We start from the raw sequence: 52320 nt of genomic DNA on the forward strand, positions 1-52320 counted from the left end.
TTTTGCCCCCCCCCCCCCAAACGGTAGATCATGATAGATCATTCAAGGACAATTCACTGGAGAATTTTGATTGATTGATTTATTATTATTTGCACAAGTTTTTCAGAGAACATTTTTTCAATTGATGTTAACAATACTATCCAATTATTCATAATCCAGTAATTTATTGACGATAGCGAGATAAATTTATAGTTAACAAAGATTCTACATTTTTAATGAGGGATTGTTGGAGAAGGCCACCAGTACCAGAGGTCATGTCGATGAAAGTGTCTCCAGATGAAGGTTCCAGGTACTGAATTACTTCGTTCGCCGGTACTGGCATATCGAGTCACTTCTTAGGGTTTGGCTGGCTCTGAATGGTGTAGTGCAGCTTTCTTAAACATTTTCGATGCTCGCCTGAAACAGTCTAGGGGTCTTTGGGAGAATGTGGAGCAGTTGAAAACAGGGTTCAAGGAGAGTTGAGCTGTTTAAATAGCTAAACACGTGTAGTAAGGACTAAAGAGTCTTTCGCTGGGCACCTGGATGATGATACAATCATGTCAGCTTTTTCAGCATTGATCCACGTTCCTCCCACTCCTGGGTACACTTTCACTCTGGAATTTGTGGGATTACTCGAGATGTCTTAATTATTTGACCTGTCCATGTTCTCAGAGAGGCGGTGCTATTTTAAATCCGAGCCATGATCCAGTATGTAAGCTGTTCTGCCATCGTCCTCCAGAATCTCCATGGTTTTTTCCTTCTTCATGGGGAGATTGAGGGCTATTGAAAACCGTCATGTTTTCATTGGATTTGTTGATGGGCTTTCAGGACTCCGTTCCTCGAGTCTGTTTTCACACTCACACTCACATGAAAAAATCTCACAATCTCATTGATAAAAAAAAATAATTAAATATTAAATATTGTTAATTCATTAAACTTGTTTCTAACTGATTCCAACATATTTTAACCGGAGTAAACATAGGAGGTGGAGGAAAGACCGGCTGATATGGGGGTTTAACACAGCTGATCATACATGACGGCTCTCTTAGAAGAAAAAAATTAAGAAATATTCATGGGGTGGTAAAATTAAGAAATAGTATATTTCAGCACGTGTGGGGCAATATCGCCTTTAATGTGTGTAGGGTTTACAGCATGAGCCGAAGGCGAGTGATGTAACCACACACGTTAAGGACGAAATTTCCCAACAAGTACTGAACAAAATTTTATGTCACGAAGCCTGAAACCGGCTGAATTAGACACGAGACGCGAAGCGTCGAGTGTGTAATCCAGCCGGTTTCAGGTATAAAAATTGTTTATGCCACTCATGCCTGAAACCGGCTGGATTACACACTCGACGCTTCGCGTCTCGTGTCTAATTCAGCCGGTTTCAGGCTTCGTGACATAAAATTTTGTTCAGTACTTGTTGGGAAATTTCGTCCTTAACGTGTGTGGTTACATCACTCGCCTTCGGCTCATGCTGTAAACNCAGCATGAGCCGAAGGCGAGTGATGTAACCACACACGTTAAGGACGAAATTTCCCAACAAGTACTGAACAAAATTTTATGTCACGAAGCCTGAAACCGGCTGAATTAGACACGAGACGCGAAGCGTCGAGTGTGTAATCCAGCCGGTTTCAGGTATAAAAATTGTTTATGCCACTCATGCCTGAAACCGGCTGGATTACACACTCGACGCTTCGCGTCTCGTGTCTAATTCAGCCGGTTTCAAGCTTCCTGACATAAAATTGTGTTCAGTACTTGTTGGGAAATTTCGTCCTTAACGTGCGTGGTTACATCACTCGCCTTCGGCTCATGCTGTAAACCCCACACACGTTAAAGACGATATTGCCCCACATGTACTGAAATATACTATTTTATAATAATTTCTAATTCCCAAACTCCAAATTATAATCCTTTACAATTCCCAAATGGCTTTGCATCGATTTATACTCATTTTAATGACATTTGACAATTTCACATGCTAACTATATGTCGTACAAAAAGAATTAATAAAAAAAAAATTATTAGTTCCTGAATTGTAAAGTCATGTTCCTAAACTATCCTAAATGATTCCCAAATGATCTAAATTGATTTTATTGGAAAATTCATTATTTTCCTGCTAATTATATGGCCGTCATCGTCAACATTTTATCACAGGCCACCCACTACCCCACCGGCATAACCGATAAAGAAGGTTTCCTTTTCAAATATTGTGATGTGATACATGTCCCGCCATCTTGGAGAGTCAGAGTGAATCATTCCAATCGAGTGAAGAAACACTTATCCATGACAATTGAGTCGACCAACTGAAGATAAAAAATTCTACTAACAAGTATACGGCGACGTTCTTCCCGGTCTTGCCCCCTCGGTTTTATTAATTATTCCAGTCGGCCATACGCAGCACCAGCGTAACACTGACTCCACCGGACTCATTTCACCTCTATCAAGTGCAACGTCACTCTTGGAGCAATCCAAACTGAAGATAATTTCCCATCCTGTAAAAATCACTCAAAATGGTGAGTTATTCTGTCGCTTGTCCACTCTTTCGTCATTCATCCATCGCATACTCTCAGAATTCCGGGTGATGACGAGAATCTACGCATCACTAGAAGTCGTTTCTCGTCTTTTTATCAACCTTATCAGCTTAACCTCCACGTGCCCTTGAGATTAAAACTAAAGGACTAATAATCTGACTCAAATTTTTCATCGAAAAATCTAACATGATTATTCCAATTCTTTTCAAAAAATCACCGCATCACTTTGTTGATTCTCTCTCCATCAATTCTGTTGAATTCACCAACCAATTATCTCTAATCGATACAAATTAATTAATAAAAAAAATTTTTTGCTTAAACTGCGTCAAACCGTCGTTTTTCGAATTTCATTTTGCCACGCTCGCCCCTATTATTTAGAAAATTGTAATATTCCATACATTATTTTCATTTATAAAACGTTTTGTAAATACATTTAACTTTATAACAGCACTTGTGAACTAGAATTTATACAACCATAAAATGAAAGGAGATGAAATTAAAGAGAACTCATCTCATTTTAAATAAAATTATAAAAAAACTCAAAATAACAAAGGATTTCTCATGTATCCGATTTCATGAGGATGATTAGAATGATGAGTTTTGTTATTAATCAGGCGGAGCCAATCAATGTTGTGGTGACCGGTGCAGCAGGTCAAATAGCGTACTCACTCCTATATCAATTGGCAGCTGGCTCAGTCTTCGGGCCTGATCAACCCATCAATCTTCGCCTTCTGGACATTCCAGTGATGATGGAGGTGCTTCAAGGAGTTGTCATGGAGCTCGACGACCTCGCACTTCCCCTCTTGAGAGGTACAAACCCCCCGGACACTTTACAAAAACATGAAAAGAATTACTCTACTAAAGAATTAAGATCTCAGATACAAGTGTCAAGAGACAGTTTGTGCAGCAAATTCAATTTTTTATTATCGAAAAGATTTTTTCTCGATTTTTTTCTTTACATTCTGTGAAAAAAAATTTTTTTTTTCAGAGGTTCTCCCAACTGCTGACCCTGCTGCAGCCTTCAAGGACGCGGCAGCTGCATTTTTAGTGGGTGCTATGCCCAGGAAACAAGGAATGGAGCGCAAGGATCTCCTTTCTGCTAATGTCAAGATTTTTAAAGTTCAGGGCGAGGCCCTAGACAAATACGCTCGCAAGGACGTGAAGGTGCTGGTCGTTGGCAATCCAGCTAACACTAATGCACTCATCTGCTCGCACTATGCGCCGTCCATCCCCAAGGAGAACTTTACTGCCATGACGAGACTCGATCAGAACCGAGCGCAGGCTGCACTGGCTGCTCGTCTTGGGGTTCAGGTGACTAAAATCTCAATTATCTCGAAAAGGAAGGCTTTTGAGGAAAAGTCTCATTCGACCTTTTTTGTAGCTCTCGAGATTCTCCACAGAAAAGGTTTTATGACAATTTCTCCCCAAATGGGTATTTACTGAGATGATTGACTCGCAAGGATGAAACCAGGAGCACAGAAAAATAGTTAATTCAGTAGAATCTTTTGTTCTCTGGAAAATAAGTTCACCTATTCAATGTTCGCCTCTTCGTGACAATTTCAGGTTGATAAAGTACAGAATGTTATCATCTGGGGCAACCACAGCTCCACACAGTTCCCAGATGCCTCCCACGCGACTGTCAATGGCAAACCTGTCCCATCAGCTGTCAATGATGATGCCTGGCTGAATGGAGTCTTCTTGGAGACGATTCAGAAGAGGGGTGCTGCTGTCATCGCAGCCAGGAAGATGTCCTCTGCAATGTCCGCTGCCAAGGCAGCTGGGGACCACATGAGGGACTGGTGGATGGGAACCAAACCTGGACACTGGGTCTCCATGGGGGTTCTGTCTGATGGGAGCTATGGAGTGCCAAAGGACATTGTTTTTTCATTTCCTGTCACCATTAATAATGGGAAATTTGAGATTGTTCAGGTAACTCTTTGTAATATTTCATTAATTAAAAATAGAGATGATTTTCGTAATCCAAAATCCAAATTTTTTCTGATGAAAAATTTTTCAGTATTATTTTAACTCGACATTATGGGAAATAAAAAAATCTTTAACTATTCATAATAAAAGATTCCTTAATGATTTGTCTTAGTAAAAGAAAATCAAAAAATATTTTTCTCCAGATCCATTAGTTTTGAATATATCTATTGAATAGAATATTTCATAAATTGAAAATAGAAATGATTTAAAATAAAATTCCCTTTACCTAAAGTTAGTCTAATATTTCACCCAATGTTTTTTCACTATGTAACATAATCTCTTGAGTCTAAAATTCATAAATTTGAGATTATTCAAGATTATATATATTTTCATCACGCTGTGACGAAAAGTGAACTTTTCGGCACGCTCCGCGTGCCTAAAAGTCCAATTTCCACCACATTGTGATGAAAAATATTGTTCGTAACTCGTGAAAAAACACATTTTTGCACTCGTTATGAAATATACTAATTCAAGATTATTCCAGCATTCGACTACCCCTATAGTCAACGACTTCCAAGCGTCGGAAATCTTCAACTTTCGACCATCAATTATTAATTAACGAGCAATATTTCTAATGCTTATGAATGAAAAATTCATCATTTCAAGCCGAAACCTGAAATTAAAAAAATAAAACAGATTCATGCATATTCCTTATTGTTTGCTGGAAAAAAAGTCCGACATTTCCTTTAAATTTGGAATTAATGGTTTTGTTTGCAGAATCTCTCAATCAGCGACTTTGCAAGAGGCAAATTGAACATAACAGCTAAAGAACTCGAAGAAGAGCGTGCTGAGGCCCACTCAGTCCTCATGCCATGACTATCCGGCCCCCAGTCCTCCACCCCCCCACGACCAGACACTAAATGCCGGCTATAGGTTGAAATGGAATAAGCACCTGTTAATATTATCAAGATTAACGTTCAGCTGATATATGTGTATAGATGACGTCTGCCCCAAACTCTGCATTCGTCAAGTTGTTATCGTAATATTACAGAGAATATATCTACATATGCCAATACTGTGAAATTATAATAAATATAGGAGGATGGGACAAGGTATCACAACTTGAAACTCTTGGATTTATCAAGAAAATGTTAAGATTTTTTCTACATTTCCCCGTAAATCGAATATTTTTCAGGATAACAACCATCTTTCTCATCAAATGTAAACCTAAATAATCCTCATAGGGTCAAAAATTACGTCGCTGGAGAGGGTGAAAACAAGCAGGGGCTCGAACCTATTCGACTGCAAGTGACCGTTACTTTTTGCGTTAATAATCCTATCCTTTTTTTATTTCTATCAATTACATTGGTAGTCAGCTTCTGAATGGATCCGCAGCAATTTCCCTGTCCTTGTGGCAGACATACAACCGTAACCACATGCTACAGGGTATCTACAGGAAGATATTCAAACTTTTAATGAAATAGATTTATACAAAAGGGTAAATATCTCCGAAACTGCTCGGCTGATTGCACCTATCCAAAATACCACCCTTCGATATTGTAAGTTATAATCATACAAAATTTTAACTTGCTATCTCCACTTTTTCTCAAGTTATCGTGCGTAGTTTCCGCCAGAAAACTCCTTAGGGACCAGAAGTGTTTTCCGTCCCGGCGGGCGCAAAGTTACATTTCCCTCCCCCTTCGCTTCGCGGGAGGGAACTCTGACTTTGGGCCTACGCCGAGTCGGAAAATCGCGTTCTAACCACGGGAAGTAAAATAAAGGACCCTCAGCCGCGTGCTTACCAAGGTCGCCTTCGGCTCGGCTGGTAATTGCACTGACGACTGAGGATCCTTTATTTTCCCTCCCTACGTTAGAAATATACTATAACAGCTCTATTGCAATCTTCAGACTCTTGAGATGTCAAGAATTTTTCGAAATTGCTTCCTAAATCCAATAGTCATCAGGATAACAATTCAAATATTCAAAAAACGAAGGATAAAACTGATGAGCTGAATGAAAAAAAATCGTCAAAACCTGAGAATAATGTTTTTCCTCATTTTATTTCATCTCCCCCGAGAATCAATAATAATTTATAATACAGTAATTAATATTAACTAATTATTTATCCTCATTACATCAGTGTTCTTTTCGTCTTCGATATCGTTAGTAATCATCTCTCACATTTATATTATATCATTTATATTCACTTCATCTAAACGCTAGTACAGGTATACTGAATTGTTTTTTAATCATCTGTTATTAATAATCACCCCATCTATTCATTATTGTAATTCATTTATGATCATTCTTGTGAGCATTAAGTAGCGTATCGTACAAATATGCATAGTGCCCGTGGACTTGACGAGTCTCATTGATTTACTCATTTACCGAGGAACAAAAAATATCCATTTCTCATATATTTATAGTTATCATTATACTCCCCTTGTTTTGGTTCAATTTCAATTTTCATTATCTTTATTTTTCCAATTATTAAGTTGACTAAATCGATGAATTGAGGTCAAGCGACAGTTTTTTTCTCTTATGACAGAAACTTCTAATGATTTTTATTCATTTCTTTTTATTTATTATGTTTTTTGTGGCTTATTCATCGGTTGGAGGCACTTGCCTGTTAAAATAATTATTCTTTTCATTGAAATTACCCTCCGAATTATCCTAAATACATTTTTTTGTGGCTTAATGATAAAGTTGAAATGTTTTTTATGGGGTTCTTTCTGCGAATATCTCGAAAAATAGTGGGTTTGGAGAAAAATATCAAAGACATGTTCCACTAAACCCATTAGTTCTTAAGATATTTACGGAATAGTCCCAAAGGTTTCTTTCAAACCCAGCGAATTTCACAATTTAGCCAACAATTTTCTGATGACCCTATGAACAAATTGAAAACCCTTAGTAGTAGCATAAGTGGCACATGCTACCATTATTCCTCCATTTATCTAGAAAAACCATAATGACCACAGTTACTTCCTCTCACACGCTTAGGCAGAGCGAATTATTATCAATTAATTAATGGAAATAAACAAATCGATAAATTCAGACTTTATTCCCAAAAATAACGATCTCAACATGATCCTTCGTGCTATTCATCATCGAGGAAAACAGTATCTCCCCAGCTGAATATTCCAGAACTGTCTCTAATTAACAGAAGATGGATGAACAATAATTACGTGCATTTTTAAATAGAAAGCAATATACAGATTTCAAAGAGAATAAACGAATTAAAAATTCCGGTTTTCCCTCATTGAATCCAGTGATGAAGTGGTGACATCATCTAACCAAATTTACCAATTGATTTGAATTGAAATAATAAACTATATTTCTTTTCATTAAAAAAATAAACAATAGATTTTGAAATTAATTTCTGATATTTTTCTCTCCAAAAAACAACTAGTCTCCACTTCCCACTGGAACCAATCGAGCAAAAAAAGTAAATTCACCTACAAAATTCACGTAGCAATACACACACAGACAAATGTCCTCCCCCTCCTCTGAATCAAAAAAAGCATAAGAGAGGGCAATAGTAATCAAAAAGCATCTACTAAAATTCATAAATTTCTCACCTCGAGATCTCCGAAAAAACGCAATAAGACTACGAGAAGTTTGTAAAATTGTCATTGAGAAAATTTTCACATCTATGTGCCAATTGTTTATTACCTATCCATTGTCCAGTGCCTGTATTACTGAGTCACATCGAAAGAACTTCAATATTACATTGATTAAATCCTCATGATCATTCTGACAATTCTTTGAATATCGAAGGCCGTAACAATAACGTCGTACATTGATTCGAGTGCCACAAACACCTCATTTATCTCACCCATGTCCCCCCCCCTCCCCATGGAACAACGGAAATTGAATTTTCATATTTACTAGGATAATCTTGACTTAATTCAAGTGAAAGCCTCGCTCTCTTGTTGCAGCCAGTAGTCTTTCTTTTAAAATATCTTCGGTTGGGTATTCTGGGAGTTTTAGGTAATGCACACAGGTGTTGACGGATGGATAACCACCGGAGCCAGCGTCTACTTTTCGTACTACTGTCAGTCTTGGATGGAGGTTGCAGAGACCACCTGGAGGGAGGGCTGAACAGCCTGTTGCAAATTGAAGGAAGGCTTTTCTTTCGGAGCCTGTCAGGGAGAGGAGAACGTTGACAAAACGCTGGAATCCAGGACTGAAAGAAAAAGTAAATTGAAAAATTATGTAAAGTGGTCGAGGATTGATTTAAATTTAGAGATTGATTTAATTATTTTCATATATTTATTTATTTATTTGTCTAGTATCAACGAATATTAATTTTTCACGTACTTGTGTTTATCATTATTCTCCGTTCGTTTAGGCTCAAATTGAATTTTTATCATCTATATTCATTTTATTTTTTTTCAATTGAAAAACATTATCGAAAATTGAAAGAAAATTGACTAACGCAATAATGAGGAGAAACAATCTCTTGACGAATAATTATTGAACAATATTCAAGACAAGATTTAAAAAAAAAATGGTGAAAAAATGCTCACCTCTCCCTAGTATAACCCAGCTTCGGTTCCGTATAATTCAGCAAATCCTCCCTGCTCCACTCAGGATTTTGTTCCCCACAAAGCATGGCCCTGATCTCCTCAGGACTAAAAGCATGAAGCTTCTCCATAGGAAAGACCTTAGAGAACCCACTTCTGAAGGCCTCCAGCTGCCTAGCAATGCCCCCATCCAAACAATATTTCACCGTCATCTCCGCATACTCCCTGGCATTCTCCATAGTGACTACCACCTCAGCCCCATCCTCCACAAGCTCCACCACCTCATGCCCAAAGACCCTGGACCCAGGTGAATAAGTCATTGTTAAACCGAGCTCCTCAATAGGTACCGAAGCACCGGACGGATGTTGGATCCTCATAGTATCCTCCTCCCCACCCCCCTCACTAATCGTCCTCTCCCTCTTGAGACTCAACATGTGCACCTGCTTGATAAACTCCCCCCTCACAGGATCCACCATCACCAGATCCTCAATATCGAGAATTCCCTCCCACCAGGGACTGGGTTCCAACAGTCCACAGCCCTCCTCCCCCTCCTCAGAGATAAAACTACTAGCCATGCTGCTGGACATGCTCTCCTGAGTGACCCCAGTGAGTCCAATCCTCTCATTAACATTATTAGTGATATCGCCACGACACATGAGTTTCAAAAAGCTCCTAGATAATGGCAAATCCACTAGTCTATTATCCTGAAGGACTTTAGCAAGAAAAACTCCTAGGAACCAGAAGTATTTAATAGCCCTGTTACACTCTTCAGACACCTGAGGCAGAGGCGCTGGGAATAATCCACTGGGTCGAATGACGTAGTAGCCAGGGGGTCTCACATGTTCATCAGAGGGGCAAGACATCTGATTGGGATCCTCGTCGTCACAAAGCCAGAGCCCCAGATCTTTCCTCTGTAATTCAGCAGCCACCAGGGCGAAGAATTCCAAAGTAGGACCAAGACCAGTTCCCTCTTCTCCAACGAACTCAACCTCAAGGATGCTCTTCCTGCTGGAGTGGACCTTGAGGACCTCCTCAGCCCAGTCCAGGAGTTTCTCACCTCGAGGGACTGACACTCTCTCGTGTTTAAGACGACCAACTCTGAATTCGTGGCTGTCATCTCGTCGAGGGGAGAGTCCTGGGGCCCTCTGACGTTCCAGGACAGCGTCTCGTTGGGTCTGAAGCCAGACGATGGATCTGGAGGCGCCGAAGGCAGTGCAGGAGAAGTAGAGACGACGAGTCTCAAAAGGAAGGAGGAAGGGACAGCTTCTGGCAAGCTCCTCACACCAGGTGGGGAGGGCTCCTGCTGCTAATGCCAGAGGATCCTGGATCTGTTGGACTATCTTGTTGGTGATTTTCTTGGAGGTGAAGTCATCTGGATGCACCCAGCAAGACTCCAATGAATCATCTGTTAATGTCTCGTCCTTTTTGTCGTCTCGAGATGTTGAAATCACGTAGACGTGACGCAGCAGCTGGAGAACATCCTCAACTGTGCAGGCATTCGTGCTTTGCGTGGGTTTTCCTGAGTAGAGGGTCACGATGGGGGTGGCACGTCCTGAAGACTCCTCGTCTTTAGATTCTTTGTAGATTATCGTATACGTTGGTTCCCAGATGCGACGAAGTTTCTCTTGACGTGTACCGAGTTCTGTTAGTTGCATCAGCTCTTGCACTGCTTGGAATATACTCGAGTGGGGGTCAGAGAGGGGAAGCTCCACGTCGGGAATCTCTGGGAGGCCTGGACCCTTCAGCGAGAGGGAGAGACGGGGCATTATGGGGGCACCCACTCGGGTGCTTGATTGGGGATCACTTCCTGGTGGGGGCACTTCGAGATCTGTTGTTTGGTTGATGTTTGTTCGACCTGGGGGAGAAGTTTGTGCTATTTATTCGTGATTTTTTTTTTTTAATGGAATATTTATTTGGCTTTCGTATACAATAATAAATAATTGATATTGTTTTATCAAAATAGGAAATGGAATAGTATTTCCCATTTGAATTTAGGAAGTAACTGAATTTGTTGAAAACTGAATCAATTTTTTCCATCAAATTTCGGATAGTGAAGTCCATTTGTTTCATAGAATATCTAAATACTATTGCATTTGAAATATTCTATAAATTAATAATGAATATCATTTCAATTAGAAATTTTCGATTAAAATTTCTTAAAAACTTTTTGTTTGTCATGTGTGATAATTTAAAAACATCAATTATTTAGAATATTGTGAAGGAAAATTCAAATAATGATGGTTGAAAATTAATAAACTTCAAGCAATGAAACCTGATGAGAAATTAGTCGAATGTATTTCATCTATGATTGAAACAAAATTGAAACATAAATAAGTCGAAAAAAATTACCAGGACGAGGATCGAACGCTGGAATGAGCGCAGAGAACTGTCGTTTAAGAACAAATTCATCATCCCAGGCTCGTCTCTTGGACGTCTGTGGTGTTTCTTCCTCCATGAAGGCAGCCAAAAGATTTCTGGAGACCATGACTTCCTCGTAATCACCCTCGCCCCCCTCTCCCTCCTCCTCATTCTCCTCATCGTCCTCCTCCTGGTCATTCTCGTCGTTGTCGTCCTCCTCCTCAGCAAGAACTCCATCCTCATCATCCTCGAGTTCTCCAAGGAGGGTTGGACCCCCTGCTGTTCTAACACCGGAGACACTGGAGCCTGCGACACCTCCACAGGATTCCAGAAAGTCCTCTAGACTAACCTGAAGCCACAACTTCTCATTACATTAAAAAATTTCGTTTCGAAGGTGAAATTAAATCACATCCTCTAGATTTTTAGGTTTCACTTGTTGAATTATTGATTTCAGGGATTAAAACAGGCTAATGAGGGGATTTAAGGTTATGAGACAGAAGATTTCATCAGATTTCATGACAAAAAATTAAATTTAAAAATTTTTTCAACAGTTTTTAATGGTTTTATCACGTAATCAATGGAAAAAATAGATTATTTACGATGTTTGAAGATCTCTGAGCATTGAAATGGGTGAAAAATCCAGTAATTGAAGTCCAAACCTCAACGATTGAGTGAAAAAAATAAAATAAATGTCAGAACTAATCGCCATCTTCTGCCTCAAAAACCATAAAATTAGTAACAATAATCCTCACCTGTTCACTGTCACTGCTGGTACTCGTAAGGGACATGGTGAGTGCCTGCCCAAGCCCAGCACCAGTGGTAGTCGTGACGCCACTACCAGCCACCTGTCCACTGCTCGTTAAGCTTGGATAACTCTGTGCAGTACTCAGTAAACCACCAGGAAAATTTGAACTAAGGGCTAACCTGACGAGACTCGATACCGAATTTGGTCCACGTGGGTTAGATCCTGTGTTTGAGTTTGGTGCAATGTGTTGGCCACCAGATGGTCCTAAAATTATTGTTTAATGCTGATGGATTATTTGTGAAGGATTGATGAGGGTTTGAAGATTTACTTGAACCAATGGGTATAGATAATTAACAAGGAATTGATAAATTTCAAAAGCATTCAAATTAGAAAGGAAATGTACACTGATTTTGGAATTATCTTCATGATGAGTTATTTTAAGAGTAAATGTGTAGCATGACATTTTTTTGTAGAGAATGCTGTTAATCAAAGGGTTCCATGAAAAATGTCAACAGAATAATGATTATTGATGATTATAAATAAATATGGAGGAATTCATAAATGTTGAAGGCATTCAATTCAAATATAAAACGATTACTGTCATTCAAATGATCTCAATAATGAGTTATTTTAACAGCAAATTTTGTAATAAAAAAATCTCTTGACATCTTGTCTTGGAACTACTTCATTATCGAAATAATTAAAAAATTACATTGAAATAAGATGTGGAATGTCTTTGCTTGTCTAGAAGGAAATATTAAGAGAAATGTTTTTCTGAAACAATGAATTCCTAGGGAAATGTGTTAAAACAAACCTAGAGTACGTCTTCGGGCCATGGCAGCAAAAGTCTCTAGTAAACCAGTGGCAGCTACTGGCTCCAGTGTGTTATTAGCATCGGAACACGCAAGATTGGGCACTGAGACTGACATAGGATTGGTTACAACAACTGGACATCCTCCAGCTGGATTCTGAGATGATGAACTAGCGTCCTTGTCTCGACTGCATTCTTTATTTGCTAGTATTGGTATTAATTAATAGAAAAATTAGTTGAACAGTTCAATTGGCAGTAAAGAACACATATTTTAATAAATTTCTCAAAAATGTGAATATTTGGAAGAAATATTTTTATTGTTGCTTTTTTAATTGATTGTCATTGAAATAACTGAGCAATTCTATTAAAACAGCTTCACTGTTAAAGTTGATATTTTAAAAGATTAATAATGAATTCCCTGGGAAAATTTCTGATTGAAAATACAACAGAGGAATTTTGGAATTGATTTTTTAAGGAAAGGAGAGGTTTTTGGATGATTGATTAATGAATGCTGATGAAAATACGTACCATCTTGAGCTGTTAGATTGTGCTTTGGCACTGGGCGGATTCTGAGTGAATTATCCTCACTCTCACCAGACACTGAGATCCTAACTGGCACTAAACCGAGTAATTCTCCACTCAAGAAACTGTTAGTGTTGTTACGCAGTCTATCGGCGCCTTCGCGAAGACGATCGAGCACCTCAACTGCCTCCAGACTCAACAAACCGCTAGCCGGCTAGAAGTTACATTCGTTATAACAAATTAATCCACACGTTAACACGTTATGATCATCCCAACAATGAAATTTTTCTCATAAAGAGTTTGTGAGCTTTGTAAATGATATTGGTCATCGAGAAATTATTATTTTCATTTCATTCAAGTCTAAAATTTCGTAATAATTCTATTATTCGATGATATATATGCATATTATTTAAATTATTATTTAAAAAGACTAAACATCGGAGTTTCCACTTGAACTGCATTTAACATTAACTTATAGAAGTTTTGAAATGATTTTATTATTCTTACTTGGAAGATCTAAATTTCATGCTCAATTTTAAAATATTAGTAAAAATTTCAAAATTCTTCATCAATAATTTTTATAAATATTTTATCATGCATTTTTTGTCGAAAAAAAATCATAAAATAATTGAAAAAATGCAATTCTTAAGAAATGGCAATGGATTTCATGCAAAAAACGTAATTTTTCAATACCAAGTTCACAACAGGAATCATCTCCCTGAACGTTAAAAAAATACCTTATTCCCTCGAACAGTAGTATAAAGTGGCTTGGAGCTGCTGGATGCCCTATTACTATTACTATTCCCCGAGCAATCAGTATTGAGAGCTAAACTCTCAACAATAGTCGCCAGATCACTGCTGACAGTGGACTCAGGCCTGGGATGAAGTACAACACTGAGTTCCCCAGTGGTATTACTGGATCCCCCTTCCCCAGTGACAGCAACCACTGCCTCAGCCCTTGCCACCGAGAGGACACTCTCGGCAATGGACTCAGCAGCCTGTTTAGCTGCCAGATTATCAGCACTGGCAGCCTGATCAGTCGACGCCACTGACCCCCTCATGCTGACGTCTGTGCAATCAGGTAGACTTGGAGTAGAACTGGACTTTCTCCCTGTCAATATTCCAGATCCATTTTTGCTCTTTCCAGAGTCAGCATCGAAGCTAGAGCCCACTAATCTCAGATCGTATTTTCCTTCTGCTCCCATTCTGTAGGAATTGGAGCCACCGTGGTCCCAGGTGACATCGATCCAGCCGTTATGGAGCTCTCCAGTGATGGAACCCTCACCTGGAGGATTGCCATCCTGATCCTTCCACTTCCAGTCTAGGCCTCGGGCCACTCTGGCACCAGCAACGAGGTGACGGAGGACTTGGGTTCTTATTAGTCTTCTTTGCTTTCGAACTCCTGCTTCTGCCTCTCGCGCTGCTCTGCCCAGGTCTTCACAGACTCCTGTGACTTCTCCGTATACCTGGGGGCGAAGGGTGGAATTAGTCATGTATTTTATGGGGATTGGAATTGAATATAGATACAGAGAAATTATTTATTTGAAACAAATGAATAGATTTACTCAAATAGCTGGTAATGAACCTCCTGTTACTCAACTTGCTGTTTAATTGGGTTTCTATTCACATCAAATAAATCGTTTTTGAATACAGATAATTGTTTCCTCGAACTCAATAAAAACTCTATTAGTTAAAAATGAACTCACCATGTAAGTGAAATATTTTCTTTGAAGTAAATTTGCGAATTTATTAATTTCCAACAAAAATGTTTATTGAAATTCTAGGATGATTTTATTATTCGAATTTCGAAAATCTGAATTCTATTCTCCAGTTATTTTACGTTTTACATTGAAAAATTTTACATTTTTCATAAATAATTTATGAACTAAGAATTTATTTATGAACAATAATTTTCTTATTTGATCTTTGAAAATCGAAATTTCACTGTTTAGTTTAAACCGGTAAGAACAGTTTTTTAATCCTAAATAGTAGTGCGAAATATCACCCTTCTCTTAAATAATTTATAAACAATGAATTTTTCGTACCAAAACCTCTTTGTTTAACTTTCACCAGAGAGTTTGAATAAATTCCATTATTTATAAGATGGGAATGCCCGTTCAATTAATTAACCGCCCAATTTATATCGGGTAGTTAGTGCAAAGAGAAGAGACAGAATTTATTAATATATCATAATCTTTTATTTGGATGAAATAAATCGTTTCAATGATTCTACTTGAGGATTTATTTGAAATGAATTAATTATTCATATTATATAATTAGAAAATTTTCTTTGAAATAAAGGTATGACTTGATCAATTTCCAAAAGAATATTGTCAAAATTTTGACTTTTGTTGAACTTTGAAAGTCTAGATTTCCTTTTCAATTTCATACATTTACTTGATTGAAAAAATGGATCAAATAAATTAATTGAAGAAAAGGGAGAGGGGATTTGAAATAATTCCAAAAAACCTAATAACAAACCTCAAACCCAGAAACCGACAGATAATGTGTCTGCCCCGAGGCATTCTTGCCAGTCTGCTGTAGCCTCAGATGCCTCCACCCCTGAGTTTCCTCAGCAGGAGCCTCCAAGGTCCACGTGGCAGTGCTCCCAGGTTCATTCAAACTGCAATCATCCACATGAGTATACAAAGTCGTCCAGTTGATCCCATCCTTGGACACCTGGAACATCCAGTTCCTCAGTGCACTCCTGCCATACCCTCTGGCATGCCTAAGAGTATAAGCGCTGGGTACCAGCCAGACGCCCAGATCGATGGAGAACCAAGCCCTCTTATCGTCATTAGTATGACAATTGAGTGCATTCTGATCCCTGCTCAAAATATCCTCGAGATGTCCATAAGGTAGACTTCTCCCATCACTCGATGTTACCACTACGAGCCCATACTGCCCCGGATTCACCCACTCAGGTGCGGTCTTCGAGTTGGTCCCAATCCAGTAGAGAACCCCATTCTCATCAAAGTCATGCTGATATTGGAAATTCATTCTATTTCCCTCCTTCAATTTTTTAACAAACGTAAACGTCGATCTGTCGTGATCATGCCACTGCTTAGCAATCATCTTGAGCAGATGATTCTCAAGTTGTTGAATTGTACTCAGTGGTTCCATCTTCAAACTCCTTCCAGATCTGTCAATGAGTGCACTTTCACCAGATGCCTTTTCCAATCTAAATCTCAACCTCCTGGTGAGAATCTGCAGCCCATAGCCAGATCCAGGTGTGTCATAAAGATAAACTGGAAGTTTTTCAATGGATTCAAGAACCGAAACGAGTTTTTGAACGAGAATTTTAGCGGAATTTCCATCGTTGGTGTCCTTGGATCTGAAGCAGGTCTTGAAAACAGCAATTCTTTGGAGTCTGAGTTTGGTTGCACGCACTGATGGGGTCTGGGGGGCAGAGGGACCTGCTAAAAGGCCCAGGAGGGCCTGGATGAGGCCACTGGAATGCAATTCGTAGGCGGACACTCGACCCTCTTCGTTTAGGAGGGCTTTTAACTCCTCTAGGGCTGTTTGCAGGACTGAACGCCACTCTCGGTTCCCTGAGAGTTGCTTCTGGCAGGCTTTGTCCACCTGGGAGACTATCGCTGCTAGCTTGGCTACCACTCCTCGAGGCTGGGCCTGGGCTGCTTTGAAATAGTTCTCGTAGATCTCTTGGGCCTGGGTCTTCACTTTTTGCTTTATCGCTTCGATTTTTGAACGCAGACGCTTGCCACGCTTGCCTGCCCATCCTGCTGCGAAGTCTGGGCCTGAAGAAAAAATATTTGGAGGAGTTTGAATTGATTTATTAGAGGAATTAATGGGAAAATATTTTTTTAAGGGCTACGAAAAAGATTTTTCGGCAATTTTTGAAGATGTTACACACTAAAAACTATGAATTATTTATTTGTCGCAATTTGATGAAAAAATTTGCAGATATCCAAGCGTTTTTTAACATTAGAATTTTCACTTAAATAATATTTGACAGGTCAATTTTATTGGAAATTTTCAGTTCTAGATTTTATCATAAATATCACATTTTTCATCAATGGATCAAGGGAACAGTTCTTTCGACGTCTTTGAATTGATTTATTATGGAAATTTGTAGGAAAACGTCTTGGAGAGCTCCGCAAAGGTTTCCTTGTGATTTTTTGAAGATAATACACATAAACAACTGGGAATTATCTACTTGTTGCCTAGATTTTATAAAAATGTCGAAGATATCCGAAGACTTCTATTTAGATTGTCTTCAACATTTATAATTGAATATCAGAATTTCCATTCAACACTAGTTTAGCGACCATTTTGCAATAATTTCATATGAAAAAGTAGTTCTAAATTTCATTCTTCAGTTTAAACCATTAAAAATCATAAATAATTTATAAATTAATTTCCATAATTTTTCAAAGAGGCAAATGTCAACTCAATGGACCAATTTGCTGATTGAAAATCTCTTCCAAGTACTTGGACACCGTTAATGCATATAAAATACTACTTCTGAATACTTCCATAACGTAAAAAAAATTCTTCAATTCGTTTTCAATTTTTCCTCTCCCTTTTTACGTTTAGAATAATGAATATTTTTTTTATAAACATTAAAATTCGTTGAGTCATTACCTAAACTAGTTTCAGCAGTGAATGAATGTTTAGTTCCCCTATTTGACTCGAAAATAAATCCAGGCAAGTCTTCCCTGAGGATGGTGGCCTGCTGCTGGCCATCACTATTATGAATGCATAATTCCCCCTCTTTACGTGAGGACAGAGCCCAGTTTCCCACGACCAATCGAGTGGCACCAGGTCGTGATAAAACTGGTTGGCTCACTGAGTTTGGCTTCACCTGACTGCGCGCACGCTGCAGCTTCTCCAGGAACTCTCCTCGGTTCTCTAAAATATTCATGAAATGAATCATTTTAAAATTTTGACAGGGGTAAAAAAATGTAACAAGTCGATTTTGCACGTTTCGTGTTGTTATTAAAGACGAAATTATCTAAGAAGAATGTCGAGAGACATTTTTGTGGTGAATAATTTCGTAATTAACAATTAAATTCGACTTAATACGTTCAATCGTTCTACTAGAGAATATTATGAAGAAATAATTAAAAATGATGGTTTAATTATTCGGATTCAAATTAGTGAATGACTTGAACCTTGCAGCAGTGTCATAAACTCTGCCAATCGATTATAGCGAAGGGAGTCGTGGATGAACCTACCTTCCGTAGTGAGGGATTCAGTGTTTCGTCCTTTTCCTGTTGACAGTTAGTGAAAGAAAAAAAATCGAGTTATTTTTCTAGACTAGCCCCTCGTTAATTACAAGTGAATGAATAAAGTAATCGATGAATAGACCCAGAAAATTCATTTGCACATGGACTAATTTTTTTATATCAAAAGGAAATGATTTTCACGTAATTATCCAGATCGCCCTATCATCGGCTTAACAAATAAAAATGACGAAATTCTCAAAAAAAAAGTTTAACAAACAATTTCCCTGGGTCCAAAAAATGAAAACTAGCCTTATTTCCACTTTCGCACAATCAATTTACTGCATGATTAATGGAATTTTTAATGCTAACGATATAAATAAAGAATCAAGAACTTCTACTAAAAAAAATATATTTCCAAAATCATCAGGCTTTTTTCAATTTTCTTTTACTGAGTGACTCACCAGTGGTGTCAGTACCTCCTTCAGGGCTTCCACTGGAGTACATAGTGGCAAGTTTTCCATCAAGAATGAATCTGAACCAGCCATTACTCCCGTTGGACAACTCAAGAGCAGCAGCATCACTCCAGACGTAGAGGCAATCCCGCCCTCGACAAATGCACCAGTCTCTCCAGTGATAGGCCCTGCCCACGAGCAACTCCCTGGCGTCCTCGAGCCTGTGCTCCTCCCCAGACTGAGTAGACTCAGACTCTGGCTCTGGAGTCGTCTCCTGGGGGCCAGCGAGGGCAGCGACTTTCGAGAAAACTCCCAGTCTAGCAAAATGCTCGAGGAACTCGTCCTTTCCCTTTATCATGAGGTCTTGGATCATCTGGAGGATTATAAGGTGGCCATCCTCGTCCTCCTGTTGAAGTTACAGACATTGAAATTTATTTTTTAGTGGGGGAAGCTGAGGGCGAAAGTCTCTGCGATCGAATATTAAAATGAAGCAGTAAAAAAACGACGATTAAGCGCATTTCAGGAATTTTCATGTTTTTAGGTGACGCATAGAATTATTAAAGGTGGCATGACGCTTAAGATCATGTGACCTTTAACCCTAGACGGTTTCAAGGGTTGTTTGAGCCTCAAGACCGTTTGAGTCCCAACAAGAAAGGTCTTTGAAGATCATTTAAACGTTCTGAAGGGTCGTTTGACTCTTAAGACCATTTGACCCGCAACTAGAAACGTCTTAAAAAGTCATTTGATCCTCAGCTCCAAACATCCTTAAGGGTCGTTTGACCCACAAAACTATTTATTCAACAAATGACGTCCTTAACGATCGTTTGATCCTCAGAATCATTTAACCCTCAACTACTAACCTCCTCAAGGAACGTTTGACCCTCAAAATCATTCAATTTTCAACTAGAAACATTCTTAAGAGTACTTAGGCCCTCCAGACCACTTGACCCACAACTAAAACAAACACAAACAAATCCTGAATTGTGCTAGATAGTCGTTTTCATTTAGTTCCGCTCCTGGGATTAATTATAAAATAAAATGTCATTGAGATTTTCGTCCCGGTTCACCAGCAAAGACTGTTTCCCTCAGATTTTCCTGAAATTCACCAAAGTAATGAGCATTGCACAAGCAAACCAAAGGACAATCCTCGATTTATTCTCATGAATTTTATTTCATAAGATTCACTTTTTGCTGAGGCAGGCAAAGGACACAGAACATTCGCGTCTCATCGGAAGCTCGCCTCTCTATTTCATTATTTAATGGGGTATTTGTTAAGAAAGTTAATGAATTCTAATGGACAATCCTCGCCTGATCCACCTCCGGCCATCAAGTTTTACCACATTTGTTATTTATCGAGCATCATACAAATTTTTGAATCAAGGGAACTCGTGAATGATTTCAGGCGTCTCTGGGCCAACAGCCAGGGCAATTACAGCAGAAAAACCCAACATGACGACTCAAATTGCTCTATCAGTTCCTAAAGAACTCCAAGAAATTTTTTCTTAAGAAAGTTTTGTTTTTTGAATTCCCGAAAGAACTAGTAGAGCAAGTGGTCGTCACATTGTTCGTTCTAACTGAAATCTTCCTGGCTACCTATTGAAACCACAAGTGTCCTTGATTCAACAATAATTATCCCTAAATAACTCAAGAAATTAAATTAAAACTCTCCAATGAAGTGAGTGGTATAGATGGAGTGAAGAACCTTCTACAATCCTCAAAGTCTCCTGACCAAATAATGCGATTTGGATGGGTCAGGACAATCTTGAGATATTACAGACCAAAATAGGTTCTTTTGCCATCTTTTCTTTAAAACCTAGATCTGACTTTTTTGTTAATTTCGAATTTATCCCAGTAATAAGTGACTCTACGAGATAATGCCAAAATACCTTTGTTGCAGCCAATGAAATTTCCAATAAAAAATATCTTATAACATTACCTCATAAACCCACCCATTAACGAGATAATCTTTGATTAACAAAACTGAAAAATCAAATTCTGACCACTTCACTGTTAAATTCTCAAAAAAGTGAAAAAAAATTGAAAACAAAAAAAATCAATATTTCTACATCGAGAATTAATTATCCTTGAGGCAGTGTCACTCAGTCCCTCTGGCATCTCCTTAACTGCACAAAATAACTTAGAAAATAATCACATGCGTCTGTTAAAAATAAAAACTCCTCTTGTTATCATCAGCCCCTCCACGTCCTCCCAACAATTACACGAAAAAAATTATTATTGTAATGATTAATTAGTAAAATGTATCGTACCCCTCCCCCCCACTAACCACCCCTCATTCGTATTCTCTTATGGGAAAAAATAAAAAGGGAGAATCGATTTATTCTGTATCAAACTAAAAAAAGAAAAGGCAAGGTCAAATTGTTTTATAACAAAACGGATGTTACCGTTTTATCGATAATGTAGTACTGGGAACTGGTATTCTTGCGAGACGTAAGGCAGGGCAATTTGGGGCCGATCAACTTGAGAGGCGGAGGCGGTGGTGGCGTTGACTTAATCTCAACTTCCTGCAGAAAAAATTCTAAATCTTTTCTCTAAATTATAAATGGTGGATCCCCCCCCCCCGTCTACCCAGTTAAACTCTACTCTTTGTTCTATGATAATACCTTGGGTACAATTTATGGGGAAATGTTCGAGTAGAAATTTGTGATTCATTGATTGGAGAATGACATTTTGAGTGGAAGAGAAATTTCGAAAAATTGATTTTTCCTTCAAAAAAAGGGAATTTACCTCGTTAATAATGTGATTTTATGAGAAAAAATGACACAAAAACACATTTTTTTTACACTTTCTGTTAAAAAATTCAACTTTTATCTCTTGACAATTCCGTCTAAACGTTCTAATCTCGTAAAATTTAATAAGAAAATCTATACTTCATCGCCAGAAAATTTTGTATTTCAGTTCATAACTAACCAGTTTAGTCAATCGTCAATGCACTTCGTCCAAACCTTTCAGGTTTGAAATTAATATTGCCTTAATTAAAAAGAGGTTTATCTCGTGGATGTTATTTTACAAGAAAAAAATGTCAAGAAACCATCGTTTCTATTGAAAATTTCTGTCCCTCCCTAAAAAAAAGGAAGAATAATCCCTTGAAAATTCCCTCTGAGCCTGCTCCATATTCAAACGCATTATCTGCAGGTAATTTTCTATCCTACTTTATAATAAATCGTTCCAATCAATCAATCAATGATTCTCCAATCCACTTCCCTTAACCCCCTGGATCCCCTTGAACCTCCTTCTCACCCTTGAACCCCCCTCACCTCATTATCCAGGACATTAGCGATGACCTCAACGAGCATAGCTCCACAGCCAGCAGTTTTATCAGCCCCACAGGTCTCCACCAACAAATCAGCCTGAATATAATGCACCATCTTCCTGATAAGACTGAGACTGGCCTTCCTGACACTAGGTAACATGGTGCTCTGGAAAGTGGCACAGAAGACAGGCAAGAGTCTCCTCAGGTAGACAGGGGCCATTTCAGGGTCTCCCTTGGGTTCGGTCAGCTCTTCAACCTCCGTGTCGACCTTCCTGTGTTCCTGATTAGGAGGTAACATCCACTCTCCTGGACTCTGCAAAATAGCTGCCACTTCCCTGTGCCCCTCGTCCACACGTTCCCTCGCTTTGTCCAGAGGGGTTTTGCCGTCCTCGTCCCTGAGGTCAGGATTTGCTCCGTGTCTTAATAAAACTTTAGCTATTGCAGGCCTTCCAAAACAGGCGGCGTAATGCAGACTCGAGGATCTCTGACCCTTGTTGACGTCTGCTCCTCGATCACAGAGGAACTCCACCATCTCCTGGGTTCCAAAGGCTGACGCCCAATTCAGAAGGGTCTGCCCCACGTCGTCCATGAAGTTTACCTCGATACCTCCCGAGTCTATTGCCTCGATGAGGGCGTCTGTGTCTTTAGATCTGGAGAATGAAGGGTAATTGGTTGACAATTTATTCTGGTCTCAGAGAAATATGCCAAGGATTTTCTTAAGGAGACATTCTTTAAAGAAATGTCTGCTGATGTTTTTTGATGGGTTTGTTTATGTTGGAGGGGTTCAAAAATTGTATAAAGTAGAGTTTAGAGCAGTCATTTTGAGGATTTTAGAGCGCTTTGGAAATGTTTTGGGAAGAAGCAGGTTTAGAGGGAAATCTTTAAGATGTTTTTCTTGGAATTATTTGGAGAATTTCAAAGTAGAACAAATTAAATAAATAAATCACATGTCACAGAATCTTGAGTTGTAAACCTGAGTATCTTGATAATATTTATGGAACTAAAAAGTTAACAACAAAGCCGCATTAGGTATTTTTTGTGCAGAAGGAAATTATAAAAACGAGGTGTTTTGACATTTGCTGATAAATTTGATGGTTCTACGGATATTTGGGAAATTCTATGAACTCGAGAGTAAACTGAAGAATTCTACTGCATTTTGCAACCATCTCTGAAACTAGTAAGTCAAGAGAAAATTTTCAATACATTTTTTTTTGTAGAAAATTAATTTTTTTTACATTCATTTCTAAATCTGTTCTTTTAAAAAATTTGCAAAATTGGAGAAAATTTTGATCTGAGCAATAAATCCAAAAATTTCTAGTCATTTTGTCAAGATCTCTGGATCTAGTAGCCTCAGAGAAAAATATCAAAAGGGTATTTCTCTAGAAACTATAATTTTCTTGAAAAAGTGAGCTTTTTGACATTGTTCCTCAAGTTTATTAATCCATTACATATTTGAAAAATTGAATCAAAGTGTTTTGAGGAACAAATTCATAAATTTCAAATTATTTTGTTAAAATTTCTGCTAATAGTTGAAGCAAAATATCAGAAAACCTTTGTCGCAAAAAAGTTGAATTCTTTCATAAATTTCCTACAATAAAGGAAAGAGATAATTTCCTTCCGACGTTTTTTCATTTTCCTCTCCAAATGCATTCGCATCAGCAATTCATCTTCTTCAATATCTTCTTAAAACGAAGAGTATTGAAGAAAACAGTAATTAATTGTGAATTTATTCACGTGGATGACTGAAGGTACAAAATTGTCATTACCTTATGCAATCGATCAGCTGTCGATGTGATTTTTCCCCCGCACTGTCGAGTCTCCTGAGCCTAGGAAGAAGAGGCCCGGAAGGTCCTCCAGCTGTTCCCCTCCCCAAGGCAGACCTCCCCTCGAACAACAAAACGAGTAAAAGGTCAACAAGTCTCATGGAGTCCAGTGCACAACGTTCGTCGCCTTTGAGAGCCTTCTCAATGGCGTCAGGGAGCTCCGAGCGTAGGAGATCGTGGGTTATCGATGGGGAGCCTCGACAGAGGGTTGATAAAAGACTGATAATTGTGGAGACAGAGGCGCAGGACTTGGGCTCTGCTGTCGGCATCGTCGATGATGCACTGGAGGGAGGTGGTGTCTTGGGGTTGCTGGAGGTCGCTGTCACCGAGGTTCCAGGGCCTGCAGCATTTGATAATCTGAAAGGAATTCATTCATTCAATTAAAACACTTCATGATTTTTGTCTCTGTTAATGACTATTTGTTGATTATTTTTGTTGATTCAATTCGTTCATGTAATTGGAGTTTTCTTATCAAGATTATCAATGATTTTTTATCATCTTTCGCATCATTTTTAATATCGAGATAAAATAATTATTAATAATAAATGAGCATTGAGCAGATTCAAGTGCATTAAAGACAGAATTATCTCCAGTCTAGAAAAAATCGTGAAAAAATTTTTTTTTTCATTTCATCAGCTAAAGAAAATTCTGAAGATAAATCGACAATCAATGAAAAAAAATTGTTCGAATAATTGATTTGCTGTAATTATTTCTTTTTGTCGAACACCAAAAGTTGAGACAACGGTAGATCCCCCTTTTTATCTCTCGAAATCTCCTTTTTGGACTACGATAATAGTTGAAAATTCAAAATCATCCCAGGGAAAAGTTTTTGTTGAAATGTTTGAGTAGAAATTCGTGATGTATTGATTGGAGAAATTACATTTTGAGGGAAGAAAATCCCTGGGAGTGACAAATTTGTTTCAAATTTGGAAATAATTAAATTTTTTCTCTTTGGAAAAGGAATTCATCTCAATGATAATATGATTTCAAAGTCATGAATACCATTAAAAAATCTGCATTTAGAAAAATTTTGTTGGAATTTCTGATTACGCTGAAATTTCAAAACATTTTTTCATTGGAAATTTATGATTTAATGAAGAAATAAATGAAAACTAAAAATTTCAGTTCAATTATTTCATGAAAGTTCATGAAAATCAGAAAAATTTCGGCAAATATATTTGTGAATTTTTAATTAATTGAAAATTCAGAGTTATTTGGTATTAAATAACCATGCTTAGTTGAAAATGCATGTTGAGGAATGTCTTCTTTGCTACTCCAAAATTGAGAATTAAATTGAATTTTCATTGGAATTTCATTATTTCTTCCCCCAAATCGAATTGCGCTCCGAAAACTACTGAACTCCCCATAAAATTTAAATGTTTTTCTCACAAGTTTCATTCAACTCCCATGGAAATTCGAAATTTCAATGCTTGTCTACCAGTATTTTGAGGACGAAACTTACCTATACAGTAATTCCGAGACTAATCCATTAGAAGCTAAAGGAGCAGGATCAGTTCCCCTCCTGGAGAATCTATCAGCCAAAGAGGCGAAGCACCTGAGAGCACCATCAGCCACATGTGCATCCTCATGCCTCAAAAGTGTCGACAAAGCCTCCACACAATCAGGAAGTGCTTTATCCTGGGGTTCGACTTTACCACATAATCTCGAGACGACAGCCATAGCAGAATGCAAAGTGTCTCGATGCACACGTGCCCCATGCTCTCTGATGAAACACAAAGCGCAGGGTAATCCACCTGCTTCGAAAACAGCACCTGCTTCCCGCGCGCAAACGAGCTCAAGGACCTTGATGCACTGTTCAGCGAGATCCCGACTAGCTCGTGATCCCAAACCTGCGCCTGAGAGACGTCCACATATCGCTTTTACTGCGCCCTCCATGGCAACAACTCTGCGGGTGCATTCTGCGGACACGTCGAGGTAGTAGGTGATGGCTCGTGCTGTCACCTCGAGGACACTGTCTGGGGCGTGCTCGTCAAGGAAGATTCGACAGAGAGCTGGGAGAAAGGTCCTTGGGGGGCAGATTTCGAAGCAACGATCCACGTTGTCCGACATGAGGAGGAGCATGCAGAGCTGCTCCAGGGCGATCAGCTGCATGTCTCGCTCGTCCCCCTGGCCCATCGAGAGCCATTCCAGCAGGGTCTCAGGGTCTACTTCTGCCATCTGGGGAGGATGAAGGGAAAATTTCAATTTTTGCAAAGGAGGGCATTTCATGAGAATATTTGGAAGTTTTTTCAAGCTGATTATTCTGTTACTGAGTTAATAGGATTCATTTATCTATTTGGATTTTCAATAAGCAAATTAGACAGTTCATGCCATGAGAATGAACAATGAAATAAAATTCATTAATTACTTTCACTATTCAACTATTTGGATGAATATGAAAAGAAAAATTTGATTAGCTTAGTTGGAAAAATTATTACATATTGAATTAGTTTTCTTTGCTGTCTAAACCCAAATAAATTTGTATGAAGAAAACATTGGTTTATATTAAAGCAACTATTAATTTGATGTGAATAAAAGCGCGAATAAAAATCAAGATTGAGAGTAAATCAAAGTTTTATTGAAGATGAAACCCATTTAATTGAGTCAAATTTCTTCCAATTTAGAATTTAAAAAAATAGCGTGATTTCACAGATTTTAGAGAGAAATTTCTTCAAATAGTTTTCTTTTTAACCATGTGAAATGCTATTTCATGTGGCATGTGTTGATAACTCCGAAATTCCAATTAGTCATGAATTCGTAAAATTGTGACGTGATGAGTCAATCTGATAAGAAGAAAGATTATTGAAGAGTACGAAAAGGTCTGTTGGCACTTTCCATAAATCAGTTGACTATATTTGCGAATTTATTAGAATATTTTGTAAATAGCTCTGGAATTGGTAGATTTTGAAAAAAAACGGTTTTCTTTCTAAAAAATTCCTTTTCTTAGGGAATTCTAAGATTTACAAAAAAAAGTCTTTCTACATTCTGTTCTGGATTAGTTTCCCTCCTATCAGAAATTTTATGACACTGTGATACAGTAACACTAGTGATAAAAAGGATTATGATGATTATCAGGGGAATGGGGCTTCTGAGGGAAAATGTCAAGAGAACGGTTGTCCAAAGGAGGAAATGCCTACGAAAGGTCTCTTGTTCCTGACATAATTCAGGGATTAATGATTGAAGATTGAATTTTAGATATCTTAGTTGTATAGCGAAAGGAATTTCATTATTTTGATTTTTTTTAATCCAAAGAGCCATATGGTTTTAGTTAATCGTGAAATGGAATTTATTAAACTTTCTGGAACGTTTTTCGCCAATCAATTCTGATAGCTACGAATGGGCTTATTTCCAAATAATTAGAACAAAAGGGATGTATTTTCAGTACATACTCTCCTTCACTTTTAGTTATTACGTTCATATTCTAGTCCATTTGGAGGATAAACAATTGCAAAGAGGTGTAATTCCAACTTATAGGTTCCCTTAGTTGTTAGTAAACGAGTGTTTGGAGTCTGATAACGACTGTTTTTTTACTTACTACAGCATTTTCAAAATTATCTATGAACGCGGAAGGTACACTGAGGAAAAAAAATTTTTTTGCCACATATTCATTTACTTCAGAGAACCATTTACCTTTTCAAAATCATATTTCTCCTATCGAGTCATTCCCAGACGAGCCTGATTAAGTTTTAATTTTGTCAATTATGTTGCTCTAAAGGATGACTATGTTACACATGACCTTGGATGAACTCCTTCAATGATCATTCATTTTTCCAAAATTTCTCATTTTCTAGAGGGAAGAATTTCAATAATTTTTTTAATGTTGAGAATTTTTCCCATCCAAATTTTAGCGAATAGAATTCCACCATTCAACGTCACGTGGTACAACCTACAGGGTTTTCAACTGATAATTATTGAGGAAATCAAGGTCATAACTGAAATGATTATCTTCTAGAGCCATATAATTGTCATAATTGTAACATAATGAGGATTACCTGGGAATAACTTGACTGGAGAATACGGTATTGAAAAACTAAATGCGTCTCTCAAGTAAATGGATTTTTGGCAAAATTTTCTTTTCTCAGTGGAGTGTAAAATGGACCAGGGGACCAAAATGTACTACAAGACACAATAGATCCCCTACTTTTTTTTATTTTAATAATAACTTTATTTACTATGCAATGATTCCTCCATCAAAAAAGTCAACAATACCTTCGGGATGAAATAAGATCAAGGGTACACGGAGAAAAAAATCTTCCCTGAGGCGTGAAAAGGTGATAATGATTTTTTTATTGATTTTAATTTCCCTACCCTTCCCTACTTTATTGTCATTTACTGAATAATGAATTAATGATGAATGAAAGGAAGTCATCATGCACATATTCACAATCTAAATAACAGAATTTCAGAAATTCTTAAGACCCAAATTCGAAACAACGATATTATTTCAACAATAATTCTTGGGAAAAATAACTCTGGAATAATCCCTCAATAGGCTCATAATGATAATTCTGAGACATAATTGGGACGTACGTCCTTTGTAATTTTACACAATTAATGTTTTTTGCAAAGTGTATGACGGATAAAGGGGCGTAACTCCCCACTTACGCCCCTTTATCAGGCATACACTTTGCGAAAAAACATTAAAAATATTAAGGGGCGTAACTCCCCACTTACGCTCCTTTGTCCTAGAACATAGGACATTCCTCCTCTTTGTTAGAGTTTGCTTTGTCAATGAATTTTTGATCAGAAACTAAAAGAAAAGTCGTAAAATATTGAAACGAAATTTATGCCCCTTTGGATTTCAAAAGGGGTTGTTTGGCACTTACACTCCTTTGGAAAAATTGTTTACTTCAGTTTAAAATTTTGAAATTAATAAATGCTCAGGGATACCTCTGGGCCCCTGATTATCTCCGTTACTCACCTCGTCGTTCACCAAATCACCTTTTTGAGAAAATCTCAAATCAGCAATCTGCAATGATACCAAAAACCCATTAGTGAACAGAGCGAATTGAAAAAAATAAAAGGAACGAGAACGACAAGAATCCCTAGACATGAACTTTCTCCACTTCCCCCAAAAAAAATCTAGGCCCACAGGTGCTACCAATACCCTCATTATCACCCCCCTCCCCCTCTCCTGCCATGTCCCAACGGAATCGTCGACAAAGTCGACTGGTTTCAGCTGTTATTTCCAATCAATTGCGAATATTACAGGAATAGAAATAAAGAACAACACAGAGGTAGAAAAGCTTTAATTATGAGGGACCTATCAATGATTTTTAGGAATCTACATAATCAATTATTGATGATACTGGACACTGACTAGAATTACCCTAATTACCACTAATTGTTAACACTGAAATTTGGTGATAGATTCCTGAATAAGACAGGGTAATGTCCCTGAAAATCAGTGACATTACTCTGAAAATTGGAGATAAAATCATGAAAATCAATGATATTACTCTGAAAATTAGTCACAATGTCACTGAAAATTGGTGACAGAATCACTGATAATTGGAAATAATTTATTGAAAATCATATCCCTGAAAATCAAAATTTCTGTTTCTCTGTAAAGCATCAAAAAGTGTGAAATGAAAACACGAGTATCATTGTATTCCTCTTCAAGTGGAGGAATTCAATCAACTAGAGAGAAAAACGAGAAGAAAAAACAAACCTCAGAGCTATTACCATACAATCTGAATGAATGCAAAAGGTGAAATGTATTTGACAACAAATACCGCGACATCAACCGGGCAAAAAAATCTCGGAGAATGTTCTATAGTTAGCATTCAACATATTGACATTTCACCCACTCTCTAGCCGCCCAAATAAAATTCCCTATCCCTCAATCCTTGAAAAAAATGTCCAACCCAAACATCGCAGAATAAAAACTCTCGAATGATCTTTGATAACGAATGTTAATCTACATTACATAAATGCCCATATTGTTGATAAATATGTCAATTATCCAGTGGTCGTCTTTAGGGGGTGTTAATCATCCCAAACCATGAATGAAAATCTTCCAAATTATTGTGCAAAACGAATCAAAGCTCCAAATAACATTTAACCCTCAGAAATCGCCAATAAATTCTGGAAAAAATTCAATCTACATCTTCATCACTTCAACAAGCTTCTCACCATTTTGGAATTCCATCCCCTGATTCCCCCCCCCCATTTCAAAATTCAGAACAAAGGAAATGAAATTAATGGATTAACAATTCTCATTACAATCGTTAGAAAACTAAATATCAATTATGAGTCTTATTGAACCGTTGATAGCTACATTGATAGAGTAGCGAGTTGGTAATCTGAAGGTTGTGGGTTAAAATCCCCTCGTAGGCATTATCCTTGGTCTTTCAATAAAATATTGAAAATAAAATAAAATGATAACTCTTACTTCAAGTTTCATTATAAAACTTGACACTGCTTATGAAAATGTAAATACTCTTGTGGTTGTCCTCCGGAGGTGTTGATTACTCCAGAAGCCAAACGAAAAGAATCTCTCTTTATCAAAACCCCAGGCACTCTCAATCTCCAAAAATTCCAACGAAATCACAAACAATTTGATCTACATCATTACTTCAACCTTCTCCCAAATACCCCAACCGAACATCAACATATTTACATTCCATCCCTTACCCCTCCATCAATTGCACCCTAACCCCCCTCAAAACTTTCCCAGCTAACCAAAAATAAAACCCCCAAAAATGTTCTCTCACACAAAAATTTCGAACAAAAGAAGAAAAATTGAGGAATTGTAAACCTTTGATGATAAATGTTAATCTACATTACATAAATCTTGATATTATTAATAAACATGTAAATAATCTTAAGGTCGTCTTTACTGATATTAATCACCCCAAGAAATGATTGGAAATCCCTTAATTTTTTCCACAAAACGAATCAAAACTCCAAGTAACCATGAAGCTTCTGAATATGTTGAAAAGACACCTCTCAATTCCCCTCTCATTTCAAATTTCAACACGAAGGAAATAAAATTAATGGATTAAAAATTTCCAGTCTTTATTACTGCTGATAACTCCTACTTCAAATTTCATTATAAAAATGTTGATACTGTTTATGAAAATATAAATGCTTTTGTAATTGTCCTCTGGAGGTGTTGATTACTCCAGAAGCCAAATGAAGGGAATCTCTATGCAAACCCTAGACACTCTCCACCCCTAAAAAGTCCAACAAAATCACAAAAAAAATTGATCTACATCATCAGTTCAACCTCCCCCCCCCCCAANCAAATACTCCAACCGAACACCAACATATTTACATTCCACCCCTCTCCCTTCATCAACTGCCCCCTAACCCCCTCAAAACTTGCCTAGTAAACAAAATAAAACCCCCAAAATGCCCCCATACAAAAATTCCGAACAAAAGAAACAAAATTGAGGAACTGTAGACTTTAGGATTGTTAATAAGCCAAAGAAATGAATGAAAATCCCCTCACTTTTTCCACAAAACAAATCAAAACTCCAAGTAACTATGAGATTTTTCAATATTTCAAAAAGACACCCCCCAATTCCCCTCTCATTTCCAAATTCGGGACGAAAGAAATAAAATTAGTGGATTAACAATTGTCAGTCTTTATTACTGATAGAACTGAATATCTAATGATAATTCCGACTTCAAATTTTATTGTAAAAATGTTGATATTGTTTATGAAAATATAAATACTCTTGTGATTGCCCTCCGGATGTGTTGATTACTACAGAAGCCAAACGAAGAGAATCTCTATCAAAATCCCGGACACCCTCACCCCTAAAAATTCCAACAAAATCACAAAAAATGAGATCTACATCATCACCTCAACCTCCCCCCCAAATACTCCAACCGAACACCCACATATTTACATTCCACCCCTTCTGCCTCCATCAACTGCCCCCTAACCCCCTCAAAACTTGCCTAGCAAAAAAAATAAAATCCCCAAAATGCCCTCTCACACAACAATTCCGAACAAAGAAAATAAAATTGAGGCGAAAAAATCCTCGTAATGACGGTTGTGTCTCCTCTCCTCCGAATGCCCTCGTGCGTCTAACAGAGATAGAACAGAAACACGACCGTAACGTCTCCCCAAATCGACTTTCCCCACCTCAAAACCCCAATTGCCCCCCGAATCCCTCATTAAACTTCCGTAAAACGATTCTAAAACGTTTGAATAATAACGAAAAGCCACATTGCAGTTGCTTCTGATGTTACGACGTTCTCGTACGATAAAAGATACGTACCGTTGAGCACAGTGTTCCATTATTCGTGGGGTCAAGTCGCCATCCTTGTCGACGACAGCACAAAACCCTTTATTACACCTGAATTAGTCAACAAATATCGTACTATTATTACAGGTATATCGATGCACTTTTGTGAGGTCGCGGTGGCAGTCGTTAATTGCGATGATGACTCTTTGTTAATTTTGTTTTGTGAAAGTTTTTTATGAATTTTTCCACCAGTGTTGTAGACCGATATAACTTTGCCATTTACGTGACGTGCGACTGCTCCAAGCTCCCGCAACGTGAGTCATTGCATTGACGACAGTGGCGTTAGTTGCTTCAAACACTATCCCCACTACTTTTTCGAGAATTCGACGGTGGCGACATCCGGCGGGACATGCAGGTATGATATGATTTCTGAAATTTGAAAATTGGGTTTAAATATTTTTTAAATCGTTTTCGTTTTTTCGAAATATATCTCGAGAGGGTATGATGCCAAGAGAAACGGTGATAAAGATTGTTTATGGAAAATTTACTTCTCTACAAAAAGTGTGCTTTGAGATTTTTCAATAGCATTGATGGTTTCCGAAATATTTACGAAATATCATGGGAGAATATTCTAAGCGAATAAAGACTTTATTTCATTTTTTGGAAATATTTCGGAAACTAATGGAATTATCCGCAGACCTTATCAAATACTTCACAGATCTACAAAAAATGTCAAACGGCAGATTCACAGAGTCACGAGATATTGGCAAAATAATTCGCCGATTTGTCGCTAACAAGATCTTCATTCCACCGTTTCATTGATATCTCTGGAAATAATGAGTTGAGAAAAAGCCTCAAAATATATTTTTCACGGGACGTTCAATTCTCTGCAAAATATATTTTTTAATGGTTTTCGAAATATTTACAGAAAAACATGAGGAGATATTCGAAACGAATCAAGACTGATTATTTCATTTTCTGCAAATATTTCAAAACCTAATAGATTTGTCCAAAAACACCATTAAACATTTACATGTATAATTACGAGATCTAACAAAAATGTCAAGTGACATTTTTGCCAAATCCATTGGCTCACGAGATATTCGCGAAATAATTTACCGACTCACCGCAAACAGGATCTTCATTCCACCATTTCATTGATATCTTCCGAAATAGTGAGTTGAGAAAAAAATCTCAAAGAACATTTTTTATGAAAAAGTCAACCCTCTACAAAAAAGATTTTTTGATGTTTTTCGTTAGGACCTGGTTAGGACCAGTTAGAACGTGTAGTTCCCGAGATTTCTACCAAAAATTGCGTGAGAAAATCTTCAGGTACGTGGGAGAAGTCCCTCTTGTGTGGGGGTAAAAACATCAAAGTGCGTTGGGCCAATGGGGTGAGACCACGATCGCAATGGCGGTGTGGCCTGCCAGTTTTGTGATATCCGACAGATAGGCACTAGTTTTCATAAGAGAAGTTTCCATTATTGTTGACAATTGTTTGAGGACTTTTCCTACTGTTATTTTTTATATTTTTTGTTGATCATGTATTCCTGTGGACTGCTGCTGGTCCTCTTGAATCTCTCGTCAGACGGTAAGTTGAATCATAACCTTTTAATTGGAGATTTAAACGTTTGGAAATATCGTCGAGTGTCTTAGTCCATTTAATGATTATTTAAATTCATCTTCCGGGGGTTTCAGTGGGTGGAAGTGTCTCTCAGGCGGAGGTAGACAGACATCTGGAGCAGGGGAGAGAATTTCTCGCCATGGGAAAACTCCAGGATGCATTGACAGAGTATCATTCTGCTGTTCGTAAGTTGTAATCCTAAGGGAATAAAAATAACAGGTTTTAGTCGTTCATAACTTGAGATCGGTAGAGTGAAATTCAAAGTTGACTTTCGCATTTTGAAGGGATTTTTCCAAGCTTTGAATTGTGTTTTGATTCATTTAAATTGGATCATTTGGTTGAAAGATATCGAGGATTTGGCGGGGTCATCAGCATTTTTTTAGAGGGGTTTTAGAGAAAGAGCATTTTAGGATAACTCGTGAAAATTACTAGTTTTGTCGTCTCGATACAAGAAATATATGAAAAACCTTCGGGAGTTTCGAATGAGGAGAGAACATAGACTCAGCGATGACGAGGTCTTAGTTTGGCTGCTGGGGAGTCAGCTTGTCGAGGGGACAAGCTGACTAGTGGACGTTGAGATCGAGATCTAACAGGGGATTGGGATTCATCTGTGAAGGCAGTCGATACGCTATATAGGGGTTTCCGGTATTACCTCTATTCATTACAGTCGTGTAATGTTACGGCACATTTCATTACAAAAAGTCATTACGGGGACAATTCATTATAGCATTTTTCATCATATGGACAATTCATTACGGAAGTTTTTGTTATTGCGGGATTCATCAATTGACATATAAATTCGAGGCTGTTTGTATTTTCTTCCCATTTGGAAGTAAACACGAAGTTGAGCAACCATCATCGGAATCTATTTGGGAACAGTACAATGCTGGTCGATTGGTGATACGTCCTAAGAGGAAGAAGTACATCGATTATGATGCCCGGCTTTTTACAGTCGTTATGGAGTGGAGCGAAGATGCCGATATCATTGAGTATTTCCGTGGAGTTGCTCATAGTATTCAGCCGTGATTTTTGATCGTGATATGAACGATGCATTGAATTCAAATTGTAATGATGGAAATATGATGATGAATCATTGTTGTGATGGAATGTGCTGTAATGAAATATTCCTGTAATGAAATGTTCCTGTAATGAAATGTTCCTGTAATGAAATATGCTGCAATAAATTGTACCGTAATTAAATGGTATAATGAATTGTGCCGTAATGATTAGAGGTACAATCGGGGTTTCCAATATCAGTGATTTTTTCGCATCGCATGTTCTTTTCTACCGAATAGGAAATTACTTTTTAATCAGTACTCCCAATAATAAAAAAAAGTTAATAAATTTTATTTTTCTTGAATTGCGTCAAACGATCGTTTTTTGGCTGTTTCATTTTGCCCCGCTATTTCATGTTGCACTATTTTCCCCTACTTTATATCATTTCTGAACTATTGGAAGTTAATGAATCACATTGAGCGATTAAGGATTTAAGAAAGTCATTATCACTATTGTCCTACATTGAGAGAAAAAAAATATTTTCTCAAATAGTTTCTGTTTGAACCAAAAAACTCGCTAGTTGAAAATGATTAAAAAAATGGAATCTAGCGCTGACCATTTAAAAATTATCCTCAGATGGAAAATTTTTGTCGCAAATATAGATTGAGTAGTTCCAAAACTTGCCCAAAACAAGAACAATTATTTTCGCCTCGGGGAGCTTATTCTCGACTTGTGTGAAGACGAATTTGGATGTGAACGAGGCGTCGTTTACAGATTGTGTTGGGTATTATTGACGCGGTAGCCTTAAAAATTGTGGAAGGCCCCTTTACTTAAGATAGTTGATCTCCGGTATACCGATGTTGCAGCAACGACTGATACGGGAACGTAAACCGAGTCAGTATAACTGGACAAATTGGGGTTTAAGAGTTTCAAATGAAAATCACTAATTCACAAACACCTTGACTTTAATTGCACAAAAAATAACTGTTCTTTTACAACACAAATACACTGATAGAAAAGATTAGTTATTGTTAACGAATGGATTTGTTCATTCGTTAATAGTTAACAAATGCATATTTGAGGAGCCTTGCTTGACTTTACTTTCACCTTTCAAGTGAACCATTCGTTAACTATTAACGAATATTCATTTGGTCATATTCAACTCTACCATTCACTGATAGTTAACGAATCTCGTTTGGAATGAATGAATCAGTCTATCAGCGCAATGTCTCGAATTATGAGAAATGAATTAAATAAAAGTCTAAATTGTCTGTTAATCTAGGAACAATATTACATTTAACTCTTATGTGATGATATTGTACTTCACACAATATAAATGTTTTACTTGGAAGAAAAAATAGTACGGATATATAGAGAGACTCAGTAAGAAAGAAGTCTTCACTGGCCGTTGTCGGGAAGGTAACTAACACGTAGTTTTAGAAAGTTCTAGGGGCCAGTCTACAATAAGCCCGGAACACCAACGGACACAATGATACTCAGTCAGGTCGTAGGTAGACAAACACATGGCCCCGGAATGAGTCCTTTGTGCCCGTTCCGGTCCGGACTTATCGTAGACTAGCCCTAAGTCCGCTTCTCCAAATTGGAAGGGATGAACAATTCTCATTGGCTGACTTATCTTCGCTAGCTTTAAAATTATTGGCTGAAAGAAAGTGAGAAGGTATTGACAAAAATGACAGCGAAGGAGGTTTGAATATTCCCAAAATTCTGGAATACCCTTTTTTTTTACTTGGAGAAAAACGGTTCTTTGTGCAGGAGATGTGGTCCGCACACTGTGGGAAAAGGAGTTTGTAGCCTTCCGACTTTCTCTTAAATTTAAAATTTATGACTTGACCGTAATAAAAGTAGTTTTCCCCAAATTCTCTTTTCGAAAATGGCTCTTTTCTGTGAGAATCCCAAAAAAAGGGACTGACGAACAAGAAATGGGACCCACGGTCTTTATACATATGTAAATAAGATTTTTTTTTCCATTAAGGGGATTCAAACTGTTGGTCTTGCGACCGAATAGATTACACATCATATGAATCCACCTTCACACAACTCGTGAATAAGCCCCCAATATGACTTAAAAGTCATAACAAAAATTTATGTTCTTTTATATTTTATATTAGAGTAGAGGCTTCGTATAAGACACCTCGCACTCCGAGAGCTCGAGGCCTCCCCCCATTGTCAGCACTTTTATTGTCTCCCGAATGTTTATGATCCGTGGGCTTCTTATAAGATACCTATAGCCCCGGTCATTTTTCAACGGGAAGAGAGTAGTTATATGGATCAAATGGTGTTAAGGCTAAACCGGAAGGAACGAGCGAAGTGATCACGACGGTCTAATGACCTTGAGGTATCTTATTTGGAACCTGCTGATCCCTATTGTTCTCCTCTCTACGGGCGTGCGTAGTAGGGACGTAGGAGTTCCCGGAATTCCACACTCCTACTGTCCCTAAGGTATCTTATACGAAGCCCCTACTGTATCTAGTAGCTGATGAAATAACGACGAAAACGGGAATCGGCGTGGAAAAAAAACCTATGGGAAACATTTTTCGAAGGAATAATTTTCTAACAACGATTTTCCACGGAATGGAATTGAGAGAGGAAGAGAAAAGACTAATTACGCATAAAGTAACAGTCACATTGCTTCTGTCGAATAGGCTCGCAACCCTGCTTGTTTTATCCAAGCAAGAATTATTTGAAAACTTGTTCGTTTTCCTCTCAGTGTAAAAAGTTTCGCAGGAATAGGATATTTGGACGTTATTTTGGTAGGAAACAACTTCAGAGAATAAAAACTATAGACCAATAATTTCCCTCTTCAGGCGGTGATCCAAACAACTACCTGACATACTACAAACGCGGGGCCGTGTTCCTAGCCCTCAGTAAATCCAAACAAGCCCTCCAGGACTTCGACAAGGTCCTCCAGTTGAAATCCGATTTCACCGCGGCTCGTCTGCAACGCGCGAAGATCCTGTGGAAGCAAGCAGAGTTCGCTGAAGCCGAGCAGGAGTACCAAAACGTTCTCGACATAGACCAGGACAACGCAGAGGCTTTAGCCGCTCTGAACAACATCAACTCTATGAAGATGGCGTACTCCCTGGCGAAGCAGCAGATGGATGAAGGTCATTACTCGACGGCGGTTGAGCTGCTAACTCAAATCATAGAATTCTCACCCTGGGCTCTAGAACTAAGAGAACACCGGGCACACTGTCACGTGGCCTTGGGGAATCATTTGAACGCCATTCCAGATATGAGGGCCTCTACTAAACTCCTCCCAGACAACACTCTTGGTTATTTTAAACTTTCAACTACGCTTTATCAACTAGGTAAGAAACAATATTGAATATTTCCATTCTGTTCATTATAATTATTATATTACATTATATTAATCCGATAAAATTTTTCATCTCCGATTTTTATTCTTTGCTATTTTATGTATTCTATCAAAATGTGAGGATAGAAATTGAATTGATGGGTATTCTTTTATTATTTGAAAAAATATATCAATTTTAAAACTTTCCGGAGACATTAAAAAATCGAAATTTTTATTTTCTTACGAATCGATCATCATCCCAACAAACAGTATCAATACTCTCCTTATTATTTATCATAAATATCTCTTCATTTGAAAATGAGAAAAACTGTTCCCACAATTTGTATACTACAATGGGAATGGAATCCAATAAATTTAATTTAATCTAACCGCAAAGAAAAATTCCGAAGCGCGAAGCGCCCGTTCGCTAGTATATAGTAATAATCGCATAAAATTTTTAGTCTCCAATTCTCAATTTCTGTCATTTATTCGATTCATTTTATCAAACGACAAGAATAGAAATAGAATTCATGGGTATTCTTCCATTATTCGAAAAAATATATCGATTTTTAAACTTCCCGGAGACAGTGAAAAATTAATGTTTTTATTTCTTCCTGCTTACGTTTTTTTTACATTTCTTGCATTTCTTCTCGTCAAAATTAGATCATAAAATTCAAAAATATTCATATCCCGCCCATATTCAATGAAAAAACAGGAATTCCAAGTTTCCACTGTCACAAATGAAGAAAAACAAATTTTCTCCATTTTGTAGTCGATCATTCCTTTTTTAAAATTTTTATTCTGCAATTCGTTTTTTTTTGCAATTCATTGCCATTTAGGTACTTCTATTCATTCTATGAAAAGACAAGGATAGAAATCGAATTTATGGCTATTCTTTCATTGTTCGAAAAAAAATTTGATTTTAAAACTTTCCGGAGACATTGAAAAATGATTTTTTTTTAGTTCTTTCCGCCCACTTTTTCTTGCTTTTTTGAATTTCTTCTCACTGAAATATTGATATTCCTCTAATACTTGAAAAAAAAAGTGATTCGAAGGTCCCGCCGACATAAAAGAAGAAAAAAAATCAATTTTCTAGCCGATTATACCTTTCTGATTCTTTTTTCATTTTCTTTTCATAATAATACTTGGAATCCAACGATAGGAACGAGGAGTATTGATATCCTTTTACCGTATGAAGGAAAAGATAGATTTAAAAAATTTTCAGAGATACATGGGATGTCATGGGATTTTTCTATTACCCGAATGACATTTCGAATGATTTTTGTTTTGTGTTTATTTTGATCAGAAAAAAAAACACTTTTGATTGATCTTTAACATAATTCCTCTTCATTTAATGTTGTAACTTGTGAATTAAAGAAAAAATATATATACAATGAGAATAAGAATAGACAAAATTAAATTAATCTAATTGTGAAGACTGAAATGGCAAGAAAATAAAATACTATAAATTAATCTAGCGACGCTAGTTATAATTATAATGATAAATAAAAAAATGCTTTTAGTTTTCAACACATTTTTCAACCATCAACGTCATTATTTCATGAACATCGTTATTATCACTCACTTTTGAGAATATTTTGAAAATTCATTGACAGTTGCATTATCTCCAACATAATGTCATGTCATTGTAGTATCATTTATATCCCTTTTATGGTCGTTTAAGGCTCCCGCTCGTTGAATAGAATCAAAAATTATGTTGAGCAATCACTCATTGACGACAGTGAAGAAGTAGAACGAACAAAAGCGTTTGACTTACTTCACATATTATTTGAATCAGCATTTCATGTGCAACATTGTTGTAACTTCTCAGTTGATTTTGCAATCGTTTTCATATATCTTTTTATTTTTTATGTATTTATCACGTAAGAATAAATATGAATTAGTTTAAAATAAAGTAATACTCTTATTCTAACGAATGAATAAATTAAATGTAAGAGTGTACAGTTGATTAAATATCGGATTCATATTGAAGACATGAAGAAATTGAGATTTCTGCTTCGCAATAAATGTTGAGATTCCAACGACAACAAGAATTATCAAATTTATTCTCAAAATTAAACGTCATATTGACATGAATTTGGAATAAATGTAAAATCGAATATGATAGTCGTTTCAATTTTCATAATTTTCAAATGAAAACTTGCTTTTATTGTGAATGTCACAATTATCACATTTCATGAATATTACTATATTATCTGATCCCATCATGAATATTTTTTCATAAATATTTTCCTCGTAAAAACCCAGTTGGGAGTAATTTATTGGAATTCTCAAATTCCCTCATTCTTCGACAAGAAGTAAGCCTCACCCCAAACAATCACTCGTTTTTAACATCCCCCAGGTATGGTCGAAGACTCCCTAAGAGAGATTCGAGAATGCTTAAGACTGGACTCAGAGCACAATCACTGTCTCCCCTTCTACAAGAAATTGAGGAAAATCTCCAAGAAATTGAAGGAGGCGCTTGAGGCTGAGGAGTCTCGTGATTTCGAAACTTGTGTGTCCTCTGCTCTCTCCATCCTGGATCTGGAGCCCATCGTCGACAACGTCCGCTTCATAGCCCACCACTTCCTCTGCAAGTACAGCGGAATTGGCGACGACCCCAACCTGGCCATCAAGCACTGTCAACAAGCCGTGAAAGTGAGACGAGAGCCTGGGATTCTCTGCGACAGTGCCGAGGCCTACCTCAACGCAGAGATGTTCGACGACGCCATCAGGGACGCTAAGGAAGCCCTGGAAATGGACGAAGGGTTCCAGAGGGCGAAGGAGCTCCTGCAAAAGGCCCAGCAGGAACAGAAAAGGTCGGAGCGTCGGGATTACTACAAAATCCTGGGTGTCCACAAGACAGCCACCAAGCAAGAGATCATCAAGGCATACAGGAAAGCTGCCCAGAAGTGGCATCCTGATAATTTCCAGGATGGCACTGAGAAGAAGAAGGCGGAGAAGAAGTTCATTGATATCGCAGCTGCCAAAGAGGTCTTGACTGACGAGGAGAAGAGGCGACAGTTCGACAGGGGGGAGGATCCACTGGATCCTGAGAGTGGAAAACATTCGGGCTTTAATCCCTTCCAGGAGTTTCATCGGTTCCATGGCTCGCCTTTCCAATTTAAGTTCCATTTTAATTAGAAGTTGTTTTTTTTTAATGAGAGACTTTGATCGGTGGAACAGAAAAAATGCTTCTTGTTTTCAGAACTCTTTTAAGGGAAATTTTCACGTGTTCAAGAGAATTTTCGCTTATTTTAAGGTATTTCTGATTCTGGAATTTAAAATCTTGGGGATATCGGAATAACATTTACATCAAAAGAATTAGATTAAATGGTTTTAAATTTAAAGATTTTTCTCACTGAAAATTAGTTCGTCCTTTGGTTCTAAATTTTGGTAATCAATTTCTTATTGTCAGTACCATGCCTTCTAGATTAGTATCTTGGTTTTGGAAACCAGAAACTTTTTTTCTATAAGTTTGGTAAATTTATAATGGAGGGTGGAAAGTCAAGGGATCTTTTTGTACATATGTCTTCGATCATTATTCAAGGGAGGAGACAAGTGGTGAAATGATTTTAATAGAAGGGAAGAAGAAAGATCAAGAGTTTTTTGAGATAAAGATAATTTATCATCGAGTCTCTTCATAGAATGCTAATTCGATGTCAGAGATTTTTTCATTTAATTATTTATCTAATCTATTCTTTTGAACACAGATTAAATAAATAAATCAATAACAATTCTATTCGATTAATTATAGCATTATCTGGAGAATATCAAACTCTCGAAGATTCTCGACATCACTCATTACCGAAATAATTGTGGATTGGAAATAATTTCACCATTCGACAGATAAAATTGAAAATATGTAATTTATAAAATCGTATTGAACAATTCTCAAATTGTAAATGATTTTCGTCATCAAACAATCCAAACATTTTATTAATTATCTCCCTTCGACGACACAATCTCTTTGCAATTTGTATATTTCTGGAAACATTTGCAATCCTAGTTTCCCCTAAAAATAAATACGAAATACTATTTAAATGAGATACCGCCGAACTGTACAGAACTGTAATATTTTCCCCCATTTAATCTTCCGTGAAGGTCAGTGGATTTGAGTCTAGGGAGACTGAAGTTCTAGGGAAATGACCACAGGTGGTATCAGTTAATCAACTGCTTCTTATGTTTATACCAAGTACGAGAGGTGTTTTTCGTATGACTGAGTCGAATGGTTATTTCATGTATATATGGATAAATATGCAGAACTGTATCTTATGATGTTTGTATAGAAATATATCGAAATCATTTATAAGAATGTTTTTATTGTAATGAGAAATTATTAACACTATTTTTTAATTATTTTTATTTCGATTTCTTTTTCAGAATTTTCTTCGTTCATTAAAAAAAATCAAGTGAACAATTCAATTTAAATACTTGAGAAATTATTTTTAATTGCAATTTCTGGGAAAAAAAGCAACTTTTTTTAGTTGGAGTCCTGGAAAGGGGTAGTTGAAGGTAATTATAATAATTTTGAATCAATATTTTCCATTATTTACGTATTTTTTTTATTGAATGTTTCTAATCGTTATTGGGAAACACTTTCTTCTCTCATTTCTGTCCACAATTATTATAAATCATCATCTGCATTTTTGTGTATTAAAATTTGTCAGGTGAATGTAACCAATAACATTATTGTGTTTTTTTTTCTTTTATGCGTACATGTTTCTCACACGAGGCGAGCCCTTCCCAATTTTCATATACAATGAACATCATCTGTTTAATCTCACTCGCCTCAGTGTCACGCCTACAACTAAATTGTCTTTTTCAATCGGGGACACAATTGGTGCAGAATAACTTCAAATCATAGGCCATCCAACAATTGTCAGTGGTGATATAGTTATAAGATTTGAGCCTACAGATATTTTCAAATTATTCATATTTCTTGCATGGTTTCAATTCCAAAAAATCGTAACCAACCTATATTATTTACATTATTAATTTTATCATCCAAAAAGTTTCAAAAACTTTTCGTAATTTTTCAAAAAATTTTATATTTTTTCGCAATTTTCTAAAATGATTTTTCATAAAAAAAAAAATCTCGTCAGAAATTATCAATAGTTGAAAAAAAAATTTTCTTCCAGTTTTTTAAAATATTTGAATTTTTCCTTTGAAAAATGTTTTGAAATGAAAAAGAAATTTCCTCTTCAGAAATTTTTCAAAATTTCTCCCTGAATTTCTCGAAAATTGTTTAGAAAAATCCCAAAATTTTAAATGTTTTCAATTCCCCAGATATTAATCAACAGCTGTAGACCCAAATCTAAATAAAAAACTCAAAAAAGTCGTACGTCATTGTTAACGTGATACTTTAGAATAATATTAGGTAGGTATAATTGGGTAGTTATTGCCTATGTACACTTCGCAAACTGTATCTACAGTTGCGTTATGCTACGATTTCATTTTTCTTGGCGAATTCACTTAAGTAAAGCTTACAGTTTTGCATAAACTTCATTTAGGTAGTTTAGGTCTTTAATATAGGTAATAGTACTCTCATTATCGATTTAGAACAATTGTACCAAATCGTCTCACATGTACACATCCTCTCCCCCCTCCACGATCTCGTAAGGATAAGTTATTCTCATACATCACCTGTATGTTTTGGTTCTGTGAAATAATTAAGATTTTCAAACATTTTTTTTATTCATCTTTAATTAATCATTAATCCATTGTTTACTGTTTATAACTGGCCAATAAGTATCTGCCACTTTTTATTTATTTTTCTTATATTATTAATCTATCTCCATTTTTGTTTTTTCCACTTTTCATCTTTTCCCTTGTTTTTTTCTCATATTTACAAATAATATACAATAATTCTTTTACGATTAATAATTACGTAATAATAAAACTTTTAATCGCAATTATTCGTAATAATTATAAATAGAAACTTGACCGAATAGTTCATTTTTTAAACTGTTCTCTCTGCCTTGTGCACTGGCTCACGTAAACTCATCGGAATATAAATACATTTTCTTACTTTGTTGCATTACTTCACACATTTTTCAACTTCACTCTTTCCATTTTTTTAATATATAAAATTTGTATAATCTACATGAATCACTTTAAGTATATTTTCTCTTGTTTTGTTTTCTATGCTTGTTCATCCTCTTCAATCACAAAAAGATATAAAGATGATGAGGAGATAAGTAGGGCCTCGTTGTGCCTCACAAACTGGCAGTTAACTTGTTACGCACCCAAAAAAAATTACATGATTCAAGTTCATTAGCACTTGATTATGGATTTTTACGACTGACATGAGACTTCAATTGGTTTTTTCTCCGTCCATCAATCAGACAATTTTTTAAATTGAGTCAAGTAGTTCGTGCAATTGAATCGATTATTTTTTGACTTGATATTTGACAACTTGAATGGACTGAAATCTCCATTTTTATCGATAGACCATTCGCGAGATATTCGAAAACTTGAGTCAAGTCATTTGAATCAAACCAAGTTCATCTATACTTCACTCAAGTTCAGTAAGACTTGATTTTACATTTTGACGAAAGATATAATGAGACTTAAATCGAAGCATTTTTAAACTCAAGTCAAGTCAGTCTCAGATTCAAATCGAATATTTTGACTCAACGAGTCATTTAAAATTTGCATTGAATCATTTTATCATTGCTATTGAATAACAATTCAGTATTGTTTTCCATGACATTGAAGGCTTTGAGTCAAGCTCCTCTTAAATTTATTGAAGATTTTATTCTACTTGACTCACGTGAATAAGACTTGAATCAAATCATAATTCTGGGCCATATTTGAGTCCTGTCTTTTGAATCAATTCAAGTTTATCTAAACTTGACTCCATGAGTCATTTAAAAGTTGAATTAAGTCATTTTATGATTGCTATTGAATAACAATTTTATGTTGTTTGCCATAATATTAAAGACGTTGAGTCAACGTCCTTTCAAATTGATTGCAAATTTTATTCTTGACTCAAGTGGATAATAAAATTTGAATCAAGTCTTTTGAATCAATTCAGGTTTATTTACTTTATACAAAATAGCCAAAACATAATTTCATGTCTTCCCGAAAAACATAAGAAGACTTGAATCAAAGCATTTTTAAACTCAAGTCAAGTTATTCTCAGATTTAAATAGAATATTGTCACTCAACAAGTCATTTAAAACTTGAATTGAGTCACTTTAACATTGTCATTGAATGCCAGTTTTATATTGTTTTCCATAATATTGAAGACTTTGAGTTAAGACAAGTGAATAATAAAATGTGAATCAACTCGTAATTGGAGAGTATGTCCAACAATAATTGGAAACTTGAATCGACTTTTGATTCAATTTAGGTTTGCCTATACTTGACTCATTTTTTAATTCAATATCTGGTGACTCAACAAGTCATATAGAAACTGATTTCAATCACAATTCAGTGGAGTTCCTTGCACTTGACTGAAGATTTCCTTATGCTTGATTCATCTATATATCTGACTAAATCCAGAATTTTCAACCAAGACGTAGTAACATTCGACACAATCCAAAATTGTAGAATATCTGAAGACTTGAAACAATTCATTTGCAAACTTGCATCAACATAATTCCATTCTTTTTTGGGTGCATATTTACTTAGTTGCATCATAATTTCTCCACAGCTATTACTTCAAATTCAATTTTATTTCCTCTTCAAATAAACACAGTTATTCCCTACATTAACATCAGAACTTCATTTTCGGCGACTTCATGAGGTTTTGGAAAAAAAAATATAAAGAAGTATTTCAATTGACTCGTTGATTGCATCTATAAAATAAAAACCATCACAAGAATATAAAAAAAAAACGTCGATTTCATCAGTGAAATGGGCATCACTAATCCCCCCAAAAATCATGCAGATGCATTTCCACACACAATGGCCACTTTACCCCGAAAAGTCACTTGAAAAAAATTTGGAAGAATATCATACTCTTTTGGTTTACGTGTCGCACGATATAGTATATAATATCCTCGTCAAAAAAAAATTTTTCCCTAAACAAAAAGGAACACTGTATACGCTATTATCCATCAATAAGCAGGTTTACAACGTTTGAGTATCCTTAAATCTATCGAGATTATTTACAAAAAGAACTGAGAAAAAAAATATTAAAGATAAAATTCTGTACAAGTAATAATAGCCGACACTCAGTCGACAGTAGACCGCCCTCAAAGACCAATCAGAGGCCCTTAATCAATATTTCACAGTTTCAATGGTGCATTTGTGAAGCAGTTATCTCGTTAATTGTGAAATCTGGTCCATTTTATCATGCTTTTTTTTTCTCAAATTTATTGATTTAAGACCGACTCACAGCCACAGCCAGATCATATTAAAAACTGTAACTGCAGCATTTTACCCTTTCAATATAATTAGGTAATTGTAAACCTAGTATGCCCTAGCATTGTCCATAGGAATATTACAATTAGATCTAAAAAGTGTTTTGTACCATTGGTTTAGGTGAGAGCACCCACGTGACTCCATTGCGTCAATAGTCATCATAATTGTTGGCCATTTCGGTTAACTGTGAGGATTGACTTGGTGTCACTTGTTTTATGACTTGAGTCTGATGTTTTTTAATTTTTTTGAAATTTGATTATTTTGAAAAGGTGACATTTCTTCTTTTTTCACGTTAGGGGTTATTTACTTTAGGTTCATTCGAAGAACGCCAGAATGTCATCATTGGAGGAGGGATGGCCACTGCTTGCTCCACTGCTTGGGGGTGTGTTGAGATCGGGGGGGTCCAGGTAGGAGAGCAACTCCATTGGATCTACGACGTTATCGGGCAATAACTGAAATTTATAATTGAGAAACAATTAGTTTTCTTATTCTTATACATTTTCTCTTTATTTATTTTACATTCATAATTTTATTGAATCATTTTTTTCATGTCAAATACTCAAAATTTTGTGGATAAAATCGAAAAGTTTTTCTTTCTTCGTAGTAAAAGCAATTGAGCAGTTCTAATTAATATATTTATCATTGTTTTTTTCAGAAATGTTAAAGTAAACTAATACATTGACACCGAAAAAAAAATTATTTTTGCCAAATATTCATTTACTTGAGAGAAGCATTTATTTTTTCAAAATCATATTGTTCCAATCAAGTCATTCCCAGGCGAGCTTGATTAGGTTTCAATTATAACAATCATGTTGCTCTAGAGAATGACTGTGGTGCATATGACCTTGGATGAATTCCTCTGATGGTTAGTCACTTTTCCTAAATTTTTTATTTTCTAGAGAGAAGAATTTCGATCAATTATTTAATGTTGACAATTATTGAAGGAGTTCACTCAAAGTGATAATTAACATGATCATCTCCTAGAGCAATACAATTGACATAATTAAAACTGAATGTGGATGGTCTGAGAATGACTTGAATGGAGAAAACAGAATACGGTATTGAAAAGATGAATCCTTCTCTCAAGTAAAATGGATATTTCCCAAAAATATTTTTTTTCTCAGTGGATGAGCAGTTGAATGACTAGAAAATATGAAAACCTTATTCATTCGTTCGTTTCCAGCTTCGAGTTGAATTTGTCTAATTATCATATTTTGTGAATAATTTGAGATACTTACGTTCAATGCTTCTTGACCCGTTCCCTCGCCATCGATAACCGCCGCAGGATCAAAATTAAGATCAGAAGGAATTTCCGTTGTTTCATTCCCGCTGATATTTGTGCTACCATTACCAGAGGTATTGTGATTCGCGGATTCCTGGGAGGCTGGTGGTACGCTAGGAGGTCCACTGTTGCCACCCCCAGGAGTGTGAGGAGTGTGTGGTGTATGAGGTGTGTGAGGCGTATGAGGCATCTGTAATCAGCGCAAAAAAAGTTAAAATTCTATCCCTTTTTTTTCTCATTTGTCACAGAAAAAAAAGAATTGAAGCGAGATAAGTCAATGTTTCAATATTCAAACAATAGCTTTGTCATTTGGCGTAAATTTAGTAGTGGAAATATTCCCAAATATTGGAATTGTTACTGATGCTGTAACCATCATTGCCGATACGGTCCATGACCTAGTAAAAGCATTACTTTGATTTAATAATTGACCTGTTTCTTTAACCACCATCTTGGATCTGCTGACCTTACCTTGTACAACTACTTATTATTCATTTCCTACCTATCGTTATTACATTCTACTTTGCATACATTGAATCCCATTATTGGCTTCATCTGTCGGATTCGTGTTCAATGAATGAATAAAAGAACTGACCATACATTAGAGCTTGTTACAAGGCCGAGGACGCTTAAGGCGTTTCGTGCGAGAAAGGCAAATAATGACATTCATCTGGAATTCACATAGAATGTTTATAATCACAATTGAATTATCGATGAATTTTCACAGAATTTTTTCAGATTTCCTTTTCAAGTTATTAAAGATTTCTGTTTACATGAAACTATATTATCAGCTCAGATGGTAACGCAGTTCCATGAAAAATCTTCATAAGAGCCCCTGTATAAGAAGCGACTTCAATCGTTAATAACTTGAAAAGGAAATCTGAAAAAATTTAGGAAAATTCATAGATAATTCAATTGTGATTATAACCATTCTATATGAATTCTAGATGAATGTCATTATTTACCTTTTTCGCACGAAACACCTTAAATATCAAGCAAAACGTCGCGACTTGACAATGAATTAGTATGGTGTACTGACATTTCCAATTTCTCATGATCCAATGTAACTAGTAAGCGGTAACTCCTTATAGCTCAATAGGACAGACGGGCAGTTTGGTAATGCGAGTATTGTGGGTCCGAATCTCGCCTTGTCATTTTGCGGAATATCGAGAATACTATAGCTTCTTCAGAGCCTGAGGAGTCTTCAATATGAGGTAGAAAAAAATGGTCGCCAATCACTGGCTCAAAAAGTGACTCTCTAATTTTATAACCTTTACCATCGACTCCTACTATTAAACAAAACATCATAATTACGAGGGATAACGGCCCGTGAAATCTAGAAGTTGGACAGCCTCAAAACTAATACATGAGTTTAAATATGAAGCAAAACGTCGCCAATTGACAATGAATTATAGTATGATGTACTGATATTTCCAATTTCCCATGATCCAACGTAATTAATAGATAATTAATGAGTGGTAATTTCCTATAGGTCAATTGGTTAGACGAGTGAGTTAGTAATGCGAGGGTTGTGGATTTGAATCTCGCCTTGTCATTTTACAGAATGTAAATTATCATTGATATGAAATAAAAGAATAACGAGAAAGAGACGATCGCACACGAAGACAATTGAGATTGAAAAAAGCAAAAAAAACAACAATATTTACCTGATCATTGAGACTCTTCTCCATAGCATTGAGTGGATCTAATGAATTAACAGAATCACTCAGATGCGTGAGAGGTCCAGCGCCATTCGTGTAATCACTCCCGAGACTTGCTCCATTATTGATATCATAGCTTCCTCCCGAAGAATTCCTGTGATTGATACTACTACTCCTGTACCCAGGCGAGGAATTATTCATCATAGACCCACTGACGATACTGTTCATATCAGGTGGCATGTAGGGGCTCATGGCCTGGTTCATCTCCCAATTGTTCATAGTGGGCATGCTCATGCTGCCCGGCGACATGGCTTCCTTCTTGATTAGTCTCTTACAGTCGTCCTCCTCGCTCTTAATACTCGAGTGACTCTTCGCAGGCCTCCAGTTGGCCGCCGAGTCTATCGTGACTTCGTCTATGTCCGCTGTACTAGCTGTCGAATGGAGAATGCCCCAAATGTACTGGTCAACCTCCAAGGCCTCCAAGACAGCAGGTTTCGAGCAAACAGGACACCTCCACGCGCCCCTCTCACAATTCAATTGAAGATAGCTCTCAAGATCGAAGCACTGAGGATGCTTGCAGTCATGCCCCCTGGCCGGCAATGTAATCCTCTTGAACGTGATCGGACATTTCAACGATATCTTCAACGCCGTCTGCTCAACAACATCATTCTCACTCTTAATTCCATTGTTACCCATTGAACTATTGAAGTTCTGCTTGATGTTAGCTATGCACTGCTCAGCGGTTAACAATCGTTTCTTCAATGTCCCCTGCAAGACACTCCTCACTGTCGGTCTGTGCACAAGCTGAAGGACGAAAAGATGAGAGCAGCAGCAAGCCGACACCGTTATCTGTATCGTATTCCTACCATTCTGGCAGACATCCTTGAGGTAAAGTGGCTTATGCGACGACTTATTCTCCCCCCTGTCAATCCCCTGTGGTGTTGCATTAACTGAGACCTGCACACTTGCCGGCCAATTTGTGTTCATCTGCCTGTCCTCGTGATGGAAACACTTTAATTGTAACTCCAAGTCCTGTCTCCACATCAGTGTCTGATAGACCGTTGGCTTGAGCTGGAATGCGTGATTACTGACAGCTAGATTATGCTGCAGACGAAATGGGGGGAGGATAATGCCATCCCTTACTGGGAATGTTAGTCTCAGTTCGTCGTCCTTCTGGATTGGAGCTGGGGATTTTATGTCGGAGAAGGTCGGCTTCATGTCGAAGTTCGGTTTAATGTCGCTGAAGTTGGGCTTTATGTCGGGATTCGGGCTTATGTAGGGGGCCATTGAGGTGGCGGGGGTCAGGGGGGGCGTCGGATTCCCGGGGATGGGGCTGTGTTGGTAGGAGACGTTGGGGACGTTCGAGGGATTTCGCATGGGAGAGACTTCTTGCTGGTACTGGGGGTTTGGAGGGTAGGAGTTTGCGTTTGTGTAGCCTGGGTGGCTAGGGTGGGAGGGGTGGCTCTGGTGGGAGGGGTGGGTTGGGTGGGCTTGATGGGTTTGGTGGGGAGGGTGGCCAGGGTGATTTGGATGGCTTGGATTACCCTGGTGCCCCACGAATTGTCCACCCTGGTGGGACACTGGGTTCGTAGCCATGGTGACTTGGTTGTGTTGGGTGTTGGTGTTACCGTAATACTGATTGGACTGGGGCGCCCCCTGGGCACTGTACGACGGGGCCGTTTGTCTCATGTTGGTGCCTCTGATCATCGTGCTGGGGAAGGTTGGGCTCATACCCTGGACAGATTGGTACTGGGGGTGGAAGTTGGCGCGGGCCCCCGGGTAGTTGTTGGGGTACTGGTTACCCATGTTATTGAAGGTGCTTTGCTGCATTCCTGGGTGCTGGGGTGTTGGGTTGGCGTAAGGACTTTGCTGCCTTTTCTGCACCATGTGCATTCCCGGGGCTGGGTACGGCGCCAAGCGCCTGGGGTATTGCTGCTGCGACTGCTGCATACCCATTTTTGTCATTTGCATGTTGTTACCTGCCATCATGGTGTTCATCGACATGCTGTTGCCCACGTTAGCCATGCTGTTCATTTGGGACATTGGGGACATGGTGTTCATTGAATTCATTGAATTCATTTGCGCCATTGACATTGGGTTCATCGGGTTCATGGTGTTCATGGAGTTTAGGGAATTCATTGAGTGCACTGGACCCATTGAGGTCATTCCGGTAAAGTTGTTCATACCAACTGGACCCATTCCGGCCATTGGACCGCGCTGGGGGTAACCACTATTATAGGTGTTGTGGGGCATTCCATGCTGACTCTGGAACAGGATGTTGACGTTTTCGTTAGACTGTTGGACTTCAGGATTTTTTAGGTTTTAACCCTAGATTGGTCACCCTTTGAGGGAAAACTCCATCGCGCGTCGTTTTTCTTCAATTACAATTAACTGGCTAATCGGAAAAATTAAAAAAAATTTGACTTTGTCAATTGAAGTGTCTAAAAAATTATCGGAATTTTTAGAAAAACATATTTCTAACAAAATTCCTAAAGAAAACAAATTATTTCGGACAGATAAATTTTTTTTCCCATGTTAAATGAAATTGCCCATGATGTGACGTTGCCGGAAAATCGCTAAACGCGCCCGGGCAGTGTAGATTGAATTTGGCGACGCTAAAGCCTAAATAACACGGCGGGGAATCCCCGCGGAGGTAACCAAAGTCGCAGGATCGTTTGGTGACCAGACTAGGGTTAAGGGAAAAGCATGGGTTTTCTTGGGGGGGGGGGGGGGG

General features: G+C 37.3%; 4 protein-coding genes across 8 annotated transcripts in view; 2 read left to right on the forward strand and 2 right to left on the reverse strand.

Moving 5' to 3' along the window:
* Positions 1-2322: 2322 nt before the first annotated feature.
* Positions 2323-5588, forward strand: LOC107037769 (malate dehydrogenase, cytoplasmic). The gene is made up of 5 exons (XM_015256508.1): positions 2323-2495; positions 3128-3323; positions 3502-3824; positions 4077-4442; positions 5217-5588. Exons 1-5 carry the CDS (start codon positions 2493-2495, stop codon positions 5313-5315), a joined length of 987 nt encoding a protein of 328 aa, XP_015111994.1. The 5' UTR covers positions 2323-2492; the 3' UTR covers positions 5316-5588.
* Positions 5589-6480: 892 nt separating this feature from the next.
* Positions 6481-32635, reverse strand: LOC107037785 (E3 ubiquitin-protein ligase HECTD1). Of its 5 annotated transcripts, none has more exons than XM_029126085.1 (17): positions 32371-32635; positions 29058-29105; positions 25599-26314; positions 24080-24493; positions 22318-22963; positions 21445-21564; positions 19052-19448; positions 18600-18635; positions 18007-18273; positions 15883-17159; positions 14139-14867; positions 13408-13615; positions 12883-13083; positions 12076-12332; positions 11315-11672; positions 8969-10820; positions 6481-8625 (listed from the first exon to the last, which is right to left on the reverse strand). In XM_029126085.1, the coding sequence occupies exons 3-17, from the start codon at positions 26312-26314 to the stop codon at positions 8343-8345; spliced, it is 7761 nt and encodes a 2586-aa protein (XP_028981918.1). In that variant the 5' UTR covers positions 29058-29105; positions 32371-32635; the 3' UTR covers positions 6481-8342. The 5 variants fall into 5 exon arrangements, with proteins under 5 accessions (XP_028981918.1, XP_015112016.1, XP_015112017.1 ...); XM_015256530.1 differs by having other exon boundaries at positions 11315-11684; XM_015256531.1 differs by lacking the exon at positions 21445-21564 and having other exon boundaries at positions 11315-11684.
* Positions 32636-33733: 1098 nt separating this feature from the next.
* Positions 33734-42588, forward strand: LOC107037771 (dnaJ homolog subfamily C member 3). Its single transcript, XM_015256510.1, has 4 exons — positions 33734-33928; positions 34036-34146; positions 37783-38286; positions 40636-42588. Exons 1-4 carry the CDS (start codon positions 33880-33882, stop codon positions 41415-41417), a joined length of 1446 nt encoding a protein of 481 aa, XP_015111996.1. The 5' UTR covers positions 33734-33879; the 3' UTR covers positions 41418-42588.
* A 2110-nt stretch (positions 42589-44698) lies between these two features.
* LOC107037791 (zinc finger MIZ domain-containing protein 1) overlaps positions 44699-52320 on the reverse strand; it is a 26690-nt gene continuing 19068 nt past the window's right edge. The window contains exons 3-5 of the mRNA XM_015256545.1: positions 49593-51851; positions 47885-48118; positions 44699-47098 (exon numbers count right to left, since the gene is read on the reverse strand). Coding sequence (XP_015112031.1) covers positions 46961-47098; positions 47885-48118; positions 49593-51851 — 2631 coding nt within the window. The 3' untranslated portion in view covers positions 44699-46960. The remainder of the gene's footprint in view (positions 47099-47884; positions 48119-49592; positions 51852-52320) is intronic.

Source organism: Diachasma alloeum, unplaced genomic scaffold, assembly GCF_001412515.2.
Source record: "Diachasma alloeum isolate Michigan unplaced genomic scaffold, Dall2.0 Dall_scaffold_00270, whole genome shotgun sequence".
NCBI lineage: Eukaryota > Metazoa > Arthropoda > Insecta > Hymenoptera > Braconidae > Diachasma > Diachasma alloeum.

Excerpts from the sequence above, each read along its gene's own strand:
- LOC107037771 (XM_015256510.1), top strand. The coding sequence starts at position 33,880 with ATGTATTCCTGTGGACTGCTGCTGGTCCTCTTGAATCTCTCGTCAGAC. Across the intron at positions 34,147-37,782 it reads AGAGTATCATTCTGCTGTTC|GCGGTGATCCAAACAACTAC; the intron begins GTAAGTTGTAAT and ends TTCCCTCTTCAG. Across the intron at positions 38,287-40,635 it reads AACTACGCTTTATCAACTAG|GTATGGTCGAAGACTCCCTA; the intron begins GTAAGAAACAAT and ends AACATCCCCCAG.
- LOC107037785 (XM_015256530.1), bottom strand. The coding sequence starts at position 26,314 with ATGGCAGAAGTAGACCCTGAGACCCTGCTGGAATGGCTCTCGATGGGC. Across the intron at positions 24,494-25,598 it reads GTCTCGGAATTACTGTATAG|ATTATCAAATGCTGCAGGCC; the intron begins GTAAGTTTCGTC and ends AATTCCTTTCAG. Across the intron at positions 14,868-15,882 it reads TGTCGGTTTCTGGGTTTGAG|GTATACGGAGAAGTCACAGG; the intron begins GTTTGTTATTAG and ends CTTCGCCCCCAG.
- LOC107037769 (XM_015256508.1), top strand. Across the intron at positions 3,324-3,501 it reads CGCACTTCCCCTCTTGAGAG|AGGTTCTCCCAACTGCTGAC; the intron begins GTACAAACCCCC and ends TTTTTTTTTCAG. Across the intron at positions 4,443-5,216 it reads GGAAATTTGAGATTGTTCAG|AATCTCTCAATCAGCGACTT; the intron begins GTAACTCTTTGT and ends TTTTGTTTGCAG.